A 72,089-nucleotide genomic window follows, 5' to 3' on the forward strand; every position below is an offset into this window, starting at 1 on the left:
ACCCCCAAAAATAATAATTTAAAGGCACTCAGAGGAGAAAAAATTATTCATTTCATAGGGTCATGAGAGATCATTAAGTGATTTTTTTAGTGACAGAATCTACCATTCTGTTCCAAAACCCCAAATAACTTGTCTTATCCCTTATCCATTCTTCTTGTTTTGGTTTTGATTTTGTTTTATTTGTTTGCTTGCTTGGGTTTTGTTCTTGTTATTTGTTCTGTACTGAATAATCAGCACAGTAATTCAATTCACCGAAGCAAAGCTGAGTAGGTGCAGCAAGGATGGTGAGATGACAAAAAGCTTTTGCAGGGCTACATAAGCACCAGCAACATGGGTAGCATTTCACCTCTGAGAGAAACAAGTCAGAGGGATCAGCTAGAAAGGCAGATAAACTGAGAGAGGACTGGGGCAATCTGATATTTTGCTACTTCGTACCACATGGTCTCGCCCTCATGTCTAAATTATTTCTTATTTTTTTTAATTGGGGGTAAAGCTGATTGAATTTTTAAAATGTTAATTATGCTGACATTATTTGCTCATTCTAAGTAGATGATTCAAAATATCTGGAGGAAAAATGATGCCAAATTGTTTTATAGTGCTAATACTGCTCAAAAGAAGACTAAGTTCTTTTCAAGATATTTGAAAGGGGAAAAATCAAGAATATTTCACAGACAATGGGACCAAACAGGGCATTGCATATGTAAGTATCTCTGGCTACTGATAGACTTCTATGTGTGAGTACATGTGCATACATATGGGTATGCATATACACATATTTGTATATATGCATGCATAAGTATATATATATCTATACACATAAGATGTATTAAGTCACTGGGAACAGCTGGGAAGCTGCCTTGTCTCGGAGGAGGGATCTGGCTGTGCTGTGAAAGGTTTCTGGTCTGTGGCGTGGCCTTTGAAATGCAAGCAGTAAAAACAGAGGCAAGGGGTGGTAGGAGGGTATCATATAGTGCCATGCAGGTTTTCTGTGCTGCTGTGAGCTGTCCCAGCTCTTTGCCTGTAAGCATTATTTAACTTGGCTTGTCATTGCTGAGAAGTGAAATTCAGGTCACATCTGCTTAATTTTTCTCAGGGGATTTCTACTGGAACAGATGCACATGCCAGCCCAAACGCTGCCCGTGACAGCACAGGCAGGAACAGGCAGTAGATGTGCACAACTGAGTGAGGGAGGTGGCAAAGCCACCGGGGAGTGGGTGACAGGCACCTCGTCCCTAGGAAGGACTGACCCTCCTGTGCCCTTTCTTATCTCCAGCCACTTGCTTTTCAGCCTCTCAGGGTTGCCTCAGTACTTCTAGTATTATTTGCAGTTATATACAATTAAAGCAATTATTCTGTTTGTTTTTGCCCGCCTGTCCTGGGTTCAGCTGTAACAGTTATTTTTAACTTCTTCCTAGTAGCTGCTGCAGTGCTGTGTTTTGGCTTTAGCCTGTAAACAATGTTAATAACACCGTAGCTCCATTAATCTCAATTGTGTTGCTGCAATACAAGTGATAACAAGTTTGGACTCAAGTCTGTAAAGGCTCAGATATCTTCACATAAAGGGACCTTAGGAAGCAGAAATGTTACCCAGTGCCCCAGTGGGCAGCTCAGGTATCATTTCCCAATACAGCTGTCTTGTCTGCACTGAAAATACTGATAGAAGCAGTCTTTTATGGAAGTATCAGGAAAGCCCATAGAGAAAATATGCTGTTAGGTCACTTCTGATGAATCTGATCATAACCACAAGTTGTCTTGTTGTTACTTCTAATTTTGCATGACTTGCAGCCACCCCCACCCCAGTTCAGTCAGTAATGCTTCAGGATCAGCACATCAGTTGGGATTACCCAGCACAAAATCACTCACCTCACTAAAACTATGCCAGACTGCATTCACCATCTGTCCTAAGGCAGTCATTATGTCTCTTGTGTCAATAGTCACAGTTTTAGTTCAGTTATTTTTACTTATCTGTGACATACCAGCTGCTAGACACCACAGCTTGTTTTATTTTCGATTCTTACTGCATATGGTGAAATGCCTAAGTATTTTCAGTACAGTTTGACAAGCTTTGGCAGTGCCAAATGGTTCAGTCTTACAGATAGTTAGCACCATAACACCAGCCTGCCTAGAAGAACCACCTTAAGCCATACTTAGCTACAGAAGTTTGCTTTGGGTTTGCTTGCCACATGCTGCAGTAATCTGGATTTGAAACATTCTGCTCAGTGTAAGCTTTGTATATGACTGCATGGCTATTTGGAGTCTATAGCCTTTTACAAGGTGAAAATCAGCTTCTGGTGGGAGTTTCACCACCACCATCACCAGGAACATGCTGGTCAGTGCTAGTTCCCAGACTAGTACATCACACAAGATTTTAATGTTGGCTCTTGCTGCCCAACTGATGCTGGCATTTAAAACTGCACGTTTTAGGGCAGATGAAAAACCTGTCAAGAGTATTATTACCATACCTTCTATGATACTGAAAACATGCTTAAAACACAGCTGTGCCATTTAAATGTGGACAGCTACGTTCTTACTCCCCAGGAAATACTGATGCTTCAGGATCACCTGCGTCTGGAGACCCCTTGGACACTAAGGAAAGGTAAGACCAAGGAACAGTCCCCTCATTTGAGGCAAACTGGCACAGAGCTCTGAAATGGTCAAAGAACCTGAAGTGATGCTAAGGCCATGTAGTAGCCTGTCAGATGGTGTTTCATTACATCAAAATGAAACTTTCTGGTGCAGGGTGAAAATACAGGTAGATGTTTGATGGCTTATCTAAGGAAAAGCTGTTAAAGTGCAAGAGATTCATACATGCATAAAATCCCATCCTCTCACCCAGGTTAACTCAGTTTTGGGACATAGGACGCTCTTTGCTATTTCAGCTCTTTGCCATTTCAGCTCTTTGCCATCTCAGCTCTTTGCCATCATTTCCATAATAAGCTGTCATCTGTGAATTCGTAGGTGTAATAGCTGTTTTCTGCAAATTTCTTTTGTTTCATTGCAATTTAAGAGATGGCGTAAAACTGACAAATCAATCCCCCTAAAACTTTCGATAAATCAGTGGTGTAAAACTGTGCTAGTGCCAGCAAATCCACAGGAGGATGTGAATAATAAGAGAAAGGTACAAATAATAAGAGAAATAAGTGAAATATTTTCATTAAGGTAATTTCCCTGGAAACAGTTATTGCTTGAAGCAATACAGCAAGTGGTGTTTTGTTTAAACCACAATTCAAAGAAATTATGTAATGATTCCCATGGGGGTTCTGTGACTTTAAAATAAACACAATACGGTCTGAATCTGTGCCCAGGGAGTTAAGGGAAGAACAAAGTCATTCAGCCTGGTTTTCTCTGACACTAAAGGCATTTTGTATTGCACTGCCAGTTTCAAGTAGCCAGACTTCTGCCAGGCTTAAGAATTAGAAATTGTACGTTTGCACATTTGGATGAAGTCCAAAAAGTATCCCAATACCAAGTACATTTTAAGCAGCTTAAGGCAGCTTTACATGATGAGAGCAGCGGAAAAGCTCATTAAAGCAAATGACTATGAGGTGCAAGAGTTCCAGAGATGCATACTCTGGCCCCAAAGACATAACAGTATTATGCCATGCTTCTCAATTCCCATTCTTGTTATTTAGCTACTTTCCAAGGTCAGAGATAGCCTTGGATACCAATACCACTGGGACAGATTTAAATGTGGTATTCATGACTGCTCTAGAGAGCAAAGAATGTACTTTTGCTACAGTGTGTTAGCCACAATAAAGAAAGACTGAGATTTGGAACACAACTGGTAAGACATTCTTTTTTTCCAGATTTGTGGGGGTTTGCCTGCAAATTAAAGCAGTACGAGGGAGCTTTCCAGACACTGAGTCCAATTCGCCCCAGCTGGGTAATTGTTAGAATCGTCCCAGCTACGGTTCTGGTTTGGGCCAGTTGGTACCTAATGGCTCTAGGCACTGTTCTGTAGCCAGAAAGGATCAAGGCCAGTTTACAACAGCTGGCAGTTTGGATAGTGCTGTCCCATTTTGGAGCATCCCCCAAAATCAGCTGCTGCTGTGAGCACAGACTGTTTTACACTAGTTCATTTTATATGTGTAGACATAGACTGTGTGTATCAATAGAGTCTGGATCTCCCATGTGTTGTGTCAGAAGGTCTTTCTCCCCCTCACCCCCATCTCTGCTTGATGTTACAGCCTGATGTTAGTACCTAGTAAAAGCCTGTACACTTGCAAATTAAAAGTGAGACTCCTCCTTGGGGAAGGTGTTGTGCTTTAAACCCAGCTGTTAACTCAGAGCCATGCAGCCATTTGATCATCCCCACCACTTTCCCCCAACTCCAGGCAGGATGTGGAGGAGAATTGAAAGAAATGATGCACAATACAACTGCTCACCACCTTCTGACCAATACCCAGCCCCACCCGAGCAGCGATCAGTGGTTCCCAGCCACCTCCCCCCAGTTTATACACTGCCCATGACACACCGTGGTACGGATTACCCCTTCGGCTAGTTTGGGTAAGGTGTCCTGTCTCTGCTTCCTCCTGGCTTCTTGTGCCCCTCCTCACTGGCAGACCACAAGAGACTAAAAGTCCTTGATTGGAGTAAACATTACTTTGCAACAACTAAAACATTGGTGTGTTACCAGCACTGTTCTCAGACTGAAGCCAAAACACAGCACTGCACCAGCTACGAGGAAGGAGAAAAAAAATAACCTGTTAGAGCTGAAACCAGGACAGAAAGCAAGCAGCATATTATACTGTAAGATGTCATAGAAATACATCAACCCACACTTTACACCTGCTTATACATTAATGCCATGCAGAGGTCTTCAAACTGAAAGGACAAATTAGCAGTGTTACTTTGGAAATACCTCCCAGAACCAGTGCTGCACAAAGAAAAACATGAGGTAATAACAAAAATTTACATCATTACTAATTAATAATTTATATGAATCAATTTTATAAGTATTTTTATGACGACATAATGAATACTTTGAAATCAAACACCTAAGCAGATCTGGTAAATAAGCCTTTCAAATGTCACAGAATCATAGAATCAACTAGGTTGGAAAAGACCGACCTTCAAAGATCATCAAGTCCAACCCATTATTCCAGCACTGCCAAGACCACCACTAAACCATGTCACTAAGGGTCTCATCTACATGGTTTCTGAACACTTCCAGGGACAGTGATTCCATCGCATCCCTGGGCAGCCTGTTCCAATGCCTGACCACCCTCTCGGTGAAGGTTTTTCCTAATATCCAATCTAAACCTCCCCTGGAGCAGGTTGAGGCCATTTCCTCTTGTCTTATCACTTGTTACTTGGGAGAAGAGACTGACCCCCATCTCACTACAACCTCCTTTCAGGTAGTTGTAGAGAGCAGTAAGGTCTCCCCTCAGCCTCCTTTTCTCTAGACTAAACAACTCCATTTCCCTCAGCCATTCCTCCTCACACTTGTGCTCCAGACCCTTCATCAGCTTCGTTTCCCTTTTCTGGACCCGCTCCAGCATCTCAATGTGTTTCTTCTAGTGAGGGGCCCAGAACAGAGGGTTCAAGGTGCAGCCTCTCAGAGGATTAGAACAATCCTGCAAAATCTGTATCTTTTCACAAAGAATGAAAACTTATCTATATTCCATGGTGGATGAGTAAGAAACCTCTTAATCACAAAGAACATCAAAACCCAATTTTTTAAGCCTCTTTGAGAGACAGAGCAAATAGCTCAGAAATGTTTCTCATGAGCTGTCCGCAAGTGGCAGTGATTGACATTCAAAGTGTCCATGCCTTACTGCTCCAAAAATAGTCATGAATTTAAAACTGAATTTAAGTGGTCATGTCATCTTCTGAATTGGTAATTTCTTTTCAGCATTGTTCCCCTCTCCATCTGCTTATGTGCAAAACCAGAGAAACTTTTCAATATGTAGATTCAAATACAAAGATGCATCCATGCTTATAAATGTCAGGCTCCTGTTTACTTACATTTCTGCCTCTCTCAGGCTAAATTCCTGAATGTTTCACAGCTCAATATGAAATGCTCCTCTAGACCTGCAAATTGAAATTGCTTTTAATTCTGTAATAACCTGACTAGAGTCTACGTTCTTCTGGAGAACTGCATGCCTTCCCTTTCCCCCTCCCCCCCAAAATATTAAAAATAATACATCTGACAATATAAAAAAAGAAAATATAGAATTCTCTGATTGTTATAAGAACACTTCAAAGTCTGGAAGATGTTTCCTAGTTGCTTCAGTAGACTGAGTAAGTTTTACAAAGCTTAATAGTATTTCTATTGTATTCCAGAGACTGGTAGAAAAGCTGTGATGGAAAGGATATTCTTTGCTAAGAAATTCTTTGCTACATTTTGTATGTTACTATGTGCAATTTCGTCTGAATTTTAAACCTGCTTTAATGCTCACATTCCTTCTTATGAGAACTTACAGCAGTAATGGGAGCAGGCTGCACTGTGTAGTGCAGACAGTCCCCTACTTCAGCTATGTTAGCCTATCACAGCGCTCAGGTTAACAGATACTACTGAGAGAGAATTATTTCCAGAGCGTTGTGGACCTAATCCATTGAGTTTGCTCTTGGAGGTGACTTGGTACATCCATAGAGAGCGCAACTGGTGGTTTACATGTGTCTTAAATATATATATAAGCACTGACACATTTACACAGGCGTGAAGAAGCAACCTGGCAGACAACTGAGGACATACCTGTATATACTTGGTACCCTACCTTGAAACATGTCTTTTAGTATTTCTCTCAAGATGTACAAACATCAGAATCTCGGGAGCGGGAGGGGGATTTGTAAAGTTGGTTTGTATGTGATTCAGAACCTTTCATAGCTCCATATCAAGCCTGTTGATTCTCCTTTAGTGTTTCATGCTGGGGCAATAATACATATAGTTAGCTGTAAGGGGCATTCCTTCACTAAAATCCATTAACAATCTCAAAGGCGGCCTCTTCATAAATTGGCTTTAAGGGAGGATTATTCGAGAGACACTGACAAATGAAACCTGGCATATCCTAACGAAGAGGTCTGAGTCAAAAGCCAAAATCTTAGTAACAGTCAGGGTAAAGGAGATCTCTCTCCTCATGTCACACACAGCTACCTCAGTGCACGCCTGGTTTGCCCCCGAAACTGGCAAATAATAATAAACAGACAGAAATCTCACAGAAATGTAAAAATGTCCAGGAGCAGCCTGTTTGTCAGTGCAGCTGCAGCAAGGATATCAGCCCAGGTTTAGATGCAGGGGTGCAAGCACTCAGTGCTGCGGTCACAGAGCCTTCTTGGAGATGAGTGTGGTAAGAGGAAGGCCCACTGCATTGGGAGGAGCAATGAGAGGTGTGACTGCAGCATTGCCTCTTTCCCATCACCCTGCATGTCACAGGTGCCTGGACCCTGACTTGACTGGCTGTTAAAAGCCCTTTCCCAGCATTTTCACTGGGGGACCTGTGCCACGGCCCTTTGCTTACCTGCAACTGGGCTTTCCCATAGTGCAAACTCCTGCACAGGGAAAGATGGCCTGAGACATCTACATCCTCCTCCTGTTTATCTAAAAGCATTATCATGGCAAAGTCAAAAGTCCTAACCAACGTTAAAAGTGACTATCAGATTACTACTTTGTAACTAAAATATAAATACCCTTGCTGAAGGAAGAAGAAATGTCATAAACCAATCCAAAGTGATGTTTTGTTAAAGTGGTGAAATTGAGCACAAAAACATGAGGCAGCTAATCTCTGTTGTGAGGGTGTAGTGAAGATTTAGCTCTGCCTTACTCCACCTATGCAGAATGTCCTCACCTAACAGCATGACTATAATAAGTAGCTGGCACTTCAAAACCTGTTTAATCATTAAGAGTCCAGACAAAGGGTGTTTCCAGGGCAGTCAGTACAGTTTGCTAAGGATTTTCTGTATGAAAAAGAAGACAGAAAGGAAGCCTGGAATTGATGATGCATTGTACAGACCACATTTCTGTCTACCTCAGTGTTTTGAAATTCATTCCTCTGTATGCCCTTACATGTCATACAGCCTTCAGGCATCTATGTATTCTTCTGCCAGAACATGGCGTAAGTTTCCATAAAGGTAAGTACAGTCAGTAAACACAGAAAATAACTTGTATTTAGTCAATGCACACACCCTTATTATACATAGCATCAATTGGGCTTAGTGGTGTTGAGCAGTTTGGGAGGATACGATAAATTTTATATGGGATTTTGAGTTAATGTCATGCTATGAAGCATGTGGTTTGCTGGCTTTGATCTGCAATTTCAGCTTGCAAGTTCTTTTTTCGAAACCTTTGTAGTAAGCTTCCCATTCCCAACATATGATGCAATCACTAAGTCTTATATTCACAAGATCTTGGTCTCCAATTATTTTTCCCCACTTTAAATGCAAAATAGTGAAACCATTCTATTAAGACTGTATTTGCATCAATCTCAAAATCATATTTCTAAATAACAGTAATTTTTTATCAAGTGCTTACTTCTATTATTTGCTGACTGAATCATTACAAATAGAACTGGTAGTAAATTTACTCCTGTCGCGAAGCATTTATGGAATCATTTCACTTTCTACCAACACATTTAATTTCCATACGCAATAGAAAATATTTTCTCTGAGTATATTTCAACAGATGTTTTTTATACTTTTCTGCCTCCCAGAGCTGTTGATTGAAAGTTGGAGGCAGGTGAATAATGACTAGCACACTCTATGTGTCTGAAATGTAATATGAGCTCCATGGTGACTCATTAAATTAGGTAAGAATTCATTAACTTTTTCCCAAATTTCAGGAAGCTGTTCTAGTTACTCTAAGTGATTAATACTGTTATGAAAATAAATTAAAACTAAATCACTGGTTTTATTCCCCAGAATACTCACAGATCACTCACAGTAATGGAACAAGATTAAGCACTTCTACAGTCTAGCGGATCCGGAGTGTCTAAACTTTAGGCACAAAATACCTATGCTTCCTGTCTGCTGCTAGAGGCTTTGTCTAGGGTGGGATTTCAGACCTCACTAAATGGCCCTTGACCATGGCTGAGGCATACACCACAGCAGTGTTACTTCCACTTGAGAAAACTTGGTGCAGTTTTCTTCTGAAAGAACTGTGCTGTTTGAAGATACAGCTTACATTGGCACCAGGGATCATTGCTGGTGGCCAGAACCTTAGAAATAGTCACGTTTTATAAACCAAGCATGGGAAATAAAGTTGACAGTTCTGCTGGCCTTTGACATCCTAGTTCCGATGGGGATGCTGGCTCTGTGACATATCACAGATTTCCCATACAGCACCAGTACAGAGCAAGCAACATGGGAAATCTTTTTATTACTTGATTTTCTAACTGTGTTTCCACCTGTACCACAGGGATGAGCTGCCCCTTCTTCTCATATCATCCAGCCAAAACCAAGGTAAATCATATTTTAGCATGAATACTCTCCACCTGTCCTCAGCATTTGCTTGGAGGGCATCTTACAGAGCAAACTTATGTGACCAGATTTTTTTTACATTTTTTTCTGCTTAATAAAATGCTGTAAAATTAACCAATGCATTAACCACTTTGAGCAAGACAGGTAATGTCTCTGATGTCCTGCGGCACTGCTGGGTACAGTCACTGCATTGTTAGACCCATATGTGGCAAAGGCAAGTCATGATCTACTTACTGTCAACAGGTCAGGACTTCTCCTATTTGCTGCATCTGAAGTCCATGGGGATCAGAGCAGTGTGTAACAGCTCCCACGTGGGGCCGTAATGAATTAAAAGCACTTGGGAATAGTGTAGAAGTGGCATCCGGGGCTGGCAGTGAGCTTTTGGGAGGCCTAAAGGAAAGAAAGTGAAGGCTTCACCCACTAAAGACTGAAAAGGAGAGCAAGAAAGGGTTGCCATGGAGGCAAACAAGGATGATTTGCCTACAGTGTGTTCAAATAAAATAAAGGATACACTAAAACTTCTCTAATGGGGAACGAAAAAGCTGTCACCAGTTTAAACATTTAAATAAACACTTTTTACAATTTTGGTCACGAGGCATGTTCTGTGCCTGGAGACAGTAAACACTGACTCTCACACAAGATGATTTCTTAGTTTTTTGAGCTGAGGCTCTTCAGGGATCTTAAATCCACAGATTTTTTCTTTCTTACTCTTCTACTGAGTCCAGGGAAAACAAGTCATGTAAAACCCTTAAGTTCAAAGGTAGAGCATGGATATGGTCATGTGTATGGAAGTGGTCAGTAGCTGTAAGTGTCTCCAGCTTTACTGTAAATAAATAATTTTTCATTTTGAAGGACAGCAATTAAAGATTTTGAGAATATTTCCAGAGAGACTCCTTCAATGCAGCTGCCAGAGATTTGAGGCCAAATCCTGCCTTCACCTCCATTTCTGGGACTTCTCATGGTGCAGATGTACCAACATTTTTATCAAGAGCTATGATGTTGACTGACAAAGTTAATACATCCTTCAGCCACTGGAATATTAATTGGCTGGGAAAGAAAAAACAGTAGAGATTATATGTAGCAGCAAAAATTCACTCTGGTAAATTCTGCTAAGTCAATGCAATCAATTCATCTAAGACTGGAAACATTCAAATAATTGTACATCAGCAAGCTTCCTGCTAAGGCTATAAAGAGCATTCTCTAGAAAACAGCAGTAAAGTCTGTATCAACTAAAAATGCACTGTAGATGCTGGCCAAGAGAAAAACTGATACGCTTCACTGCTTTAACTTCAGGAATGCTGAAGAGTTTACAGCATTGCAGACAAAGCTGATCAAAAAGCTATGGCTGAAGAAGATTTACTTGACTTTTTTGTTTGAAAACACTGACTGAAGGAGAAGGAAAGATGATACTTGTAGGAATAAGAAGGAACAAGATGCACTTGTAGGAACAAAACCAGCATTGAGTTTCTACCAGTACCTATGGGGACTTCAGTCTGAAAAATGCTGTTAACTGAAAAAGCGCTTTGTCAGGTGACTGATTCCATGTGTCTCTTTATTAAAGAAGCACTGCAGCAAAACAATTAAGAAAATAAATGATACAGAGAAGAAAACTGTCATCATGGATTTTTCTATCTGAAATAGTTACAGCAATAAGGAATATCTGTATTACTTTAACTGCACCAAAATTCATCTTTTAACAAAAGAGTATGTTGGGGTTTCTTAACTGTGCTGCAGCTTAGGCTTCGAGCAACTCAGCAATCATCTTGGGTGTTCAAAGCCAGACATCCCTGAGGTTACATCTTCGGTTTATAAAATGGGACACGAAACTAATCTTAATTCTCAGTAATCAATTAGGTCATTAACTAGGTAAAAGACACTCATCACTGAGAATATTTATCTATGGATGTTTATTTCTGTCATTCTCTAGATACCTTAGGAACGTTTGAGCTTGCTGTTTTTTTGAGGCTCCCATGCCTTTCTCCAAAAGCTATATTCTGGAATTTCTGCTTTCATTGTCCATATTTTGTTCAGGCTTTCTCGGATCTTTAGATTCAAAACCTTATTGTTATAGGTAACACTGATGTGAAATACAGAGCAAGCACACAATGTGTTGCAGAGAAGCAGAAGTGCTCTAGCACCCAGCTGTTTGTGTTAGGGACATCACTACGATGGATGATATAGAAACCTAGAGGAGATTTATGAAAACAACAATAACCCAACATAAAAGAAGCTGCTTAAGAATTTTGGCCATGACATGGTGAAAGAGGACACTTTTTAATACCTGGCACTGAAGCATCAACTATGCTCTGAAAAGAAAGAAATAAAATTGAAAGGAAAGTAATATACAAATATTGAAAGGAAAGTAATATACAAAAGGAATGCACAAACAACAAAGGAGATTGAGTGGACCAGTGGAAAAAACACACTTTGGAAGGAGGACTAGGGAAAGAGCAGGTCAAACACAGCTACTTTTTAAAAAGGAAGGTTGGGACAAAGCGTTTGCAACACATTTTAATTTTATGCATAACACAAGTGAAAAGATGACACAGATGAGAAGTCCCCCTTCGGAAAGGGAAAAAATAGCAATTCTGGGCAAAAGTCAAAAGGTATAATTGCTCTGTTTATACTGAATGAAAAATGTTCTGCAAAGGAGCCAATTTATATAATGTGGAGGCATTTATTATGATTTATTGACCTGCTTTAAAGGTGGTGGAGTGAGAAAAATTGTCATTAAAAACCCCTGCTTTTTATCAGAGGAATAATTGCTTCTGGAAAAGAAACTTCAAGGAACATCAGGAGTTTAGAGACTGGGGAGAACTGTAGGCAGATGAGTATTGTTACACAGTTAGATGGGCACTGCAGTGACATAATTTCCCTGGTACTTCCTGGGAATCAGGAGGAAAGCACCCTGTAGCCAGTCAGAGCAAACAATACCCTGAAGATAACACACTTTCCCCTAGTGCTCTATAGCGTGGTGCAGGGATGAGGGTAAACCCTCTATCTTTAGTGTAAAACAGCAGTCTCCTGCCCTGCTACCTTTCCTTAAATTGCCTGCCTGCATGCCTGCCTGCCTGCACTCTAGCTCATGTATGCTATCTTGCTTGGCTACTTCCACCCCCAAACCCAGGGTCATGGGATAGAGAAGATAATGCAGTGCTGGGGTGAGAGGAGAGAATACACCCCTAAAGGCTGCATCTGTTTAGATGTTGCAGGCTTTCCTACAGCTCAGAAAGCATCTTTTCCTTCTCCAGCCTTTCTGGCGCTCCTCCTCTGTTACAGGGGTTGGGAAGCAGAGGGCAACTGCACTGCCAACCTCAGGGCTCACCATGCCCTCCTCATGGTATCCCAGTGTACCCTCAGCACAGGAGGCAGTTGTTTCCTGGCTTACAAATTGCTTCTTATGGAGTGTATGGCAGCTCCAACACACACTGAAAATTGGCATGTGCTGCTGAAAGATCCTGCCCGTTCTTTTGAAGCACAAGGAGAGGTCTGATGCAATGTACTCTTACTTCTTTTGGCCATATCCTTCACACCGCTGCAGCACCCAGTGTGTGAGGAGGGTCTGGACCATCCTCCTGCATGCAGTTTACCTGATGAAGGCTTTCCAGCTCCATTCTCTGGCCACAGCTGAGAGTTAATCTGGATTTAAAAAGCATTTTTTCATTTCTTGCTGCTCCTATTGTTAGCTGGACTTGCTTGTTGAGGCTGCCCAGGTGGATGAGTACTCTTGGTAGCTCAAAGGTGGATGTGGAAAATGCATGGCCCAGTGGAGGGGAATGCAGACAGCTGTCCCTTTTGACAGCTGGTCCCACTTTTTGCAGATTTAAGTGGGGGGTACAACACATGTTTCACAGGAGGAGAAACATGACACAGAAGATCCAGCAGAGCTTTGAGAAAGTTTCCTGCTGGCAAGTTTCCAGCTCTCAGTGGGATGCACTGCTCACAGCCTGCCTGTGAACTCAGAGCATACACTCGGGAATGAGTGCTTGCCGATGGATGTCTTTAGGCTGTTAAGCCTAAAGGTGTAACCCAGCTTTGTGGTTGGGAGCAAAACCACTTTTTTTCCCAAGCTGCCCCTGTCCCATGCTTTGCTCTTGCAAAGCAACTGCTTTTCCCAGGAAGCTGTTACCCCAGCACCTGCCTTGTCATTACTCCCTGTGCCCATCCTCTGCCATTACTCTCCCATCCTGTAGTTCCAGAAGCAAGGCAGTACTAACTCTTTGCATCTGGCATGTGGCTCTTCTCATGGGTTCTGTGTGGCCTGCAAAATAGCCTCCTGTCTGAGCAGAGCTGCTCTTCAGCGCTGCTCACCTTCCAGCTGAGGTGGGCTTATTTTGTTTTGGATCAAGAAACGTGATTGTCTTTTGATTTTCCCATGGATACTATTTAGTACAAGCTTTTAAAGAGAAGACTTTTTGCTTTATTCTGCAAGATATTGAGTGGTCCCAGATCTCACTGATCTAAATGAGAAATCATAATCTGCTAAAAAACTGCTTATGGAATAGAACTGTTCATGTATTTTTTTGAGGGGTAAAAAAGAATGAGAACATTTTTGTGAAAATTGCACAGAGAATGTTTTACTGTTTACTTTGAAAAAAAAACAACATTAGTATAAAGGCTCTGTCTCTCACAGTGGCAAGAGTTTCTACTAACTGGGAGTTAGTCAGTTGATAGTGCATGTAAAACCAATACCAAATAACTTAATTATTGCCTAATCTCAGTTCACACGTTCTTAAGGAGAAATGTACTATAGATTTTTATCCTGTTTGGTTAATGAAAAATAAATGATTCCTTCCAAAAATATCCAGACTGTTCATCTTACAGACTGTCCTGTGAAAAGTACTGCCCTGCAAAAGTGACAAAAGAGAAATAACAAATCTAGTACAAAAGGCAGTGAGGTTATTTATAATTTGAGATCCCCTCATAAATTTTTTAGCTTTGTAAAAGTAGAATATTTACCTTTACACACAATCTAAGTCATTATTGCTGCCTGGCCCTATAGTCTCCATACTGGTCACTTGAGCACTGTTTAAACAATTTAAACTCATTAAGGACTGCAATACTGTCACTTACAGGAGATAGCATCTTCATCACAAGTAGTGTCACTGATCACACCTGTGAAATAAGGTATTGACTAATGTTAGTATGGATAGTACAGCAGGATCCTAGGTGCAATGACAGCCATAGCAGAAAGAGCATAAAATGTCAAGGTATTATTATGTCAGCATGAAAGATGTTATTGTTCCCATTTCAATCCTCTTTAGTCCTGAATGTGTTCTTGTCACACACTTGCTGTGGGATGCTCAAGCTATTTCAGAGTATCTATGACTTAGTTATAAATCTTTATAAACACAAGTCATTGTCAGCATGGGCACAAGTGGATTCAGCATTTCTAAGGAGAAATAAGTAGCTATTAAGAAGCATAGCTCTCATTTCACACGTCAGCTCAAATACTGTCTCAATCAGTCAGATCTGTACCCTTTAAAACCTGTCCAGAGAGGCTATGGCTGCATCTGTAAATAGCAGCAGAAGCACTCAACAAGTTGGAATGGAGTCACTGAGACACAGAGACAGAGGATGTCACTGGGCACAACAGCCAGCAAAGAGACTCATGATACAGTACAACAATATAAGAGCCTTGAAGTTGTGGTTCATGTTAATGCATTACAGGTGGTTGTTGGTTTTGTTTGTTTGTTTTAAGAAGAATCTTCATTTCCAGAGTATATAAGACTTTTATTTATGACTTCATTCTGTTCACTGCATAGCAGCACTTGACTCCTCTTTTTTAATTTTTATGCCTCAGACAATACGCACTGCTGCCCTGAGCAAGCATTTCTGCCAAAGGTAACACACCCAAGCTTGATAATTGCCTTGCAGAGACATGGATAAGATTTCAGCTGTCTCTCAGCCCATCTTCATCCTCTCTTTCTCTCTTCAGTGACAGAGAAGTGAGTTGCCACACACTTCACAAGGCTTTGCTCCAACGGCCATAAAATTGCTGGATGATTATATTGATCTAGAGTTCCTATCTGGCTGAAGCTGGTATTTCTAGAAATCATTAGTAAATACCAGTAATTCCATAATTAAAAAAATTTCTTCCTTTGTCTGATAAGAATTGCATTTGTAAGAGAAGCTAGTTGTCTTTCAAGGTATAACCCATTAGTAAACAGGTGTTTACCTGTTTATTTATAGGCTGTGGTGCCTCAACATCAAAGGAAGCATCAACCCATTTTAGACAAAAAAAAAAAAGAAAAGAAAAAAATTACAGTAGATTACACAAAGGGATATAGATCCCTTATCCTGCATCTCTCCCCATGCTGTAGGGAGTGGCCTGTGGCATTAATCTAGAAACCTGAAAACCTGTCCTTAGTTTCTAATAATGAACTTGGGGAGATGAGGGGAAGGGTGGTTTTTTTGAATCCTGGTATCTATTACAGAAAAGGTGGTAGTACTTCATTCCTGACAGGTATCTGCAGAGAGTTTGCCAGCACACCAATTCCTCTTGATTAGGGTCACTTGAGCCAACTCCAGTGAAAATGTTAATGACTCTATTGAACCAGCTACAGGAAGGATGAGGGAAATCATTATTGATGAGCTGGTTGGAGCAATGGCCACTACATTCAGGGAAGGTGCAGAGGCAAAGGCATTAACAGAGAGTACAAGTCTCCAGAACAGGAAGATTGAAAGCCATGGTGAGAAATGTAGGATGGCCAGCCACAGCACTATGTGGATGCTCTGCGCCCTGGTCATGGGAGTGAAGTGAGAGATCTGCCCCACTGACACATACTTTCACCATCATTCCACTTTTTCACTCATTCAGTGTGAAGCAGATGAAGAAAACAAATTGCAGAACCATCTTTATTTTCTGTCATCACACTGTGCTTTTCAATCAAGGCCACAGGGGTGAAATCCTGACTCTGCTGAAGTCAGCATGCATTTTACTGCTGTTTTCTGTAGGCTCAGGTTCTTGCCAGTCATGCTCATTTCCAAAAATTGAGTGACTGTTTCCTGTGGCAGAAGGTGAGGAGCTGCATTTTTCACAGATGAAGAGGTTACAAGCGAGAAAATCTGTCTGAAAGTGCTGTGCCTCTGTAAGTACTAAGCTTGGTGGCATTAGGGGTCCTGCAGCTGCACTGTGACTTACATAATTTCTCAGAGCTCAGTTGGTTATCCTTTAGCTTCATGAACCTAATTTGCTGAAATTACATATTTCGGAATAAAATTTACAGGTTTGGAAACACTGACAGGCATATACTGAAAATCCAAGCAAATTGCCTGCAACTCTAAGTGGGTCATTAAACTCCACAGACAAGTTGGTATGTGATTTCTCAGAGTGGAAGACTTATGCTCATAGCTTTTTATTGTGGACTAGTTTCTCATCATGAAACATGGAACGACCACTCTTAATATCAATACTGTGAGAAAGAACAGCTTGGGCAGCAAGGTGAAGTGCCTCCACCTGCTTTGTTAGCCCAGATAAAAAGAGCTTTACCTTTTCATTGTGTTTACACGCAGAGGTTGCTGTCAAAAAAATGTATTTTCATCTATCAGCTCACTCACAGAGATTTCATAATAACATTTTCTAGCTTTTCTGGTTCTTTAGTCTCAGATTAGAGCTATTTAGATCATAGAACCATAGAATGGTTTGGGTTGGAAGTGACCTTAAAAATCATCTTGTTCCAACACCACTGCCATGGGCAGGGACACCTCCCACTAGACCGGGTTGCTCAAAGCCTCATCCAGCCTGGCCTTGAACACATCCAGGGGTATAATTCATTGAGGTTCTTCAATTCTATGGCCACAGCTGAGCTCCTTTAAAACAAATAAGAAGGCCATTCACTATTATTTTCCTGTAGAGTAATATCTTGCAGCCTGGTTTCCCCCCCTATTTTGATGAAACTTTTTTGTCACTCCCAACTTTCCCTTCAAGGCTGCAATCTCTCTCTCCCCACTCATTTCCATATTGCTAAAGTAGTCAGGGAGTCTGGGAATAGCTACTACAGAACCAGTAGAATAGCTAAAAGTATAGTATTAGTTTTAAACTTCAAGTCCCCTTCATAAATATTATTTTTGAAATATTTAGGTGGGATATGTAAGCTGTCTTTCTGCATGCAAGTAACCTGATATTTTTTAGTCTCCAGTATAGGCAAGGTTTTCGTGGCAGGCAAATGGCTGTGTTTAGACACTGGCAGAGAGTATTCACGGTTCAAACTTTTAATAGAAAAACTCCCATTTGACTACCAAGGGTTTGAAAAAGAACAAGGAAGTCTGTACTAGATTTTCAGATGTGGCTGAAGATTCACATCTCTGTTGGGTTGGGACTGTCTGAAAATTGTTTTAGACACTGCTGTGGACATGGCCTCGTTATACCTGCATCATGTTTAACATGTTTGAAATGGTCCATTTGCATTATATATTACAGAGAGCAGCCTGAACTGTTACTGGGGCAAAATGTCTTCTCAGTACTACTGATTTTTTTCTTTTTTTCCATCTAAAGAACTGAATGGATTTTAGAGTTGGAAGGAAAAGCATTTAATTATTTCTATTCTTTCTTTCCCTAGCATTTTTCACATTAGTATCATACCTGTATTATGGCACACAGGGAAGAACAGGTTGGATTAGACTAAATGATTAACCTCACAGGATGTGGGTGAAGGGTGCTCTTGCTATCAGTCACTGCCCAAGCTGCTAGAAGAAAATAGCAGTGTGACTCATGTTACAATAGCATAACTCATGTGTTACAGATGTTGATAATTCAGGCTCCTCTGATGGCTTTCTTCTTTGTGTCAAATGTCCTACCAGAACATTTATTTTTCTAAGAGTGGTTATTCTCTACATTTCTTGACAATATTTTTGCAAAATAAATGCCTGCTGAAGTCTTCCCTGTCAGATTTTTTGAGTAGAAGATGAGGACCCAGATATTCTTCATATAGTTCACAAAATGTTCATATTGTGTAAGATTTTAACTCCTTTGCCTTAAAAGAAGTGAATAACTTCGCTACAGCTGCATATCAGCCAGACCAAATACTGCCATTTGAATACGTGTCAGTCAAGAATTTCTGCTGATGATTTAACAAAAGACACACAGCCATTTTGGGACAATGAGTATTACAATTGATAATGTGGCACTCTGAGTGTGCAAGGTCATTTTTTGCTTTTCTAGTGTTACCTAGTTCAGTGCGAGGTGTCCCTACACATGGTAGGGGGGTTGGAACTAGATGATCTTAAGGTCTTTTTCAACCCTAACTATTCTATGATTCTATGATCTCCACTGCTAAATGCTCCTGGTCTGGGAAGTGGTTTCTGACTGTCAGTGTTCACAGGGTCTCACCCTTGCTGTTCAAGCAGGACTACATAGGACATGCTTTGAGATGTGGTGGCATAAGAATATTTGTAGAACTCATGAGGTGTCAGACCCCCACAAATAGTGTTGGAGGACTGTGTAAACTTAATGAAACATAATCACTCATTGACTGCTGAGAGTGGTCCCTGGTTTTGTTTGGGAGGAAACTAATTGTTTCAGCCATGGAGTCATGTTTATGCAGCATGGACTAGGATCTGGAAATAAATTGGAGAATTATCTTTTTTGCTATATAAACATGATTGTATCTTTATTGTTCAGTCTACTCACTTGTGACTCTTTGGAAAATACCATGGTCATGATGGTATCTACTCCTGATGGGAAATTTCCTTGCCCTTTCTTCCCTGCCAGCTTTCAATGTAAGGGTCAGAAATAACATGAGAAGGAATTCAGCTAGCAAGGTAACTACTAATGATCATAAGTTACTTAAACAAAACTTTGTATTTGACATTCAAGTGAAAAAGAAAATGCATATTTCATACCACCTGGGAGCCCTGTATTGTCTGAGTAAGTAATAATGTTGTAACTCCTGCCCCATGCTGAAAAGTGAATTTCTTCTAAAAGTGACATACACCTTCTGAGCATACAGGAGCATATTATGATCAAATTAGTTTAATTCAGCTGGAAGCAATCTTTGTGTGCAAAAATTTACTGGCAGCTATTAACTGTTCTTTTGCATTTTCTAGCACAGCATATTGTATTCAAGTTAACAACACAAGCAAACTAGAAGTATGCTAATAAGTAGATTGCATGATGGATGAAAACACCCCAAACTAAATATATGTCCTATGTGCACGTGTCCCAAGTAAGAGATCAAAGCAAGGTGCCCCAACTACAGCTCTGGCTGAATGATTGCACAGAGTCATTTTGTAGTAGAGAATCCTCAAAGCATTTGTCAGATGCTTTTGTCTTTTCCTTTATTCAAAGTTTCACTGAACTTCCAGGCATATTCACTTCGTACTTGCATTCCTGCCACTTGTAATGTTGCAGTCTGACAGATATCGTGATTAGTTCCATGAAATGCAGAAAAAGCAATAGCTACACTTGTATCAGAAGCCACTTAATTGGGATTTCTATGAACAGTATGTTTGCTGAAGCACAGTGCTATGCTGAGGAAATGATTCAAAAAGTCATTTATTTTCCACCCATTTGTCTGTGTGCCCAGAAAACCAATAATTTGTTAATTCAGTTAAAAAAGATGGTACATTGCCTTGCCAAAACTTAGAAATGAGCGTTGAGAGCTGTCAATACATACATGAATACAGACAATGTTTTACACAGGGTTCAATTTAATTTTAGCTGAGTGTTTATGCATCTTTCTGAAATGTTTTTTTCTCTGTGGAATTCACAGTGAGACATTACAGCCACAGTTGTAAACTCCAGGGTTCTCCCATATCTCTTCTTTCATATAGATAACATCCAGTGTAGGAAGCTGTGGTTGAAGAAGAGTTATATATGAGTTGAATGACATTAAGTGAATTGAGGTGTTGGTAAATCACAATTACAAACCTTTTGCAATCTGATTTCCCACTGATGTTTAAGAACATGTTTATAAATGAATTCTCTGTAGATGGAGCGGGAATCACACACTGCACCCTTCTTTTTTACAAAAGGTGGCAAGATTTCTTCTCCTGAGTCAGGGCTGACTTTTCCAAGTGCATGCATAGTCCTGCATCTTAATCCTGCCTCTCTCTGCAGTTGCTGTAAATGCAGAATTTAATTTACTGAACACTGTTATATGCTTTTTTGTGTAAATCAAGGCAGCATACCACTGTGTTCAGGGAAGTCATGCCATTAGAAAACCAGTGTGATATCAGAGTCAGCTCTCTGTCTCATTGCAAGCAAACTCATGCTCCAAATAAGACAAATCTTGACTGATTTCACACTTTCAGGTTCCCTTCTGATGCAGTATCTGTTCTGGGGGTAAAAGCTCTGTTTTTTCAGCCTTTTAATTCTGTTTCAAAGCCTTCATCTTCCCACTGTCTTCACTGTAGCTAATCTAATTACTTGTTGAGAATGATTGATTTTCCCCTTTTCTTCATGTGTTCACTCACCATACATTAGATGCTTAGAGATCACAAGACCATTCTGAATATCGGTCAACCCATATATTTTCAGAAGTATTTTATATGAAAGAACTTCTCTAAATATGTCCCCTTGGCCAAGTAGCCTTGCCTACCTCTGGCAGAGTCTGCCCTGCAGTTGAAACCACTGAGCCTGAAGTAAGGGTACAATTTCACGTGGGGAAGTCTTCAGCAGAGGTTCTGGTGTGAGGAAGTCCATCCCAGTTCCAGTCCTCTGGTGTTTGCTCCCCACTGCCTCACACCAGTGCACGTTATGTCACGGATGTGCTGTGTTTTGCTCATCCTTCTTTCTCTTTCTTCTCAGCATGATGTTGGGGGAAATGTTCTTGCTAGTGGAGAGTTAAAGCCTCAGATGTCCTCAAAGCCTTCTCTCAGGGAGCTATTGAATTGGGCCTGACATAAGAGAGAGCACACACAGACAAGTGAAATAATGTCATCCACCAGTCTGCTGGCAGCTTATCACTATACTGTGACTACTGAACTGTCTGTTGCAAACTACATTTAAAGAAGCTACTACACAATCAAAGAATGTGTTTCTTTCTTTCGCATTATCTGGTTTAACTTTTTTTCCAATGGATGATGTTTTAGCTTTATTTATTTGAATTTTAATCTTCTTCCCCTTAATCAGCAGAACAATGACTGTGCAGTCTACAGCAGGGACAAGGACAGCATGACATCCTGGGCACATTACAGAGGTCTTGGTGTTTTTTGTAAGAATAACCTTCTGACTGAAAATACAAAAAATCAGATTTCCCACCCAGAAACTCCAAAGTAAGTTTTTAATTTTGGTTTGGTTTGAACTGGAATCCTTCATTTTCCTGACAGATAAGAAAGGTCTCATTCAGCATATATTCTAAAAAAAATCATAAAAATACATTCCACATTAGTCCTCTGCCACATAGAACTGTAATTTGCAGACCTATTGTCTTTTATGGATCCAGCAATATTTTCCAGGGTGCAAAAGTGTTTTTTCTTGTGAAGTCATAAAATTATAGAATGGTTTGGCTTAGAAGGGACCTTAAAGATCATCTAGTTCCAACACCCCTGCCACGGGCAGGGACACTTTCCACTAGACTGGGGTTATCAAAAGCCCCATCCAATTTGGCCTTGAACACTGCCAGGGATGGGGCAGACATTGCTTCTCTGGGCAACCTGTTCCAGTGCCTCACCATAGCAAAGAATTTCTTCCTAATATCTAATCTAAATCTAGCCTCTTTCAGTTTAAAACCATTTTCCCTTGCCCTATGACTACATACCCTTGTAAAAAGTCCCAGGCGGGATCTCACAAAAGAAGAGTAGAGGGGGAGAGCCACCACGCTCCTTTTGATGCAGCACAGGATATTGCTGGCTTCCTTTGCTGCAAGCACATGTCGCTGGGTTGTCTTGAGCTTCTCATCAACCAGCAATCCCCCAGTCTTTCTCCTCGGGTGCTTTCAATGTAGTGTCTGCACAGCCTGTATTTGTGCTTGGGAATCATCAACCCATTTGCAGGACCTTGCACTTGGTCTTGTTGAACTCCATGAGGGTGGCATCAGCCCACCTCTCAAGCATGTTAAGGTACCTCTGGATAGCATTCCTTCCCTCCAGCATGTTAATTGCACCACACAGCTTAATGTCGTTAGCAAACTTGCTGAGGGTGCACTCAATCCCACTGTCCATGTCACCAAGAAAAATTTTAAACAATGCTGGTCCCAATATCGACCCCTGAAGAACCTCACTTGTCATTGGTCTCTGCTTCTACATCGATCCATTGACCAGAACTGCTTGAGTACAGCCACTCAGCCAATTCATTATCCACCAAATGGTCCATCCATCAAATCCATGCCTTTCCAGCTTAGAGACAAGGATGTCATGTGGAACAGTGTCAAATGCCTTGCACAAATCCAGGTAGATGATGTTAGTCTCTGTTCCTTTTATCCAAGTCAGTGATGTGAGGCACCATGGAGGATGCTGTAAAATTTAGCTTACAAGAGAGTTTTATGACAGCCAGCTCTGTAAATGAGACTTTCATTCAGTATTGGCACAAAAAAAAAAAAAAAACCAACCAGAATTAATTATTCAATTTAACTGAAACCAATTAATTCAAATTTATTGGAGAACACTAAAATGAACTGTTATGAGTGCATTGTCAATTGTCGCTGTGTTGGAAAAAAGGCTGAAGTATCCCAGTTAATAATGAGAAGCTGAGATTTCATTCAGGAGAAATGCATATGAAAGTAAAACCATGGTTGCTACCACAGAAATTGATATTTTTCTGAAACTGTAGCTCCTTTTCATTGCCTTTATGTCTATTTAATTAGAAGATCTGATAATGATGATAGTAAATTCTGACTTCCAAATTTTTTTCCTAATATTCAAGATTCTTAAGCTTATGGCATCTCTAGCAGTCAATGTAAAGTTCACTGATGAGCAGAGCTGGGGAATTCTTTCGGATATCACTGAGGTGGTGATTACATCAAACATCAACTCTCCCCTCTAGCCCAGCCATGAGTTTTGAAAGGCTGTAAGCTTCTGATGATACTGGGATATTCTTGACATTGATGTATTGGTTAGCACACTGGCAGAGCCCAGGGCTTATATCTTGTCTTTATAAATGAAATACGAATGTTCATCAGAGAATGCAAGCTTTGGATATGTCAATATGTCAATTAGCACAAAAATGTCAAGAGCATCCAGAGATCATAATTCAAAATTTAATCCATGTTTTATCAGTTCTGTTGATCTAGAACCACTGAATCAGAATTCAGCTGTGGATGACTGGATTCACAAAGCATTTAGGTACTTCACTCCCAATGATCACAATGGGACTTATTAAATATGGGATATTTCTGTGGATCTGGGCCAACGGTGATCATATGTCTTTATGGTCAGCTTTCAGATGACTTCTGGAGGTATGGATGATAATATTCATGGTTTTGGTAGCACAGAACTAGATTCATAACTAGCATGAGACAACATATGTATTTCCATCCAAAAACGCTAAAAGCTAAAGATTACCAGCCAATGCTGTCCTGATCAAGAGGAAAAAGGACTAGTGATTAACACCCAGCCCTGCTCTCCAGGACCTCTTCCTCCTTTAGAAATCTCATATCCTGCTAGAAGCCATGCCAGGGAGGGGGGAAGCAATCTGTCCATCCTATCACCTCTAGCAAGGGGATGTGTAGCCACTTTTGGGGTTCCCCCTGTTCCTGTGAGAAACTACGGTGGCACACTGCAAAGATGGAGGCCTGGGCTGAGAGGCTGTCCTGGGCTCAGCAGTAGCAGTGATTTTTCTCCTCAGTAACTGGCACAGTGCTGTGTTTTTGACTTTCACCCTGGGAACAGTGCTGATAACACCGGTGTTTTTAGTTACTGCTCAAATGTTTAGTCTGACCAAGGACTTTGTGAGTCTCATGCTCTGCCAGGGAGGAGGGGAAGCCGGGAGGAAGCAGAGACAAGACACCTGACCCAAACTAACCAAAGAGATATTCCATACCACAGCACGTCTACCAGGATGTAGAACTGAGGGCAGTTACCTGGAAGGGCTAGATCACTGCTCGGGTCAGGCTGGGTATTGGTCGGCAGGTGGTAAGCGGTTGTATTCTCTTCCCTTGTTATTTCCCTTATCATTATTACTATTGGTGGTAGCAGTAGTGATTTGTGTTATACCTTAGTTATTGGACTGTTCTTGCCTCAACCCGTGGGAGTTACATTCTTTTGATTCTCCTCCCCATCCGTCTGGGAGCGGGGGGAGGAAGAGGTGGAGTGAGAGAGCAGCTGTGTGGTTTCTTGGTTGCCAGCTGGGCTTAAACCACGACAGAGGTACAAGTTTGATGCTGGGATTCACATAGGGCTTAAACCAGATCATCACAGGGAGTTCCGGTGCCTCTGCTCCCTCTTCTCACTACTGCAGCTGTCCTCCCTAGTAGCTTAGAAGGCAAATCATTGCTCTTATCTGAGATCTGCTCTCTTTTTTATGTAAGAGAATATAACAAAAAGCAAATCAAATACCAGAGTTAGACAAAACCAATTTGTTCAGTTATTGTTACTGAATGCTTCTATATTATGTGATTTTTTCTTTTTCTGAAAGATCCCTCAAGAGCAATACAAAGATGGTAAATGGTAATATTACATTGCCGTGTTTCTCTAATACATTTATTGCTAAGTTATACCAGCTATGGATGTCACTTGTTTAGAAAATTCCACTTCTAACAGTGTAATTACTTGTTTAGAAAAAAAAATTTAAACAGCCTTGTTGACAATGAGTCTCACAATTTCTTTTCTCTACAATATGTATTTGATGCTGTGTTGTTTCATTTCCATCTCCCAGAGTACAATTTTTATTATTCATAATACAAAATCTCCATTTTTATCTGATGTTCTGTTAGGTGGGGAATTTTCCTCTCCCACAGCAAGCAAGATGGAAAAAAAAAGTACATCTTCAGTATGTCTTTGTTTATAAAAGGGAGAAAATACCATGCATTCAGCAATAATTTATTGCACCAGTTGCTTGTTAGTAACAACACTTAGACAGGAAAAATGATTCACCCCCAGGAGCCCACAGGAGGTTATTGGGATGTAGAAGGGAAGGGAGTGAAATTGGGGTGAAACATCAGCAGTACTCAGCCCAGGGCATCTGTAGGTGCTGATTTAAGAAGAAAAATTTTCCCTGCTGGCCCATGGCATGCAGAAGAACTATGGCACTAGCTTCACCTTCCTTAGCCAGGTAGTTAGTTAGGATGATATATTTGATTATACACTTCAACCAAAATCTTGGCTTCCCCTCATTTCTTCTGCTTCCCTCTCTTTTTCTAATGAATAACCTTCTGCAGGATGTTTAATGGCTTCTTCTCATCTCTCCTTAGCTGTTTGTGGGGTATTAGAAAGCTCTTCTCTTTGTACCCTTCTTTGCCTCTTTGAGACCCCATCCACAAACTTACGTCTTCTGTTCATGCAGAAGACTCTTAAATCTCTGTGGTTTTGCCTCCCTGTACCAGAATGGGAATCTTGTCCTGCAATGTTTCCTCGGGAATGATCTGTTGCCAGCAGGTGCTCAGCATGGTTACAAACTTACTTTCTACTTGTTCCTCTCACTGCATCCTCAGGTCTACCTGTCTTACAGGGAGGTTCTGTACAAAGCATGTGGGATGTAGCTATCCCTTTTGTAACTAATGAAGGTTTCTTGCTCAGATGCCCACTATCTCATATCTTGCTTACTGCAGAATTATTTGCTCTCAAAAATGCAGTGTTGCTCCTCTGATTTGCACAGAGGGCTGCTGCCAAGTTCCTTTTCCTTCCAATCAGCTTACACCAGCTCTCTTTGTGCATCTTTTCCAAATGTCCCCTCCTTGACAGCATCCCATGCAGGCAGCTTTCTTAATTCTCAGGCCCCTTTTCACTCCTCTTTTGCCAGATGCAGTCTGGTTCCTTGTTCCTAACTGGCCCGCCATACAACCTTATTCTCTCACTGCATTTTCAGATGCCTTAATGGTTGTGTTATTCTTCAAGCCCGGCAGGAGGTTCCTGTAAATAAATATCTGCATGGTCTCTTCTTCAAATACTTCCTTCTCTGTGGGCACGCATCCTAGGTGCTATGAAGTTCAGGCATCCCTTCCAGCTGTGTCAGTTTTTGATGTTTGTGTGTCATGATGAGATGCTGGGAGTGAGTAGGAGATTTATGAAGTTCAATAACAAACTGAAGGAGTTGTCCAATTTAGGATGAATAAGCTATTTTCAAAGGCACAGTGGGAGCACTTCACATTGTGTAGCCTGCATCTTCATTTGTAGTACAGGCTGTGCATCAGTAAAGGCATGCGACAGAGGAGAAAATTTGACAATGCTTCATTTCCATTTTTACACATGCAAGAAACCATCACATAGTATTCACTCAGGGGACTTTTACCTTTTACACTGTGAGTTATATTCAGCTCCCTCCACAGCCCCTCTGACCTCCAGTCATGCAGGTATGAGCCCACATCACTGATTAAAAAAACAAAAAAGTGTAATCAACCATCTGTAAAGATCTGATGCAAATCAAATCCCTAAAATGGACTGGTTTAGAAAATTATCCTGTTATGAACAGTTACTGTTAACTTTGGTGACTGAAACAGAGTAGTGACCTCAGACATGGAGTGGGATATAAGAAGGCAGGGGGGAAAGCAGTAAAAATGAAGAATTTGCTTGAAGTGATTATAGGTGGGATGTTTTCCACCACTTTGTTTCCTCTGGGACATGAGCAGTTTGCAGGAGGATATTTGGTAAGCCAGCAGGGCCAGGATATTTTATATACTGGTGGATGTTACACTTTGCAAGCTCATCAGGGAGTAATCCCTGGCTCCTACCCCCAGTAATCCAATTATCAGGAAACAGCAGCACCCTGAGCAGAGGGACTCCTCTCCTCATACTTGGCTGTGGAAGGGAGTTTATCCATCTTGTCTGAGGACATATACAAGAGGCAAACAAAATTCTTATTGTGTCAAGATAATAAACAGAACACCCTTGTCAAACAGCCATACTATCTGGGAGATTATTGCCATAAATCCCCCTGTCCCCTTGGTGTTGAGGGTGCCTAGTGTGGAGGATGCTGCATGGACTGCCTGCCCTGGTGCAGCTGGAGTGCTCCTGTCCTCCAAGGCAGTGGCTGTGCCAGCCTCAGACAGCCTCAGAGTCTGCAGGTGGCCACAGCAGTGTGCTCTGGCACCCATCACAAGAGAATCTCCCATGGAAACTCACAGGGGCTCAGAACCCCTCTGTTGCACTAGATTTTCAAAAGAAGTCCATTTAGATATGTAGAATAAATGACCAGTGCCTTTCAAAAGACCTCAGAACACTGAGTGTTTGGTCCCTTTGGAAATCTGCCTGTGGCAGCTGCATCTCTCCAAGTGCCTTTGTAAAATGGGTCCTCATGTATTTTTCTCAGTGCAGACAGCATTTGTTTGAAACTCTGTCTCCATTTCTGGGTGGTGAGCTCATGAGCTTAAATTTCATTACCTTTCAAATTGGTTTAACTGCTTTTGAAAATGTTACCCACTGACCTCTTTTCCAAATCTACTCCATTGTGCACAATTAAGGAGTAAGAAGATGATTGTCTCTTTGTAGCTGTCATTTGGATGCTGGATAAAGGTTGAGAGCTGTAAAAAGAGCATCTATTGAAAGTATCTGTGGAATCTCTCATCATCCAGTGGAAAACCATTATAATGCAGGACCAGGCTCAGAAGACCTGCACTATTCTATTCACAACTCTGCCAACAGCCTGTTAAGTAACCTTATGCCAGTCACTTCTTTTTTTGTGCGTGTGCATGAAGGTTACTCCACTGGTGAAATACGAGTATCGATGCTTACCTTCCTTTGGAGAGAGGCTTGGGAGCTTGAAATGAACACTACAGCAGAGGTGGCCATGCTCATAAAAATGCCCAGACATTTTGCCTTCTCAGGGAAGATAAATGCTAGAGTGACATAATGAAAAAGGTACACCATTTATAATAAACAGAACATCTCATATGCAATTTATGACAAGACAAAAACACCTCTGGGAAACAACCTTAACTTTTCTAAGTTTGGTCTGGGGAACATCTGCAGCCTAGGCAATTGCAAATAAAACCTGAAACAGTCCATTATGCCTGACATAAATAATGGATGTTTTTATGATGTAAACTAAGTTTCAAGCTTCAAGGATCTGTTAGGGGTTTTTATTGTTATTTTTATCTCTTTTTCTGCATTCGTTTTTTCAATTTCTCATTCTCTGTGGCCAAAAGGCCCAAACACTTGAAGCCTGGATTTGTCAAAACCAAAAATTAGGGAGCTGTAGCTGGGGACTTGAAGTGCTTCCTGGAATGAAATATCAGCCTGGCAAAGGTGAAGGCAAAGTGATTTTTTTCCAGACATCATGAGAGAGACTTCTGTCACTGATGGAGGCACTTGGGATAAGGTGATACGCCTACACTCACCTCAAAAGAAGAGTGACCAACGCCACTGTCTGCTGAAAGATAAGTGGTTCCAGCATTTCCTTTCCTTGCTCATCCCACATAGCTCACTATGTAACAGTACAAGAGATTTCAGTATAGAAGAGTTTGAACAGCAATATATGATGCTGTAGTGGTTCTATTAGAGGGGTTTTGGCAAACAGACTATTTTGTTGTCCATCTGGAAGAATAAATGCTCAGGATGAGAGCTAGAGCTATTATGTCTTTGAGTAGCAAGCTACAGAAACCCAGAATCACCAAGTCATTTGAATGGGAAGGGGCAATGGGAAGTCTCTGTTCCCAGCTCCCACTCAGAGCAGGTCACTGTCAACCACCAACCAGACTTCTGGGCACTGGGTCCATCAGGATTACACTTCTGCTCCCACTTCTCCCTCTCTCTTCCAGCCACGTCCTTTCTGCTTTACCCCAAACCTTGGAAAGCGAATAGGGGGAAGCATGTTTCCTTTTGTCATGCAGCCCTTCTTAACAGACTCCCAAGCACGGAGAGGTTTCCCACAGGATGCTGTGCCTCAGCTGCTTCTGTAGCTACATGATGCCTCTCCATGCCTCTGGTACCTCCTGCTGTACCAAACATGGTGCTGCCTCTGGCTGGCTTCTACCCAACCAGGCAGCCTTGCACAAGGCTGGCCCTGACCTGCAGAAGCACTTTTCCCTGTTTGCCCTGATCAGACTGCATGCAGTAGCTCTGAGTCCTCTGTTTTTAACCGTGGCAATCTCAGGGTTATTTTTAAAACTAGACTTTTATCTGAAATTAATACCGGAAAATTTTGCTTCTCCTCTGTTCCCTTGAGCTCTCAGAACAGCATTCTCTTGGGTGTTTGGCTTGAAAAAAATATCTAAGTAGCCCTACTTAAAGTTAAGGGTACACATAAGTCCTTTGTTGACTTAGAGTGAACAGCAGCAAAGCAGCTGAAAACACTGACCTGGGTCACAAGAATGAGGCAGAAAAACAGCTCCTGAAGCCTCCTGCTCAGAATCCCACCCTTGGACATGGCTCCCAAGCGCTTGGGGATTTTTCCAAATCATGTCCTGAAATGCCTCCTTTATCTAGAAACCAGTGATCATAATTTAATGCCTGATTTGAATCATCTCCCCCCTCACTTCCAAGTAGTTCTAGCAGTTGGTAAAACATTCTTTTGTCTACAAACATGAGCAGTTGCAAGGGGAGGTGTAAATTACAGCTTCATTTAATCCTGCAGGCTTGTTTACAAATTAACTGTATTTCTCTGCAAAGTCCTTGTATATAATAGTAAATAGCCTGTTATAAAGAAGTAAGGAATCAGTAATAGTTATATCTTAATTAAGCTCTAAGAAAGAACATTTTCAAACTGTTAAAAGCCAAGCAAATCTCTCTCTCCTGCATCTCAATATGCATTACTTATAGATGCCAGTGTGATGAGTACTTCATACGGAGAAATGATCACATTGAATGGTAAATTTTGTCCCCTTTGTTATTCTTACCCCCAAACTAAAACATATTAAAAAGATGTGCAGGGTTCCGACTTTCCTGGTCAACTGCAGGTGCATAGTGCTAAAACTCATTTGCCTTCCTTAACTATAATGCTGATTTTATCTTAATTGGCTTTACTTAATTTGCGCGGGGGGGGGGATGAACTTAGCTCCATGTAATTATTCTCTTTCATTGGAACGATTGAATTCCAGAGTGCAAACCGGAGTGTAAAGTATGTGTGCTGTTATTTAAGAAGGTGCAATTGCTTTTATGATCACATTATTTGCAGTATGAGCTAGTTATTTCCTTTCTTTTTCTTTTCTTTTTTTTTTGGGGGGGGGGGGGAGAGAAGCAGTGAACTTCACCTCAGGAGCTATAAATGAGCAGATTTTTTAATTATTATTTCCTTTTTTACCCTCTAAAGAGTTAACAGTGATTTTGGTGTGTTTTCTATCCCCCCGCTCCCCGGCAGTGATTAGACTCTCCGGCAGGTGGCTGGCATTCTCCGGCGCTCGCCTGGAATTACCGCAGTCATTTCAGTAAGCCTGCTCTCATCCTGGGAAGCAGGGGAAGAATTGACGTCCAGAAGATCCCGCCTATAGGATCCGAGCTGCCAGCGGAACCCTGCTTTTTCCTCACTTTAAATCCAGCTGGCAAGCACAGGTGCTGGAAGAGGGAGAGACTGGCAATGCAGCGTGACAGCAGCTACCAAAAGTTCTTGCTTTTTGTAATTCCCTTGTTTTGGACTTGGTTCTGCTCAGCAGACCTGGCACTGAGAATTTAGCAAGCCTCCACTGTGAAAATGCCTCCCACTTACTGGTCTTTGAATTTGACAAATGGCTTTCCAGAGCTGAGGAACACCTGACAGCGAGACAAGTCAAAAGGCAAGTTTCAGGATTCAAACTATGCTAGAAAATATTCTCCTTTCACCTTATGGAAACAGTTCTCCCTGTGCAAGCTGCAGCTGCTTTCTTGGTTTGTTTATTGTCAAGATCTGTCACAAAGAGATATGACTTTTAGACTCTTCTGACTGTTTAAAGCCAGCAAGCAGAAGCAAAATTAAAGCCAAAAATTTATTCGATCATCTCCCAAGAAGAAAGTTGTCTTCTGAGAAGAGCAACGTAGGACAATGGCATCTGAAGGCTGCCTTCTGCTAGACCTAGAAACAGATAACTTCATTCTCTACAACCTTTCTGTCAACCAGAGTGCAAACCTCTCCCTTCTCGGTGATGAGTGGTTCTACCCAGCATTCCTCTATGCCATCCCCACAATCTACGGGATCATTATTTTGATAGGCCTTATTGGCAATATCACTTTGATTAAGATCTTCTGTACTGTAAAATCTATGAGAAATGTCCCTAACTTGTTCATCTCCAGTCTGGCTCTGGGAGACCTGCTGCTGTTAGTGACTTGTGTGCCCGTGGATGCCAGCAGGTACCTTGCTGATGAGTGGCTGTTCGGCAGAACTGGATGCAAACTTATCCCCTTCATACAGCTCACCTCTGTAGGGGTGTCAGTCTTTACTCTCACTGCTCTTTCAGCTGACAGGTAAGCTGGCTGCTGTAGCTTGGAAAGAAGCCTGCCTAATGACAAGTCCATAAAATACATTATTACAAATGCATATTTTCAGGTAACAATCATTTTTAACCTAATGAGGGAAAAGAGCAACTTCATTTGATTTCTGATATTATGAGCACACAACTTGAAGAGGATGCAGGCTGAACACAGAATACTTTTTCCAGGTTAAACTAAATGCTTGTGCAGTTTAGCTAACAGTCTAGCTTAATTAAAAGAAAAACAAGAGCAAATCATGCTAAAGACCAGAGAGAGAAAATACCATTAACAAAGCTCTGTGGAAAGCTCTCATGTTCAAATTTACCAAAATGATAATTGAACCATATTTCATGAAGTGTGAAGGTACTGCAGCAGCAGTTTAAAGCACAGTTTGAATCAGTTCTTTCTAGTGGCTTGCTTCCTTAAGGCTAATTACATGAGGCAATATTTCATGAAATATATTCCAAATATTCAAATGAGGATGCCTGAAGCCAGGAATCTCAGTTCACTATAGACAGTTTATTTCCCTTGATTAAACCATTGACCCCTTAGCCAATCAAAACTGATCTGTGCTGTTGGTTAGGAAACTTTGTCTTCCAATACTGTTTGATAAAATAACGTGTAGCTATGCTATTTTAGAATATGTGAAACTAAGTTTGACTTTAACAAATGAACTGCTTCTAATAAGCCAGCTCTATTTTAGATTTCTGTGAGGCTTTAGAAAACTCTCAAAGCATTCAGATTTAAATTCAAAAGACATTTTAATTTTAATTTGAATGCTACTTAGAAGGATGAAGTCTACCTTTCTGGAAAGGTTTTAAATATTTATTAGACTGTTTTGATTAGACTGTTGTTTTATACAGAAACTCCTATGTACATCATAGAATCTAGGATATTTTGTTTCTGATTTGGGTGCTTCAGAAAGATTAAGGAATACATTCTAATCATGCTAAAGTTATAAAGTCTCATAGAAGTACTAGGATTTCAAAAAAGAAAACTTATTTCAGTTTTGTTTTGCCCAAAAAGGAGCTGGGGGTCATATTTCTTGATCACTAAGAAATGAAACTGGGTTTGCTTTAAGTAGTTCCTTGCATGCCACTCTGTGTCTCTCCTCCTAAGCTACTATAAAACATCAGACTATGTTGTTCAATTTCCAAGTAGTTCATGCACATATTTCAATATCCAGTATGTGATCTTAATAACAGCAGACTCCATAATGTTTCAGAGACAGGCTAGTCAATATGTTTAGTAATTTCTCCACATCAGGATACTAATGAAAATAGCAATCTCTGTCCAATAGCAGATGATAAACAGACCTATATGTAGGCAAAAGTCTTCAAGCAATTTGCTCTAAAAATGTTGAGAAAATATGAGAACTGCACAAATGCCCTAGTAAAGGACCACCTACACTTTTATTCCCAGGTTTCATGTGGTGGCTGATTCCCTCCCAGCTGCTCAAAGAAAATGTTGGGAAAATAGGACGTATTTCCCCAGGAAACTCATCTTTACAAAGCTGTAATATAAATTGTTTTAAGGGGTGTCAGGGAAAGAAAAATGCACCATAAAGAAGATTAAATTAGGGAGATTTGTTGCTTTCTGATCACGTGCCACATAAAGTAAACATTGCAAATGCTTTTACTGAGCAGCATATCGATAGAGTTTTTTGCCTGAAGTGAGTGAAGAGAACGGAAAACAGCAGCTGTGGCAAGCTTCAGGTTTGGTGACTAAATTCTGAACTTCAGCTTTATATGGATCCTGTTAACCATTGTGCTGCACTGGTGATCAAATATTACCACACTTCTCAAAGCCACTTGGCTATAAGGGAGACAGACATGCATGTGGGAGAAGACTTTATGTCCCCATTTTCAAGGTATCATCTTACCCTCTTCTAATGCACCTCTTGTCCATTGCAGAAGGAGATAATAACGAAACTTTTACCTTTATTAGACCTATGAATCTTAAATGCTGTGCACCGAACCACAAATGGGCCTTATCTATTATGTTTGCTGAAGTTTCTGGTTTGGTATATTAACTGCTGTGCTGGGATAATTTTGTTATAAAATAATGCAGTCTATATTTTGTCAGCTCACAGCCAGTTAGCCTTTTTTTTTTTTTTTAATCTGTTTCTGTGAACTCTAGGCCCCGGTATTAATCGTGTCATTAGGGAAATGAACTTAAAATGTACAGGGAAATCTTCCAGGATGCAAGTTGTCTGTGACCAGCATGGTGATGCCTGCCTGAGTCTGCGAAGGGATCAGCAGCCATTCACACGCTGCTGTGGCCTCTGGGTTAGGGAGATGCTGAGCCCAGCACTGGCTGTTGTCTTAGACAGCCATATCCAAGGTCAGATGTGGCGTTGTACAATGGATGAGTGGCAGCTCAGTCCTGCAGGGAAACATCTGCAGAAGACAGTGGCATGGTGGTGAGAACAGGGTAACATGATGACTCAGGAGTCCAGCAGGTAACACTGCTCAGACATGGCACATCTCACTTGGCTTTTGTTGTCTGAGGTGAGGAGACGCTTCAGAATAATCAGCAAAGTGTCTCCTAGAGCATGGAAAGAGGTACCTCCAGAGGAGAGAGGATAAACCACCGTATGAGGATACCTATATCCTTCCTTAGAAACAGAGGAAGCCTTGCTGTTTAGCACAGATAAGATGCCCATATTTGAGATGGCTAGTGTTCAGTGATGTGAATCCTACCTGAGATGCTCACGTAAAGCATGCGAATGTCCCTGTTCTCATGATTTGAAGCCATAGACCATGGGACAGAAAAACTCCGAAACTACCTGCTGTGAATAGCAGACATGGCACTGTCTCCAAGAAAAGGGAGACTTGTCAGTGCACCACAGACCTTTTGCCTATGATTCATCTTCTGCAAAAAATGATAAACCCACTTCAGTTCCAGTATCCTTCCATTGCCAAAAGAGAATGGGAACAACTGTTGGCATTACTGAAGGTACCGTGATAATGCCTAGAGAGACCTTGCATCGCAGGGGTCAGAAATCTGCTGTGTAAAGAAAGCATTGGTGATACAACAGGGTCATTTCCAAAGATGGGACCACAATATTAAAGGCAGTGGGTAGGTGCAATGGACAAATACAGTATGTGAGAGAACAGAGAGGCACGTATGCTATGTGCTACTACAGTTGTACAAATCTGTTGCATCTGTTGCTTCGGATCACCTTCCGAAAACAAAAGGCCCAGTTTTAATAGATTTTTGAACAGTCCACATTATGGTTACAGCAGTATACTTCCTAGTGTTATACTTTTATTCCTCCCATTTCCACTTTCCCACATACTAATAATACTGAATCCATCATCTGCTGGTGAGTGCAAATACTCAGCTAAGTGTCAGCATCCAATACAGAGCACCTAAAGCTGCTCAGTGGTTTGACTCGCTAAGACCTAGTGGTTGTCCAGAGGGACTGGCTGCTTGCTTACAAGCCTTTCTCAAGGAGAAGCAGAGGGACAAACTGCTGATCTCAGCTTTCCCTGCAGTGGGAGCCTCCAACCCTGCAAGGTGCTCTGCATGCAAATAGATGCAGATGAGCATGCCTGCACAGCTTTGGCTAGGTAGGGCATAGCCAATGAATTCCCAGGTGCCTAGGTTGGCTTTGTGTTCAATCATCAGATTGCAAAAGGTCAAAGTTAAATTGTTTGAAAATATGCAAGAAAGAGAAAAAAAGAAAAAAAAAGAGTTAATATTAGAAATGTATTTTCTGTGGGACTACTCCCCTGGCTGCATGGTACTTGTATCTGTCTAGCTGCATTCACAGAAGCAGTGGGAGCTGTCAACCAGACCCATTTTCCTGCAAGCTTGGCAAAGTTGCAGAGCAGCCAGGAGAGGGTTAAGGCCTGTGATGTGCTTAAGGCCACCTTCCATGAGTACTAAGGCAGGAGGACTGAGTTTACAAGAGCGAGGAAACAAGCAGTTGATGGGTGTGTGTTTGTGTGTTTTAAAAGGATTGTAAATGAGGTTGGCATGGGAAGGACATCTGTCTGCCGTGCTTCTCTGTTCTGTCAAGGCAATGGATTTCTTCAGCTATTGCTCAGCTCATCCCAGCAAAGGAGTTTGTGTTTGCCTGCTGGACTGCCCTCGTCCTCCTTGGTGTAAGGGGAAAGGGGATAAGAGTACCTGTGGGAGTGGTGACACCTCAGCTGCTAGCCTAGGCTTAAAAGCCAAAGCTGGCTCAGCAAGTGACAGGAAACACCGGAAAATCTTTGCAGTGTAAGAGGAGAAGCAGACCATTTAATTGCCCTTGTCATGGGAGATGTCTGTATTTAATTACCTGTTTCTCCCTTGACTGACAGGGTTTATACATTTGCATTTGAATTACCCAAGCTGTCAAGCACTGATCATACACCCCGCTGTTTTGCTGACACAGTAAAAAAATCAAAATGCCCAAGTGCTCATTCAGTGAAAGATTCCTGAAGTAATTCTGTTTTTACAAGCACACAGCAGAGTAAGTGTAAAGTGTAAGTGGAGGTTACAAGCAACATCTTTACTTTAAGCACCTTGGATTATCTGGATTTTAGTGCTGGAAAACTGCAGCAATACTTGCCAGCCGGAGCTGCCTCCTGTCCTGTGCTGAAGGAGAGACAGCATAGAGAGATGTATGGGGTGACATTACACATGAGGTTAGGTGGCTTACTTGGTAAGACCAGCTGCAGGCAGCAGGAATTGCAGTTATGTGGGAGACCTGAAATGAGGATATTAACTTTGGAAATGTTGACCTTAATGCTTGAGTGCTGGGATGAATGCAGGGATCCAGCTATGCTGTGTCCCTTGGAGTGGGTCACAGCCACAACTTCTGATGTTCCTCTGGACTCATATGACTGTTTATCTAAGAAAGTAAAGCTTTAAACAACCCTCTCTCCCCAAAAATAGTGGTGGAAGGAAAGAAACAAATCCAGAATTTCTAGAAAGATATTTTTAAATATGTAAAAAAACTTTGTTTAGTGGACTCATCTCTTCAGTGATTTGGATGTCTCCAGCCCCTATTATTAATATTACATACAATATCAGAGGAAGAGTAACATCTACTTGTCAGTTATTTTGTTTTATTTTACAATGACTAGGTTATGTTTCCACAAGAGGATTAAGGGAAGCATACCACTCTGAAATGAAGCTATGGAAGGCCAAACTGGATTTCCATTGAGTTGATTTACTGAGTGACACTTTTTTTAATGTCATCAGTAAAGTGTCAGGTCCAAAGTTTATTCTGGGCAGTCTAGTCACAGAATTCATGAAATCCCTTCATGTCACTAAGGCACTATTTTGGAACAATTTACTCGTGCTGTAATTTACTGTGCAGCCTCAGGAAGCTTTTGAGAGGGTGGCTGAGAAAGCCACTCTCTGAACTAAGACAACCTCTAGGCCAGTCAATGCGAACCAGCAGAATGGTACCCCCACATGTACATTTTGGATCCACTAACATGATCCCAGCCAGAGCACCAGTCCTTCCAAGCCAGGAAAAAAAACTGGAGGGACTTTGGACCCCAGCCCAAAGTCTTCCCTTTCTCTGAGGCACTGGGCAGCCTATCCTCATCTCCTGCTGCTGGCTGGGTGTCCATGCCACTGCTTCTCCTGTACTGATTGCACAGGGTACTTGCAGAGAGAGATACACATACCCCTTTCAGCTGATGTATAGTCTTAGATCCTGTGCTGCTGGCCACTGTGTCAATATAAGATAAACACTCTAAACACTCGTGGTTTTAGCTCTCATTTCCTCAGCCCCTGCATCATCTGTACCAGGAGAAACAGATCAAACAGCACAAACTTTCTGAATATCTTGATTAGCTAGAGCAGATGGCCAAAACATAATACATGGAGCTTCTATAACCAGGAACATTAGAGCTCCTGTTTATAGCAGTGGGACCAATGTGCAAATCTGAGGTTAGAGTCAGTGCTAATGTGCTGGAGACTGTCAATATTTAAGCAATCAAAAGGGAGAAAAGTTGGATTAACTATTGTTTACATTTCAGTAAAACCTGAAAACCCCCATCAGTTGTCATGGTCTCATGGTACAAGGTGCTGCACACACTATTAATAAGGAGAGCAACTGGCTGAAGAGAATTTGTCAGCTGTGTGTCAGACTGAACATGGTGGGCTGGCACGTCAGCATCTGCATGGTGGTCCCATTGGTTCATGTGTTTACTAATTAGTGCTCAGATGTGGACAACAGCCTGGCTAAGAAAGTAGAATGGAGTTGAGACGAAAAAAGGAGAAGCAAGCACAGCCTGTCCTGCATATGGTGTGAAACATACAGTAGATGCTTTGCTCATGGACAACCCTCGCAATACCTGGTTTCCTTTTATTTTGGAAAGAAACTCCACTGCTAGCCCTGCAAAGTCCTCTCACCTTCTTTCTCATCAGTTCTGTGCCCACATGCCCACCTGACCCCATACCATGTGGGACACCATGGGCCATGAAATCATGGCCGAGCTCCTGCCCATAGCAGACTCTTCAATTCCCCCCAACACTGCCTGCTGCATGTGACCTCACAGAGCTAAGGATGCCAAGAAGGTGTCCTAGCAGCAAGCCCATTGCTATTGAAAGAAAGAGAAAGGCAGAGAGTTGGATTCCCTTGCAGAAAATTCCCTTCCTGATGTCAGTTGGACCAGATTAGCTTAACCAAACTGCAGAAGACTGTAGAGCATCAAAGGGAGAAGTGCTGTCAGAGCTCTGCCCATCCTTTCCTTGCCTGACCTCCAGCTATGGCCAGTCTGCAGCTCTGAGGGAAAGCAGGACAGAAAAGAGTACCACAACACACTCAGAGAACCTGCAGACAGCTCTGAAGCATGAGATTCAGATGTCCAATCACCTAGGAAAACCAGAGATGCAGATGCTGGACTAGCACTAACTGCTCTAGCCATCCAATTCAGCAGTGTTTCTTGCCTGTGTACAGCGGCTGCTGAATATCTCACAGGATTTGTTTTGAAACAGATCTTTTCAGTGACACTGGGCAACTTTGCAAGTATTCACACTAAAGGTGGATAGATCACCCTCTCCCCACCATATGTCTCTGGCACCCTGTTATCATCACTGCTTAGAGCTTATATTTCAGGTTGAAAATTGTCTGACCTCTAACCACTGCATAATAAACCATAATAATCTAGCTAATAACTAAAAGGCTGAGTGGGTTGGGGTTGTTCAGCCTGAAGAAGAGAAGGCTTCAGGGAGACATTATTATGGCTTTTCAATACTTAAAGCGGATTATAAGAATGACCAAGAGGGACTTTTTACCAATGCTTGCAGTGACAGGACAAGGGGCAACGGTTTTAAAGTGAAAGAGGGTAGGCTTTAGCTGGATATAAGGAAGAAATTCTTCATTCTGAGGGTGGTGAGGCACTGGAACAGGTTGTCCAGCAAAGCTGTGGCTGCCCCATCCTTGACAGTGTTCAAGGCCAGGTTGGACGGGGCTTTAAGCAACTTGGCCTAGTGGAAGGTGTCCTTGCCTGTGGCAGGGGGTTGGAACTAGATGATTTTTAAGATCCAGTCCAACTCAAACCATTCTGTTATTCTGTGATAAGAGCAGTCAAGGATAGCACTAGATCGTTTGACCTGAACATGCATCTGAAAGTCCATGTAAAGGTGATGGTCACTTACATCACCTATGTTTACTGACGCCGCAGAAAGGACTTAAGCATCATATAACTGACTTAGCTTTATACTAACTAGCTCAGGTACTGATTACACTAAAGCCATGACATGGTGAGAATAGCACAGGATGTCTCATTTTGTCAGGTGCAGAGGTGATGCTCCAATGTCTTCTCTTGGTCTCCTCTTTCCTTGAAAGATCACATCATCTACTCATTTGGGTCCTAGATACACTGTTTCACACCTGGCTGAGTAAAAATGGCTTCTGTCAGACTACAGCCATTTATCCCAATGACTTTACAATCTTTTTAGTCTAGTCAGCTACTGTGTCATCTGCAAACTTTCCCAGCAAAGGTTTTAGAGGCTGTCCAAGGCAGCTGATATAAACAATAAATAACATCGCAGGTTCCAAAGACCAAGCTAGAAATGGCTTAACACACTGCTACATTTTACCAGTGCATTTGAGGACCTGGAGGAGAGGCCATGGGGCTCAGGGTACCCACCTGGACCGCCCCCCCCCCCCCTTCCCAGTCCAGGACTGCTAATTTTACCTTCTGTTCCGTGGGAGAGGCATGGGAGTGGATAGGGGAGGGAAGACCACATGTGCCCTGGCATACGTGCATACTTATATGCATAGTCACCCGTGCCAATATGCCCATGGGAGCATTGCACACCAGCATGGCCCACATCATTTTACATCAGGTACAATATTGTGATAATATATTAATTATCATCTGTTAGTAGGATCAACCTCTCCATTATTCTATCTACAACTGCCCTTGGGCAACCCAAATACTGGCAGGTTTTGTGGTCACACCTTCCAGCTTTCTGAACGTCCCAACTTTAGAGCCAGTTCTCCACTTCTGGGGAATTTCTCTACTTTTTCAAGATTTGTAAATGAAATTAACACCAGTTGTTGCTCAGCTGGCTCCTTTAATAATCCTAGGTCTAAATTATTCAGGCCTGATGGTGTGAAACTGTTTTGTGTTATTAGATGTTGGCTCACTTCGCTCACATCTTCATCAACACAGCTGATGAGTTTTCTGCTACATCTATAATACTGCATGCATGGTCTATATACGCCCTTCACATTTGGTCTTGACAAATAAGTAGTCATTGCTTTTCACTTTGTCTCATCATTGTTCATATCTTCACCATTTAAGTGTATGCCTGACATAGTTTTTTTTTTGTTTCTGATGTATTTAAAAACGCATGTTTGTCTGTTACACAGCAACCTTTGATAATTTGTTGTCCCCTCTGCCTTTCCTTATCAGTCACTGACATTTTCAAACTGATACTTGCTGTCATTTACTTTTGCTTTTTTTCCCATCTGTTATATATTGATTTTTTTTTATTACTTCTTTGAGGTTTTAGCATGATTCCTCATTTTCTCTTGTTCAGGGCAGCTTTTTGCCCTGAACAGTTTATTTAGGGAAAGGTGGGAGAGACAAGGGAGGAGGCTGGGTGTCAGCTACTAATGTATATTTAGCACTGCCCTGTTTACGTTTATATTCCCAGTAAGTTGATCTGACGGCTGCTTTTAACTTAAGGCTGAAGCTCCATATATATATATATTTTATATATATATTGTTTTTCCACAAAATTAAGATAAGAACAATACAACTATTATAGATTAGGAAACTGCTAATTTTTAGGTCAATGATGAACTTTCTGGCAGAAGAAGGTGCAGTATTGATTTATTGCACATCACAGGCAGGTTGTTTTAGGTTGAGAAATTACCATTTTTAGAAACTCCAATAAATTTCTATAACTGGCTCTGTGAGATATTCAGCAATTATGCCACATGTTTAGGATAACCAGTAATACTGGTTTTATGCACTACAAATGGTGCTTTCAGGAGAAATACGGATGATTCTCTAGTGAGATGAGGGATCTGTGTCTGAGACCTTAGCTTTAGATGCCCTGGTAAGAGTTCAGTCCTCCAGCATGCAGAGGGACTGTTCCATGCCATGGACAGCCCTGAAGACTCAAGTGGAGACAGCAAAGCATTGGATGGAAAGGCTTGCTCCTTGACTTTCCTCATGGACCAGGTGCTATCACTAGCCCTCCCAGCTCCCCTCTGGGTACACCACATTTCAGTCCTAGTACCAGAAAGCTGCTCCACCGGCATGTGATCTTGTGCCCCATTGCATGAGCAGGCACATCCATTTGCAAGGACTGCAACAAACTACAGGGCTGGCCCCAGTAAAATCTTTGGCTTGGGTCATAGTTTCATTCAGAGACTTGCCTTTGATCACCTACAGAGAATAAAGGGTGGAAAGCGGGTCTTTCTAATAAGGAAAGCATGGTGAGTGGGACTTCCACGACTTCCTGAAGTAACCCTTACATCCATTGCTGTCCATATGTATAATTAATTTCCAAAATATTTTGTGCTCCGGATGGTCATGATTAGGAATAGCACCTTAACTATGAAAGAGTTACTACCTAAGCTCTCCTTCCCCAGTGCATAGTGCAGTTCAATGGTCTCTAAAATACTGTCTCAATTTTGACCTTAGTCATTCTGGGACTGAAATACCCATTTGTCCAGATTCCAGAATGATTTAGTAGTATGCAGGTATACAGTCTGAAATCTGAACACATGCTTCAAAAAATTAGAATTTCCATCAATGCTTCCTTTTTCTTTCCATTTAAATGTTAATTAATTAAAAGAGTGATAAAGTAGGCAGTACCTGCCAATGTATGTAAGACTAGCCCATTAGAGATGTCTTTGTGCCCATATGCAATTTACTAAAGATTTTAATAACAGATGTTCACCCAAGAATCACACATAATAATGATAATCTTAACTAAATATGCAGAAAGCAGATAGACCCAGAATAGATTGTCAGAATGTGTTGATGGGTTAGACAGTCTAGCAATTTTCTGGATTTACTGAATTATCTTCAGAGCTATAAATATTCATGACATTGATGGTGGAAACAATAAGGAAAGTTTGGGACACTGCATTTCTCATAAATGTCTTCAGATATTTAGTAAGACTTTTTCTTTTCTTTCCACGTGGAGCTACACACTCAACAAGGCTCCACATGCTTCATTGGTGTAGTTTTTGCACAACATCAACTTTTTCTCTGTTGCTTGAGGCTTTTTTTGCATGGCAGTTGAGCCAGTCCAGGGCAAAATAATAATGTGATACTAGTAGAACATAATTACAAAGTTCTAATGAAAAGATTTTTGTTCAATCTATTCATCAGCCAAGACCAGATCAATGTGTACACATCAAGCTTACAAATGGGAACAGATGACTGGGGATCTGAGGAAGTGTGAATTGCACACCTTTTGTCTCTCTTTTGGTTACAGGTGGGAACAGAAGAAATATGGCGACATGCTGACTGAGAGGCAGTTCATTTGTCATTGCAGTAGGAAGTTGTGGCAATTTCAGGAACTCATTTTCTAGAGCTGGGAAGAACTGAGTTTTCACTTCACAGAAATTTACATGACTATTTTTGTAAGACATCAGTTCATTCCAACTAATCCCTGCTTTTTTTATTTTTTTTTAATTTCAGTTTCAGGTTCACATTAGCCCAAAATTTCAAAATCGAGCTCAGTTTAAACAGATTCAAAAGTTTGTAAGTGGATTTCTCACATCAGAGAGAAAACCAGAAAGCAGCAATGTGGCAAATCTTTCCACCAGCCTCATGCAGTCTAAATAGTGGGGCTGGTAGTGAAGCAAGGGCGGGCAAGCCTTCTGAAATTTTGTTTGAGCAGGTTTTAGAGCACTTGTTTTTTCAAACCATTATACAAATTCAGGAGTGAGGCCCAGCATCTTTTTATGTAAACAAACAGTGTAGGACTTGAAATAGGAATTCGTTTTGGAGGGGCAGTGTCCCATTTCCTCGCAAGATGGATGGGGAGGATTTTTTTTCCCTTTTTATATTTCTTGCAAGTGTGAGGTTCAGCAGCAGTAACGGATAAAAAAAGGAGCAAGCCAACTCCTACTGCTGAAAAAGTAAGGAAGGGAGAGTCATGGAAGCAACTTAATATATCTTTTCAAGTCAGGTTCAATAGATGAGAGGGATACAGTGGCTGGCACATAGTTGCTATACAATATTTGCTGTCATACTCAGACAGGAGGAACATCAATGATAGCCACCTTCCTGTATGAGCAGCTACATTCACTGCCATGAGGGAGGGATGTTTCTTTCCTATTGACACCAGCAGCAACTGCAGTTATTACAGAGAACACAAATTATTTTGGCTAAAATTAGTATCTGCTGACCTACAACTTGTAAAGACACTGCAGAAGGTGGTATTTCCCAGCTTAAGCCTGCCTCTTTTTTTTGCAACCCGTATCTACTAGATATACAATGAAGGCTGTCATATGAGCCATTACATTAGTTTTGATTGCTGGCAAAAGGGAAGGGGGAACAGCAATCATGAAAGAGGAAAGCAAGTGAAGGCTGACTACAGCACCAGCTTTCCCAAAGAGCATAAAGTTATATCCCTAAAAAAAAACCCAAATAGGCAGTAATACATATGGAGCAAAATTAATTTAAAATCCAAGGGAAATGTCTGATTTTCCTCACATGCTTTAGTTGTTTCATTTTTTGTGGCTGTTTTAGCAGGCACAAATAAGTGGCTGAAGGTGACAAGAAAAAAATGCTAGGGATGCAATGAAGCATCAACCTTAGGAATAAGGTCCTTTCTTCCCCAGTGTGAGAGCAAATTTGCAACCCTTGCTATCTCTGTGTTTAGGAACATGTAGGAAATATGTCTTTGAAGGCAAAGCCTGTTTAAACTTCATCTGGTGTGTATTTTCTTGGCTCAGCGGAGTAGCACAAAGATTGCTAAAATATTTTGCACTAGCAAAGAAGCTGCATCTAGGAAAATTTGACATCAGTTTGGGGCCTTATTTTGAACTGTGGTTTTGGAAAGTATATCTGTAACTGTCTTTTTCACGCTAAAGCTACTTCTCTGTTTATATTTGAAGCTGCAGCTTTGGGGCTAAGTGTTTGGTATTAACCAGTGTTTGCATAGTAAAGTTTTAGAGTACATTAGGTAGTGTTATCGCTACACTATTATTAACACAAGGATAATGAGAGTTTTGCAGTTTCCCTAGCATATTAACTTCAGTGGGAAAAGTATTTACCACAGGAAAACCTTAGGTGTGTGTCACATTTTAGTGGTTTATGGTCATTTCAGTAGGTTTGGTCATGAGAAAGAATTATTCAATGAACAAGATTGAGATCCTAAGAGACCTGTATAAAATATTTTCCAGGATTCAATGGAGAGCTGTGCACTCTGTGGGCTCCTACCCAACCCCAATGAATTTTGGGGATTATGCTAAGAAGTTACCATGTATTATATATTATTGAATTCTGGCATTCTGGTTTGAAGCAACCCTCTCACCAGGCTCTCTTGGAGACCTGGAGACTGATCTGGAGAAGACAGATAGCATCGGAGTCACTGAAGTTGGTATAGGGGTGGATTACCCTACAGGGTGAATCCTCCCAGTGCCTCATGAACTGCCATTATATTAACTGCACTTAAAATAACCCCATATGTAATTTCTTTGTGTGGGCTTCTTTGAATGAGACTGTGAGACACAGATATCACTGGCATCCATGCTGGACAGAAGGTCATTGGGAGCTGCTGTGCACAAGTCAGGTTGCTGCTTCACAAGCACGGTGGAAACAGAGAATTTCAAAGACTGAACTATAGCAAAGCTCAGCATCTCTTCTATATTTCCAGTTGGATTGGCAACCCAGTCATTTTCATCTGCATTATTTAACAACTGGAGAGAAATTGGAGTTGACACAAGTTCTTCATTGTATCATTTTTTATTCAATTGAAACTTCAGAAGGCACATTTTTCTCTCAAAGTTTTGGCCTTTGTTGTAGGACATGAATCATACCTCTGTTTTTAATCTTAAAAAAAAATAAAATCTTTAAATATGGGTTGGGAAAGAAATTCGACTTAAAAAAGAAGAGTGATATAAAACAATAAACAGAGATTGAATGTGAGAATAGCAGGAGGTGATAAATCCAGAGCCACATGGCTCTGCAGATAAGCTCAGCATGCAGTGTGACGCGTACCATCAGAGCCTGTGCTACTGAATGGGTTAAAAATAACACTGTTGTCAGATCTTAGCATGATGGCTCACTCAGCTGGCCCCCTAGGTCCATCGCTCCACTGAGGTATATAGACATATTCATCAGTGTTCCCTTCAAAGTGGACTGGATGTTAAATATGTGAAAGTTATGTGCCTCAGGTCAACTTACTGAAAAAGAAGTTGCAGAGGACAAAGCTTGAAATAATATTTATAATAATAAATAATTAAAATGGAAAGCTTGAAATAATATTTTACATACAAGCTGGAAATACAGATGCTGAAAAACAGGGCCAGCTGCTGCTCAAATCTAGCAGCTGAAGTTCTTAAGAAATATCAAGTAAATTATAAAATCCAGGGTTGATCCTATCAGGAAAGTGGTGTGGGAAAGTAAAGGAGTGAGAGTTTCTGAGCCCCACTCAGAAAAACCAGACAGGAGATGCAGCTTTTTCACTCTCTGACCACTGACCACAGGCAAATCTCCCAGTGGTCTCCCAGCCCAAGCCCAGCCTGGGGGTGCAATCGCTTTTGCGTGTCCCACATGCCCTCAAACGTAGCAGCCCCTGCAGTTGCTGTCCCTCAAGAGTAGAACGACTGAGCTGGGGAGAAACGCATCAAACCACCAGCAAGGTGGCTGGAAATGGAGACTCCCACCAGATCAATACTGGTCAATTAAGCATTAATAAGATAACGTAATATAATATAGGATGAGCATTAATAGGATAGCAGGATAACATAGATTACTGAAGATTTTTAAATAAGTAAGCCTATCATCAAAGAACCAATCCAAACAATCAGAAAAATAATTTGATTCAATTGTCAGACTTTTAACAATATATCTACCTGTGTTCCTATATCTGTGAACTTACATTTTCAAAACCCATTTCCTAGCCTTTTTTTCTGTTTTACCTTTTTGTGCTTTCAACCTCATGCTTCAGGTCTACACTGAGCCCCTTGCAAGCAAAACCTCTCTCAGATCTTTTCTATCTGCTGTAGGAGGCTTTCAAAATAAACAAAACACCTAATAATCAGTGCCAGCATTCCTAGCTATTTCTAATTACGTTCTTTCAAAATTATATTATTTGAAAATGCCATCTCTAATTAAAATATGCTAATAACTTGAAATGGATTCATTTTCTGACTCTGCCTACTCTATTACTGTTGATAAAAATAAAACAGGAGCCCTCTTTCTCTGTGTTCTTCAACTCATTTATGTTACTAGAAATTAATACTGGAAAATATTCTCTCAGGTGGCTATATTATATGAGAAAATCCCTGAAATAATTACCCTAACATACCGTGTTGATAAGCATACAAAAATAATCTGCAGAAATACCTTTGAATTAACTAAATTTATTGTTACATTGATATGTGATTAATTTCTTTTTTAATTTATCTTCCTTAGGGCTTACTGAGGATGTTCAGTTAGCTATTGTTTCTGTCAATACTCTATATGTGGTGAATCAGGCTATAAATTAGCTATTTCAGTACACTGTTTTAGTAATTTGCCTGGCTCTTCCATTTTATTACTGCAGTAGTCATAACATCATATTTAAGTGCTGTGATTTTCTTCACCTGAGATTATGATCTTCACCAGAAGATTGTGCTTTGTAGTATGACACCACTGAATCCCCAGTTTGAGAGTGCAAGTTAAAGAGGTGCTAAGCAAGTCTTAAAACTACTGTGTCTGGCTGCTGCAGCTGTACAGATAGAATAAAGGGGAGCTGGAGAGCTTGAGGAGTAAGTCCAGAAAAGCACTGAGCAACGTGTTTGCAGTCCATTAGAGGAGCAATCACCTACACAAGAAACCTGTATGAAGAAACACCTGCAAATTATGAGATTTCCAGATATATCTTTATAAAAATAAATGTAAATAAATTTAAATCTATGCATGTACTTACTTATACATGTATATACATGGATATGTATCAAATATATGTATATAGCTATGTGTATTCATATAACATACACAGACAGGGATGTAGACACACACATGTATACATACATAGGAGGAATGAGTAGGTATGCTGGGCAGGTTATTGCTTACAATTAGAAGTTGAATACATGCTTCTCCTGCAAATAAGGTAATTACTCAATTAAAACAGTGCAGGACTGATAGACTTCCCTCTCAAATGCTGAGCTTTATGATAAGGTAGACTATAGTATGTGGGGAATCAATCATGTATACAGAGTATCCCAGAGCATGGGCTTGGGCTGCCAGAGAGATGGACCCTCCCGCATGCTGCCTAGACACAGGCAGTGTGTTATGCTCACTACCTATGCCCTTGCCCCAGTGGCCAATTTGTCTGAAAGAGCCAGGATCCTGATAAGAGCTTAGAAATGGACTCCAGAACAGACACATAGAAATGTACCTGCTATGCCAAAAGTGGTCTGGGACAGCTTAGGAACCAGACACCCATCAATCCCCAGGAAGCTGACAGTGACCAAGAGGGAACCAAATGGGTGATGCACAGTGTGATCCTGAAAGAAAAAAACAACACATTGTAATTGTTATGATAATGACCCTAAATACTGATTTATGAAATCTGTAAATATTTCTTCCAAATTATCTTTTTTCCTCTGCTGTGTTTCTTAAATGCATTTGTGAATCGTGATTCACTTGGAAAGTAGGCTCCTGCCAGAGCAGGGCTCCAGCAGATAGGAAGCTTTTCTGTTTTACAGTTCTCTCATTTCACACATTGAGTTCAAATAAGTTTGATTCTTTCATTTCCTTGGATTCTAAAGTACGATTTTCTGAAAGCCTGAAATAATGAAAGACAAAATTGAAAATCAAGAAACATCTTCTATATGTCTAGTATAGAAAGTAACGATGGCTTTTCCTTCAAAAAAGTCAGTTACCAGCTCTGGCTACTTAGCTGGAGTTCATTGAGTTATGGACAACTCTTAATTGCCAACTATACCACCAAATAGCAATTAAAAATGGGAACATGCATTTTTCAGCTTGAGAAAAAGTAAGATTTGACTCAGAGGAGGCCAGTGTACTCCCAGCTCAAAATGAAATGTTTTAAAAATCTCAATCCACTTTCCTTCTACACCATTCTGTGAAGGGCTGCAAACTGCCGTATACTTCTGAAGTCTGTGATTGCACTTCCTATATTAAAGCTATTTGGACACATACATATTAATGTCAGACAGCACTGTGCTTTGTTCTGTCAATTACAAATTTAATGAACTCAGAATTTATACACATGAAACTGATTGGACCCATGATAGGTGGCTCTGCTTTAAAATGAGACCTCTATTGAAAACATCAACATTTAAAACACCAGAAAAAAGCTTCACTGCCTTGAGTAAAAAAGGATTTTGTTTCTTTTGTTTTGTTTGTTTTTTTCTAAATGGAAGGAAGAAGCAAGAATACAATGCCTGAGTGCTGAGACCAATAAATTTTAATTTTTTTTTTTTTTTTTTTTAGGTATAAAGCTATAGTAAGGCCAATGGAGATCCAAGCATCCCATGCGCTGATGAGTATTTGTATGAGAGCTGCTATAATCTGGATTGTTTCCATGTTGCTTGCCATCCCTGAAGCAGTGTTTTCAGATCTGCACCCTTTCCATGACAAAGGCACTAATAAAACCTTCATCAGCTGTGCTCCTTACCCACATTCAGACGGTCTGCATCCCAAAATTCACTCAATGGCATCATTTCTTATCTTTTATGTCATTCCTCTATCTGTCATTTCAGTCTATTATTATTTCATTGCTAAGAATTTAATCCGGAGCGCTTACAACATCCCTGTGGAAGGCAACGTGCACGTGAGGAAACAGGTACTTAAATTTCTTCAAAAATGCACATTCCCTCTGAATCAGGCAGTAAAGAGGGAATGCAGGGAAATTTATACTGGGATAGACTGTATCTGATTAGGTGGGGTAAAAGTATTAAAATGGTTGAAACAAGATATGACACAGGGGTAAAACAGTTAAAGCAGCTTCTCCAGTTTCTAAGTTCAGAGACTTTAGCAGGGTGTTTACCATGGCAAACACAGCAGGATACCAGTGCCAAAGCCTGGGAAGGTATTGACTGGGATGCAGGGAATGAGGCAGAGCTGGATACAATGCCTGGAGATTGAAGCTGATGGGTGACACAACAGAAAATCAAAACTTCTCAACGTTACTTTGTTAGAGAGAGGACTCTAGATAAAGCCCTGTGCCATGAAGCAGAACCTCTTTGCACAGACGGAAAAGCTGGCTCTGCCATTCAATACTCTGGACTGAAAAGTGAATGGAACAGAGCAATGGGGGAGTGAAGGTAGGGGAAGCCCTTTCTCCAAGGGTCCCTCCCTGGCCAGGAGCCCTGGTCAGTCAGGGAGGTGTGTGACTGCTCCACAACAGCAGCAATGCCTGCTGTACTCACCTTGGCCCCAGATCTCATCTACTGGTGCTGTGCCATGTTGAGCAACCAGGACAGACTAGAGAGGGACTGGGGAAGTGGAGACCATAGGAGCACAGGGTCTCAAGTAGGGAGGATGGAGCAGGATAGTGTGGGGTCCTCACAGATGCTCTGAAGTTACCTGCCTTGTCGATGGTTTGATGTTTGAGGTGTGCAATCTCAGGAAAAGAGAAGAGTCCTGGCTTCTTCCTTTAAACTAGTTGGTCATTATAATTGTCTTTTTAAAAGTGCTTAATTTTTTAGGGTCTCTGGAGGGGAGAATAATCTACCCACCTGTTATATGCCCTCTGTTACAAGCCAGACTGGTTAGTCTTCTGGTCCAATAACTGGTAGCCTCAGGTTTCACCTTAGTCTTGGATTCATATAAACAGGCCATTTGCTCTGGAATAATGCCATCTTTTAACCGTCCCTCTATAGCTTTGAAAGCAGAGTTACTTCTGTTACTGTCATTCACGAGTGGGATTTTTTTTTATAAAACTTCCCAAGCCATCCCACTGCAGAGCTCCTGATTGGGATTGCTCAGATGGGACTCATGTATTTCAAACGGGTTTCATGCCCTGGTTGAAAATGTGTGGCTGGAAATGTGCAAGTCCTGAACCAAGTGAAGGGAATTAGCCAGGATTTGGCAAGCCTAACTCCAGCCTTTCAGCTGGAGACTGCTTCCTCTTTACTGCTCCTGTTCTGTGTAACTGGTGAGAAAAAGAAAAATCTCCAGGGGGAAATCCAAATTCTGCATGAGCAACTGGGTATTTCAGGTCAGTGCTTAAATGTGAAGCATCTGAGCCTTAGGCTGTCCAAGTAAGAAGGCAACAGCACAGTAACTTGTTTCTAAAAAACTTATTTACCTTATTTACCTTACTTCTTCCTTTCAACTGAGGTGTGCTTCAGCCTAAGCTAAACTGACACAAGTCATTCTTCAGCTGAACAATTATTCATATAATTGCACACAGCTGACATCTCCACCTTAGGATGACCTATCGCTATCATCTCATGCAACCTTCAGGTGCTCATGTGAAACAGTAGGTCTGGAAAGTTGTGTTTTCTTCCCATTAAATGGTTTCTGATCCACAAAATCCTTGTTCTTTTCCCCTTCTGAATGCGTGTAACACTTTCTCCCGTGCAGACCATTTTTCTGGTGATTTGATGATTGTCTTGATTAGTGACAATAAAGTGAGTAGCAAAAGCAGCCCTTTCCCCCTTTGGTTTTGGGGAGAGAGCTCTAAAGAAAAAAAAAGGCCAGGCTGCAGTCTAATACTGTCGGTCCATCATTCCTATCCTGCAGTGCATTCATGAGCTATATGTCTCCGAGATAACTGGTATTGATTTCTTTATTGTGTTGCTTCCTTTCTCTATAGCGCAGATGTGGCCTCAATGGCCCTATATCGAATTAAGGATACATTTAAAAAGAATATATGGTTCAGCCAAGGAGAACCCTTTCTCAAAGGATTTAATTTTCAGGCCGTTCTCTACAGACATTATCATTTGGTACATGTCAATCCTTCCTAAGCTCAATGTCTGATTTTCAGTCAGTGCCATTAAAGGGGCACAAAATAAAGTCAAAATGGGCTTGTCAGGTCTCTCCTGCCTATTCCCTGCTTGCACATGTCCTGAGGAAAGATCAGCCTGTGTAAAATGCTTAGTTTCTAATTTACCCGTGCAGCTTGGAAGAGGAGTGAGGATGGGGAGTTGTCCAAGACTCTTGGCCAGGCACTACAGCTGCACCAGGGCAGAAGCAAGGGCAGAAAGACTGGGTTTAGGGGCAGTTTCAGTCCATTCAGGTTCTAGTCAAACACAGGAAATGGGGTACAACCAATTCCCTTGGAGTGCCTGGGAAGAGGTACAGAGATTACCAGAGGGAAGAACATTATGAAACCCTAAAATGTCACTGGTGTTACACTTTCCATGCCTGCAAATATGTGGATGCACAACCTCTCCCAGGGACCAGTGTATTTTACCAGATCTTTCTGGACAACTCTGCCTGTGCTCTCCTTTTGGGCAACCTCTGCCACTGCTCTTGTGTTCATTAGGAAGAAAGATGTGGTTTTCAGTGGCATTGTTATTTCAGTGTGCAGCACTGGTGAACAAAGGACAAGGTACTGGTTACCTCAGTTACCCTCAGTTGAGCAATACCTTTGGATTGACTCCAAGCCTGTACACATAAGAAAAACAAAAGTGTGGCTTGTCTGTGTGAAGGTTATACTGTATGCTAGCTGGCATTGTAAAAGCACCTTTCCCTGAAAAAGCTCAAATTATACTAAGAGAGGTAGTCATCCATCTATTCACCACCTACATTTGTCTTCTCATGGCCCCAGCTCTTTCAGTTGAGGGGTGCCCATCACCACTGCCTCTGTGTTCCTCCAAGTACAGAATTTCCTCTCTCCATTTCTCTGGCTCCTTCAGCCTTCAAGCACTGTATTTGGTCCCTCAGGGCCGTGAGCTGTTGTCAGCACTTTTGTGTACATACACCACATGGCCCCAAGGCAGAAAGTCCCGCCTCTGGGCTCTGTGAAAGATCCCAGACCCCTCAACCATAATTAATAACAATAATAGTAATAATAATAAGTTAATACATAAAAATTATGTATGTCAATATTATATGTGGATGACTAATGCAGATCACAGAATCGTAGAATGTTTAGGGTTGGAAAGCACCTGAAAGGTCATTCAGTTCCAACCCATCTACCATGGGCAGGGACACCTTCCATTAGACCAGGTTGCTCAAAGTCCCATTCAACCTGGCCTTGAACCACTGCCAGGGATGGGACAGCCACATCTTCTCTGAGCAACCTTTTCCAATATCTCACCACATTCATAGTGAAGAACTTCTTCCTAATATCTAATCTAAATCTACTCTCTTGCAGTTTAAAACCATTCCCCCTTGTCCTATCCCTACATGTCATAATAAAAAGTCCCTCTCCAGATTTCTTGTAGGTTCCTTTAGGTACTGGAAGGCTGCTTTAAGGTCTCCCTGGAGTCTTTTCTTCTGCAGGCTGAACAACCCCAACTGTCTCAGTGTGTCTTAATAGGAGAGGTGTTCCAGCCTCCTGATCATCTTAATGGCCTCCTCTGGACTTGCACCAACAGGTCCACATGCTTCTTATGTTGGACACACTACTCCAGGTGAGGTCTCAGAAGAGCAGAGGAGAGGGGGAGAATCACCTCCCTTAACCTTCTGTTCACACTCCTTTTGATACATCACAGGATATGGTTGAATTTCTGGGCTGCAAACACACATTGCTGAATCATCTTGAGCTTCTCATCAACCAACATCCCCAAGTCTTTCTACTTAGGGGTGCCCTTAATCCATTCCCCACCCAGCCTGCATTTGTGCTTGGGATTCACCAAACCATGTGCAGCACATTGCACTTGGCCTTGTTGAACTCCATGAGGCTGGCATCAGCCCACCTCTTAAGCATGTCAAGGTCCCTCCTGATGGCATCCCTTCCCTCCAGCATGTTAACTGCATCACATAGCTTGATCTCATTAGCAGACTTGCTGAGGGTGCACTCAATCCCACTGTCCATGTGGCTGAGAAAGAATTTGGACAGTGCCAGTCTCAATATCAACCCCTGAGGAGTGTCACTCACCACTGGTCTTCACTTGGACATTGAGCCATTGTCCACAATTCTCTGAGTACAGCTATCCAGCCAATTGAGTACAGCCACCCAGCCAATTCCTTATCCACCAAGTGGTCAAAATCAGGTCTCTCCAGTTTAGAGGCAAGGATGTCATGTGTGACAGTGCCAAATGGCTTGCACAAGTCCAGGTAGATGACATGAATTGCTCTACCTTTATCCACCAAAGCCATAACCTTGTAGAAAACCAGCAAATTTGTCAGGCATTATTTGCCTTTAGTTGAGACTTACTGGCTGTCACCAATCACCTCCTTATTGTCCATGTACCTTAACGTATTTTCCAGTAAGATCTGCTCCATAATCTTACCAGGCACCAAGATGAGACTGACTGTCCTGTAGTTCTCTGTGTCTTCCCTTTACCCTTTTTAAAAATGGGGGTTATGTTTTCGTTTTTCAGTAGCAGGCACTTCAATGTTGACTTCTCAAATATGATGTCTAGTGGCTTAGCCACTTCATTCACCTCTATCAACCCTCAGGGCCTACAGATGGATCTCATAAGGTCCCATGGAGTTGTTCACCTTCAGGTTCCTTACATGGTCTTGAACCTTATCTTCTCCTGTAGTGGAAAGTTTTTCCATCTCCCAGCCTGTGACTTTGCCTTCTGTGACTTGGGCAGCGTGGCTGGAGCACTTGCCAGGGAAGACCATGTGTTTGTGATGCAAGTGAGATCATAGCTCTGCAGGCATGTGCATGTCTCTAACTCCTCTTGTTTATTCCCCATGCATTTACATAAGGTGTTTAACTTGGGCCCCCAGTGAAGTTGGCTGGAGTGGCTGGAATTCTTTTGTGCTGCTCTTCTGGTGCTTTCATGCAATCCCTCTCTAGGCTCTGGGCAGCTATGGCTGGCACTGGCATCAAACTGGTAGGAGTGCAAGATGGCAGGAGATATCCACACTTTTGTTGCTGGAGATGGGATTTTACAAAGTCACAAGCCACTGCAACTTTAATCAGGAAAGGAAATGCTACTTCTCATGTAGCAAATTTTCAGAATTATTTGTTTTTAGGGCAAGGGGTTGCGGTGGGACAAGGGCGTTCTTGACTGTGTGTTCACCTGAAGACCAGGTTGCCCTGCTCTGGCCGTGCTGCCTGCCATGCTCTAACCCCAAAGCTGCAGCACTGGCAAAAATAGTTAGCTACTAGTCTAAACTAGGAGTAGCTGCTAATCTGCATTTCTATTTCTTCTTCCAGATTGAATCCCGTAAACGTCTTGCCAGGACAGTACTGGTCTTTGTGTGCCTCTTTGCTTTCTGCTGGCTCCCTACTCACATCATCTATTTATACCGGTCATACCACTACTCAGAGGTAGACACCTCAGTGCTGCATTTCATTGCCAGCATCTGTGCTCGGATCCTGGCATTCACTAACTCTTGTGTTAATCCATTTGCTCTCTACTTGCTCAGCAAGAGCTTCCGGAAACAGTTCAACAACCAGCTGTTCTGCTGCAGAGCTCGCCTCCTCATCCGGTCCCAGAGCATGGCTAGGAGTACCACACGAATGACCTCCCTCAAGAGCACCAACCATTCCCTGGCTACTTTCAGCCTTATCAATGGCAACCATGTCTGCCACGAAGGCTATGTCTAAAGGGCACAGTCAGGGATGGCCGCATCATGTTCTTAGCATTAGCTGCTTAGTTTTGCCCTGTGGGGATGATGAGTAGCAGACACATGCACACATGCACACACACACATGCACATGTGCATACAAGGAAGTCTGATGAATGCAGACTTGAAGAGGAGCTTGAAGCATCCAACATTTCATCCTGTGCTAAGGTTGAAACATCCAACATTTCATCTTGGACTGTGGCATCTCCAGAGCAGCAGATCACTGACCACCAGCCTACAGGAGCTCCCTGGGAAGTGATGCGTTGCTTCAAGATAAACTGCTTTTAATGAGAGGAAAGTGAGCATCTTAAGATCAAATCCAGCTTGATTCTGCAGGTTCTACATCACTTTCTGCTCAATCCCAAACTCAGGCAAACTTACAGCAACAGTGACAAAGACCATACCAGGTGCATGAATTTGTCAGAAAAATTGCATCCAGAAGTTCATGGTATAATATATTTTGACACCAAAATAAATACATTTAGATAAGGAAAATACTTTTATGAAGGAGTTCAATGTAGGTCATTTACAGACTTTTCAAGTATTTATTAATGTTCTGAGTACAGTATTAATTCATGGTATAAAAGAGATCAAGAGTTTACTGGGGCTTGTTGGTGGCCTCATCTGAAATGAGCAGTATATTGCACCACATCAATGTGAAAGCAGTAACGTGAATAAATGTGAGTTGGAATATGTTTACAGTTTTCAAATGTGTGAGCTTTTCCCATGCTGTGCAGGAGACAGCAGGGTATTTTCTAAGCATTACTATTTTGCTCTTCCTGTCTTCAAGGTGTGATGTAGTGCATGTCTCATCACCTAAGGGGTACCACAAAATTTTAGTTGGGTTTGACCCAGGGCAGGCAATTAACAGAAAAATTAAGCACCACTATTTTTCATGCAGTAGTGCTTTGTAAAACACTAGTTTTTCAGTAAAAGCTATCAGCAATGCAAGGTCTGATCTCCAGCCCACAGGTTTTTTCCTTCTAGTTTCCCACATAGTGCCAGAACTGGCTAACGTGTTGGAGAATCAGGTCTTTTGTAATTTTCACTCCAGTGAAAAAGCAGTTCCTGTGCCAGGTAACAGCTATTCTGAAAACAGGAGCACAGTGTCCTGAAGATAACAAACTCTCAAAGTGCATGGACTACAGGACAGGCAATGAAGCCACACGTGTGATAAAGCTGCTACAAAATGAGGCCATAAACCAATCACTGTAGCAGAATATTGAGTTTTTAATGGCCCTCATCCTCTTTGATGATGATCCTTTTCCTTTCCATGGCAAAAGAAAAAAGAAAACAGGTAAAACTTTCTGTTGGACTTGCTCTGTGAATGTAGAAAAAGCCCTGCGTGCATTGTAAAAACACTCAGCTCTGTATCTGTGGCTGCTCAGGGATGCTGGTGGGAGCTGCTGTCTCCAAGGATTGCAAAAGGCCTGTGATGTTGAAAGCAGAGCTCTGAATACTTTCACTGATTTTACCTTTGAGAGCACTGTCCTCCGGATGAGGCTCAACACACAGGTACATGAGCTCAGGATGTGGCCACACCACCCTGCTGATGTGCTGCTAAAAGAAGTCCTACCCTGTGTCCCCTCTGTCCCTGGGCACCCCCACCTCTGTCACACCCTCCTGCAGTCCTGAGTGCCCCCACGCCCCAATCAGCCTGAAAACTAATGCGATGGGTGAATTCCCTTGCTTAGCTGACTGTGTAGCTGTGGCACTGATTTCAATTTACTGGCCTGTCTGAAGTCCTCATTTACTAAAATCTTCAGCAGGATGCCGCTTTCCTTGATCTTTAACATGAAGCCACGTACCATACCAGAAGCCCAGCCTGTGATCATTTCAGAGAATTTGGTCATATTTTGAACTAGTTCAAAATAAGAAACCTTTATCTGGCTTAAGAGATTTTAACGAAATATTTTCTTCAGCATTGTAACAATTCAATTGAAGGCAAGCAAGAATTACATACCTCAGCAGGAGCCATGCCATCTGTGTCCTCTTGCTCAGTAATGAACAACAGATTACTGTTGCTCTACAGAAGGCTCCAGTAGCTCCTGATGTTTTGTTTCTGAGGGAAAGGGGAAAGCACAGCTATAATGTGAGAAAATCATGAATGTGGGGAAAAGTGCATTGCTCTGGCTCCCTCAGGGCTAAGCTGATACAGACCCTGCCTCCCTGAGTAAGATGCTGTTTTGAACATAGGAGAGGAATGAAGATACATCACCGTGGAATTAAATAGATGTTATTGATTTTAACCTTTTCTTCCTAACAGAGCTGGCAACTCTTCCAAGGACAGGAAAGATGGCTTTGGCTCACAGTAGTTTAATTTGCTTGGTATAATTTTTCTTTTTGCTTTCAGAGCTGGTATGCAAATATTCTGGGGGAGTTCAATGCAAAATGTAGTCCTTTCATCAGAATCCGAGATACCGACAACTTCTTTTAATTTTTAGCAACTTAGACCAAGCTCTTTCAGATGAGATGTAAATTTTCATGAATATTCTTCATTTTGTTCAGATCCCTGCCTCTTCATTTAATATCTTTAAGACAATTAGGTGGTTCTGTGAAAAATAAAAATAAAAAAATCCATTGAAATAAAGTTCATTGCAAGAGCATTTTGGAATGTATTTCACAAACTTACGCTCATTTTGTAATACCATAGAAAGAACAAATCTAAGGTTGGAATTGTTTCTACTTCATCCTCATATTAAAGTAATAAAAATTCAATGCATCAGTTGAGGTTGGGGAAGGAAACTTCAAGAAAGTTTTCTGAAATACCCCATCATGAAATTTAAATATTTATAGATGTAATTTTTTGTTTGCTTGTTTCTTGCTCTTTTTCTCACTACCTTAGTTTCAAAACCATGATGTACTGACTCTTTCAGCCTGGAGCATTGTCTGCAGTGTTTCGTGTGTTTGATAAATTTTCAAAGTACCCAAGACAAAACCCCTTCCCTGGCCTACATCTCCAGAGCTGCGAGCTTGGGTGCTGCCCAGTCCTGGGAAGTTTTGCAGATGTCAATGGGAGGAGCCAGTGGCTGTGACCCTGGGGTGGCTCTGCACCCTGGTTCTTGGCTTGACTCTCCCCACTAACACCGAGAGTGTTGCAGTGGCATCTAAGACCATGTTTGGGAAACACTACATTTTGGAGATCTGTAAAGCAGTACCCCCGAGACAGCTGGCTCCTGGGAGGATCTCTGGCTCTGTTCTGCACAGATACCCCTAAAACTGGAAGCACATGAAATATCTCTTGAACCAGATAGCCCTTTGAGTTTGGTCTGCTCAGTCCTGTCTGACACGTAGCAGCTGCATTATGTTCAACCAGCTGTAGGGTGTGGGAAAAACGGTCTCTGGGTCAAGATGCTGTATGTTACACACTGGGGGAGTATTGTTATTTACTGCAGTGCAGCTATGCTTTCATCCCAGATCAGATGTACTACAGGTCTGAGGGTTATGAAAAATATGTAGCTACCATGAGATGAATCAGTGTGAAATGCAAAACTAATATTAAATAAGGACATATTGAGTTATGTACATATGTTTTCAGGAGAAAGTAAATAGGACAAAACATTACTCTTCATCAGGAATTTGAATTTGCTGAGATTCCTGAATTCCCTTTGTTCCCATTGAACATGGTGGAAGATGAAGGTGCTGAATAAATCACAGCCTTCAGCTGTTCTTGCTTTAGCTTAATATTATTCAGTGCTGTTAGGCTTTAGAACAATTTCTCATAAATTTGGAAAACAGGTGCAAAGAATCAAGAAGTATAGAAACTTTCTGATACTGAAAGGTGAAGAATTCAGGGTTCCTCAGCTCTGCCTATAAGGGGCATTTGTATTGTGTTTCAAATATTGGTTTTTAGGAAATGTTTAAATATGAAAAATCAAAGGTGTGTGATTCTCCTGCATGTGACAATAGTAGTAAGCAAGAAAAAATGCCATATGGTGGAAAAAGGGATTGTGTTGTTGTACACAAATTTTATTTATGGAAATATTTGTTGAATACAAGTATATTTTTTACTGAACTCCCCCCCCAACAAATAATATACAAGGCAGTTAATTATTCTTTGTTTTAAACAAGCAAACAGAAATTTGAAGAGCCTCTATTTACCTACTAAGATCTCTATGAGGTTAATGTTATAGTTAAAAACCAGAAAGATTACAGTTCAATACATGGTTTGGCAGAAATAATATACCTTCTTGCTCATTTTTCTGACAAAACACATTCTTTTTTTAACAACGGAAAGCCATCTGTGTGTATTCAGTTGGGGAAAGAACTGTCTTTCAGCCCTCTTTAAAGGCAAGAAGTTCAGTGCTGCTTATCTGAGCAGTAAGCAATCCCCTGAATGTTAACTGCAAGGCTCATTGTTGGTGCTGGGCACCACAATGATAAAGGGGTAGCTTATCATCTTCATCATAGGAAAACACAGCAGGTGATGGGCCTGTACCATTCACAATAAATTACTAGAGATTTCTTATATTGCCCTTTCCAAGAGAAAGAAGGCAGCAATTCAAGGAGACAAGGAAGTATTTTGATAGCATTGTTCAAAACTGACATTTTCCTGCCCCTTTAATGAAATATTTCTGCTACCCTTACTCCATGTCTTATTTTTATGACACCATCTTTATCTCAATACTGTCTTTTAAGCTTGAAAAATGTGCATGTAAAGAGATAGCTGATATGAGCCCTTTGTAATTTGATATTTATTTGGGAACAAAAAAGTTGTTTTAGGGCTATAAAATGTGTTTTAGCTTGGGTAGCTACAGATGCCCTTCACAAGAGAGTTCAGCCAGCTTTGCAGCTGGGTCTCCACCATGGATGGTCAGCTGGATGAGCTGCTCTTGCTGCAGCCCTCCCTTGCACAGCATTTCTTGCATGTGGGCTACACAGATCATGCACAGACCGCAGTCACACTGCTTCCCCAAAGCCAGCAGCCCTGCATCAGCTGCATGCCTGCACACCTGTTCTGGGAAGACCACCTTGTCACTAACCCCTCACTATTCCCATAAAACCTGTCACAGTTTTACGCCTGCCATCCTGCCTGCAGCTGGGACTGTAAGAAACTGGGTGGGAGGAGAGCTGGGATATGGGGTAGATGAGCACAGCATCCTTCTGGACCCCTGTAAGGAGATGCACTGCACATCTTCAAATCACACTTCAGGCAGTCCAAGTGCTGTTAACTTGCATCCAGGTTACAGAGCTCTTTCTGGGAAGCCTGAAGTTTAATTGAATGGGCCATCTTTAAAGATTCAGAACCTTGCATCGGTTCTGAATTTGAAGTCAGATGTGCTGAGTCCTCACAGTAGGTCATCTGTGTAGGTCATGCCACAAAAGGGATGAAAGAGTTCCCTTTGAAAAGAGCCCCGTCTTGGAAAGTCCATCACTGCTGGCCAGATGGATGAGTATTTATGTGTCTTCGCTTCATAATAATTGATCACTGCAATTGTAAAACCTTTGAAGAACAGACTGAATAGCACTCTGCTTAATGCTAAGATTATCATGAAGACTGTATCTAATTTCATATTAAAATCACATCCAAAACTCATTTTAAAAGTGCCTAATTGCTTGTTTATGGAATAGCTACTTCAAATGATTTCTGTGATTAGCCTGACTGCTTTACCATAAGTGGATATGAATTAAAGAGAACTGATCATAAGATCCTTTTGAAATAAAGGATTTAATCTATCTTAGTGAAAATTAATTATACTTAATGGTAAGATGCTTGCCTTATGCTGAACATCTCCTTGTAAGTACTGCTCTGTGTTTTCATGGCAAGTCAGTCCCTTAGGCCCATCCAGTATGTTGCTTTGAAGTGAATGGGCTTTGTGTCAGCACTTCCAGCTCCAGAGTCAGAAAGTTTGTTATTGCTGTTCACACCACCATCTCCCTAGTGCTGTTTTTTAGTGGGTAACGGGTTTGACACCAGTCTCCACACTGTGAGGTGGAGAAGGATGATTATAACACCTGCCCGCTGAACAAGCCTTCTTGGCCAAATTGTTCAGTGAATTTTGCAGACAAAAAAAAAAAAAAAAAAGAAAGAATATTTAGTTCTGTGTTTTATGACAGATATAAGCCCAAGCCAAAGCAGGTAGCAATTAATGGCCTACTGGCCCTGGAGGTCAGCAACAAAGCTGAGCATAGTCCCCAGGGGTGGTGTAAGGGTGGTGTACCTGTCTCTTACCTATTGCCCTGAAAAATCAGGCACCCATCCTCAGTGAGCATCCATACTCTCGACACCATTCATCAAGATGGAGAGGCACACTAGCGCACATCATACCTCCTGGTTTCAACAGTTCCCTTTGCATGAGACATAGCACCCTTACCACCCAGACCAACTCTAGATGACCAGCATAGGCCATATGCTTAACTTTTAAATGGCTAATGCCAGCCAAGTCCCGTCACACCTCTCCTCAGCCCAAGGCCCTTCACTGGCTGCCCTGCCTCCATGCTGGCCAGCAGAAGGGCACAAACAATGCCTCATATTTTCTGTTGTTACTAACTGCTGCCTGCAGCCCCGCCACCACTGTCCAATGCCACATTAGACAGGCTGTTAAGATGATTTAACAAGGAGAAAGGGGCTTGTACTCTTCATAAATTACCTTAATGAAGCACATCATAGGAGACCTCTTCAGGTGGTGGTTCAGGCTTCTGCTCATTTGACTGGCTGTATGTAACTCTCACTGGCATGACAGGGGGAACCTTCTGTGAATACCCACCTAATGGCCACAGTCAAGCTTTGGGATGTCATTAGACATCTTGCTCAAGCTCTGTTAGACAACAAGTCGAACATAGCAGTGGCCTTTCTCCCCTGCAGCACATGGTTACTTATGTAGCAGACTGAATAGGATGAAAACTCAGAAATAAAAATTTCTTACTGCCATTGTCAGGGAAAGTTGGTCTGTGTTGCATGGCATTTCAGGGAAGAAGTAAGCTGTGCTGTATGATCTGAGGGACAGCGTCTAGGTTGAAACATTCTCTAATTTTACAATGTGAAACACTTCCCTCACTCAGCTGTTAGGCATCTCCAAGTAGAACTGACCTCACTTCCAAGAAGCTGAACCCTACGAAAGATAGGTGGACACTGAACTCCAGAAGATCATCTACACTTCAGTTGGTTGTTCCTGGAGGAAATATCATTGTGTGCTTCTAACTGTTCTGAATGTGCATTCAGGCCCAGTTGCTGGCAGCCTAGAACAAACCAGGAATAAATTCACAAAGCATGGAGATCCATTACCATGACATGACCTTAAAAAATATCTGAAAGAGATGATACAGTATTTTTTTTAATAAAAACAATGACAGAGAGATGCAGTTACATATCATACACTAGCAATACCAGCAATGCGCTCTGAAGACAGCTGAAGACACAACCCAATTCATATTAGTCTCCAAGTGCATGTGTGAAAAAGCTTGGTTATAAACTACAAGATTGTACATATTTCATAAAGCGTGTGTAAATTTAATATCTCCTATAAATATTCCTTATTGCTTTGTAATGTAACGTACGTATGCATTCAACCACCTGTATAGAATGCAAATATCTTGAAACACTGTCTACAGAAGCAGTGCAGTTTATTTCACTTGAAACATGCTCTGCTTTCTCTTTTCCAGAGGCTGTATGAAAAGCAGTTATGAAAACCACTGAAAAGTCATTTCCTTATCAAATGAAAATTTGCAAAAAAGTTAATGTCTCAGCTCCCTTGAAAAAGCATTTAGAAGGAAATTCAGGAGAAAAAAGTCAAAAAGTGAAAGCATGTGTTCTCGTTTAGGTTGGTTTTATTTTGCCTTTGGATATGTTTTCTAATTCTATACATCATGCTTTCAAAAATGCTCATACAGAAATATGGACTCAAACTGAACACTCTATCAGAAAGTAAATAAAGAATTACACAAAACTTGCAGCTACTACAGCATGTTAAACAAAATAAGGCTTTCGTTTTTTAGTTAGAAAAAAAATCACACGTTTCATAAGAATTTTTATTCACTTGATTTTGTGGCAATTTTCAGGCATCAGAGATGCTTATCTCCCAGCTACCAAAGAGACAATGGCAGAGGCAGTTGTCTAAAAACCACAGAAATTCTCATTTCCTGCTGAGAATTCTCATCCCAGATCCAGGGTGCTTGTGTGGGTGACACTGGACTGATAACAGATGTACAGACCCTAAGGACTTGGCAGAGGTTTTTTTAAATTTTTAGTAATCCCTTTTCTGCCACCACTGACATGCAGCAGCAATGGAGATGCAGATGCAGTGCAAGGGGGATGTGGGTGGAGCAGGGGACAGAGGAGGACACAGCCAGAGAAAGAAATGGAAAGCTGGATTTGGTGTTGCATGTAAAAACAAAAATCTCAGAGCAATTGTGGTAGAAGAATTGGATGTGCCCAACAACTATTGGCTGTGAAACTCCACTGCATTAGGGTGATTAATTAAAGGAAAAATACAGAGGCATGTTATGGAAGCTCTCATGCACTGCATTGTCATCAGTGGGCTTTGTGTCTGGCTCATTGGAAAGAAACTAGGAGTGGCCTTTGCTTTAACATCGATACTACTCTGAGCATCTGTTACACAGCAGTTTTGTCCTCCCAAGAATCAGTTGCACCTTGTAGCTTAAAGTACACGGTGAATTTGTTGAGTGTCGTTGCACTTGAAGTCATCAATTCATTCCATCAAGCCTTTTAACATCTTTTCCATCCTTATTACAAACAACATTGGAAGCTGGACACAGACATGAGGTGTGTAAGAGTGCTGCAGGAGGCAAAATGTCATACTAACAGATGCTGTTTGAGTCTTTCATGCAGAATTTCTCCTGCTTGGTGTTGTCTGATGCAGATTTATATTGCTGCTCACAATTTGTTCCATGTTTGACTAATAATATTAATAATATTATTTAAAGCTTAAACAGGATAGGTAACTAACAAAGGACTGCTTATTGTAGATGTTCTCTTTGGACGTTTGCACTAAACACCATTTAAAATTTGAATTTCTTTTTCCACCCTGTTGGTTACAGTCACAGTGCTATGCATTATTACGTAAAACTGCTTCTTACACTACATTTTCATGGAAGTGATCTCTGTATTATAATAAACACCATGAAATAAGCAGAATACTGCATTTGAGTAGGTATTTTCAGACAGTATTGGTATCAAAACTCAGACCTTCCATTGTGAATTTGACAGGAAAAGGTATGGAGTCCAATAATATCCCATCAAGGTTTTTTGCTTGTTTTCAACTTAGCATGTTACACAAAGTCCCTGCTACTCCTTGGATGACCTGTAGTGTGGAGTAAAGTGTTGCAAGACCTCTCATAGCACTGCACATGATGAAGTGCCCAGAGAACACAAATTATACTTGTCCGCAGTCTGGTTTGTTTCTGCTTAGGCAGCAAGGCTAGTACAAATTGTGCTGGCACATCAGTGATCTCCTGAGTTGTGCACATAAAAGAGTAAAAAAATAATTAAGTATCTTTGCATAGCTTTCCAGACTGGGATTTTTAAAGAAATATGGACTCCTGCTGATATTTTCGAAAAGTCCTGGAGTATGAGGAATTATCTGAATAGCTTTAAAATGTAAATGGGACATTTAATAGTAATGCTAGATCATATCTTCTAATATGTTACTAAATAGGTTATTGATTAACTCTAGGAAAGTTTTGTACCTTTGTATAGTAGCATGCATTAGCAATTCTTGAAGAGCTTTGTCATACAATTGCATGAAGAATGTCCTTATACTGCCTTACATTACTTTCAGATAGCAGAAATGCTCCACAGCAGAAATTCTGTCTTTGCCTGCTTTTCTGTGCTTCTCTTTGTTTCTGCTGCACGGTGTCTGATGTTAACATTAATTACCAGTTCATATGTATTTCCATTTACATGGGAGATCTTGCAGACTCCCTGCTTGGAAAATACATTTCTTCAGTGTTTCCTACCACAGACTCAGGCATTTATAAAGATATTCATTAAGAACATACTTCATATCTCTAACTAGTAGCTTCACAAATTATTGGGTTGTATTAAGTTTTCTGCCACAGGCTTAAAGAAGACCCTTAACAGGCAATGGAGCTAATGAAGCTTCTTTTCCATTATTATATTTACATTAGGAGGATAAGCTGTTCTCTCATTTCCAGCTGATGATAAAATGTGGATAAGGGTATTTTTACTAGGACTCACTCAAGGGTCCTTCAGACCACTTCATCAATTCCATTTAATTAATACAATGTAGAACTGATTCTTATGCTTTCCCCACCCAGCAAAGTTCTGTGCAACCTCAACTGCCTGCTAGTCCTTCAGAGGCAGAGAATACTGGCCTCTGATTTAGGTAGATTATTATTTTCTTTATCAGTCTGCATTTATGAGTACTAAGTTTTCCTGAATTTGTTAAAAATCCAGGAAAGACTCCAGGAAAACTGAGAGTGAAGCTTTCATGTAAGAAGGGAACAAAGCTGATAACAAGTCTCTATACGGTCACAGAAACACAAAGATATCTTAGAAAGTACTCTAAAATTCAAATTAAAGCAGATCATCTACAAATAATTACGGCAGTCAGGTGAAGTTTGCAATGGCTGAAAAAAGGGAAATATAACCCCCATTTTCAAGAAGGAGAAAATGGATGACCCGGGGAATTACAGACCAGTCAGTCTCACCTCTGTGCCTGACAAAATCTTGGAGCAGATTCTCCTGGAAGGCATGCTAAGGCACATGAAAAACAACAAGGTGCTTGGTGACAGCCAGCATGGTTTCACTAAGGGGAAATCCTGCCTGACCAGTTTGGTGGCCTTCTATGATGGGGCTACGGAACTGATGGACAGGGGTAGAGCAGTTGATGTCATATACCTGGACTTGTGCAAAGCATTCGACACTGTCCCACATGACATCCTTGTCTCTAAATTGGAGAGACATCAATTTGATAGATGGACACTTGGTCAATAAAGAACTGGCTGGATGGCCACACACAAAGAGTTGTGGTCAATGGCTCAATGTCTGGCTGGAGACCAGTAATGAGTGGTGTCCCTCAGGGATCGGTGTTGGGTCACAGTATCACAGTATGCTAGAGATTGGAAGGGACCTCAAAAGATCATCTAGTCCAATCCCCCTGCCGGAGCAGGAACACCTAGATAATGTTACACAGGAATGTGTCCAGGCGGGTTTTGAATGTCTCCAGGGAAGGAGACTCCACAGCCTCCCTGGGCAGCCTGTTCCAGTGTTCCGTCACCCTCACTGAGAAGAAGTTTCTTCTCAAGTTTAAGTGGAACCTCTTGTGTTCCGGTTTGTACCCATTACCCCTTGTTCTATCATTGTTTGCCACTGAGCAGAGCCTATCTTCATCCTCATGACACTCCCCCTTTATATATTCATATACACTAATAAGGTCACCTCAGTCTCCTCTTCTCTTAACTATAGAGACCCAGCTCCCTCAGTCTTTCCTCACAAGGGAGATGCTCCATTCCCTTAATCATCTTAGTTGCCCTTCGCTGGACTCTCTCCAGCAGGTCCCTGTCCTTCTTGAACTGAGGGGCCCAGAACTGGACACAATATTCCAGGTGCGGTCTCACCAGGGCAGAGTAGAGGGGAAGGAGGACCTCTCTCGACCTACTAACCACCCCCCTTCTAATACACCCCAGGATGCCATTGGCCTTCTTAGCCACAAGGGCACAGTGTTGGCTCATGGTCATCCTGTCGTCCACTAGGACCCGCAGGTCCCTCTCCCCTACACTGCTCTCTAACAGGTCGTTTCCCAACCTATACTGGAACCTGGGGTTGTTCCTGCCCAGATGCAGGACTCTACACTTTCCCTTGTTATATTTCATCAAGTTATTCCCTGCCCAACTCTCCAGCCTGTCCAGGTCTGGCTGGATGGCAGCACAGCCTTCTGGCATGTCAGCCACTCCTCCCAGCTTAGTGTCATCAGCAAACTTGCTGATAGTACACTCAATTCCCTCATCTAAATCATTGATGAATATATTAAATAATACTGGTCCCAGTACTGACCCTTGAGGCACTCCACTAGTTACAGGCCTCCAACTAGACTCCGCCCCATAGACTACAACTCTCTGGCTTCTCTCCTTCAGCCAGTTCGCAGTCCACCTCACTACCTGATCATCCAGACCACACTTCCTCAATTTAGCTGTGAGGATGCTGTGGGAGACCATGTCAAATGCTTTGCTGAAGTCAAGGTAGACCACATCCACCGCTCTGCCATCATCCATCCACCGTGTTATTTCCTCATAAAAGGCTAAGAGATTGGTCAAACATGATTTCCCCTTGGTGAAGCCATGTTGACTGCCCCTCATAACCCTCTTATCTTTGATATGCCTTAAGATGGCACCAAGGATAAGGTGTTCCATCACTTTCCCAGGGATGGAGGTGAGGCTGACCGGTCTATAGTTACCCGGGTCCTCCTTCTTGCCCTTTTTGAAGACCGGAGTGACATTTGCTTTCCTCCAGTCCTCAGGCACCTCTCCCCTTTCCCAAGACTTGGTAAAGATGATGGAGAGTGGTCTAACAATGACTTCCGCCAGTTCCCTCAGCACCCACGGGTGCATCCCATCTGGACCCATGGATTTATGGATGTCCAGATCGCTCAACTGGTCTCTAACCCATTCCTCATCGACTAAGGCAAACCACTCCATTGACCTGACTTCATCTAAGGTCTCAGAGGTACAGGGCTCTTCAGGACTGCCTGCAGCAGAGTAGACAGAGACAAAGAAGGCATTCAGTAACTCTGCCATCTCTGTATCTTCTGTCCGGTCTTGTTCAACATCTTTGTCGGTGACATGGACAGTGGGATTGAGTGCGCCCTCAGCAAGTTTGCCGATGACACCAAGCTGTGTGGTTCGGTTGATACGCTGGGGGGAAGGAATGCCATCCAGAGGGACCTTGACACGCTTGTGAGGTGGGCTGATGCCAGCCTTATGAAGTTTAACCATGCCAAGTGCAAGGTCCTACACCTGCATCAGAGCGATCACAGGCACAGCTACAGATTAGGCAAAGATGAGATCCAGAGCAGCCCTGCGGAGAAGGACTTGGGGGTGTTGGTCGATGAGAAACTTAACATGAGCTGCCTTCAGTGTGCACTCGCAGCCCAGAAAGCCAACCGTATCCTGGGCTGCATCAAAAGGAGCGTGACCAGCAGGTCCAAGGAGGTGATCCTGCCCCTCTACTCTGCTCTTGTGAGACCTCACTTGGAGTATTTTGTGCAGTTCTGGTGTCCTCAACATCAAGAGGAAACGGAACTGTTGGAACAAGTCCAGAGGAGGGCCACGAGGATGATCAGGGGACTGGAGCACCTCCCGTATGAAGATAGGCTGAGAAAGTTGGGGCTGTTCAGCTTGGAGAAGAGAAGGCTGCGTGTAGACCTCATAGCAGCCTTCCAGTATCTGAAGGGGGGCTATTGGGATGCTGGGGAGGGACTCTTCATTAGGGACTGAAGTGACAGGAGAACGGGTAATGGGTTAAAACTTAAACAGGGAAAGTTTAGATTAGATTTAAGGAAGAAGTTCTTTACTGTGAGGGTGGTGAGGCACTGGAATAGGTTGCCCAGGGAGGTTTTGAATGCTCCATCCCTGGCAGTATTCAAGGCCAGGCTGGGCAGAGCCTTGGGTGACATGGTTTAGTGTGAGGTGTCCCTGCCCATGGTAGGGGGGTTGGAACTAGATGATCTTAAGGTCCTTTCCAACTCTAACTATTCTATGATTCTATGAAATGCATTCTGGCACTGAAAAAGGAAATATGGCATGTGGTGTTTGGGGAAAAAAAAAGTTTGTTGACAGAAAAATGCGCTCTCCCTCATGTCTCACCAGCCTAGGATAACTCTCTGCAATTATTTTCTCCTGATACATAGTCTGCCAGATACATAGAGCTTTTCCAGTAACAAGGATCAACTTAAGCAGGAAGGACCAAGTAAAACGCTGCTACAGCTGAATTGTGCTGTGTCAGCAGTTGAGAAATTTGAGCTGACACATTTCCAATGTTGGAAATAAAGTTTTCCCTATGTAAAGGAAATGCTTCCTAGTTGTGCAGTCTAATCTTATTTAATATACCCCATTAACAAGCCTCTCTGAGCTCAGGCCTGTATTGGCAGAACAATCTTAAAATGTCTCCTGAACCCTACCGATGTATCTAAGTCTTTTTTCAGCTTCATATAAGAAAACACAAACTCTGTGAAACACATGCACAAACCTGTGCCACTCTGTTGCTCACACAGCAAGCCTTCTTTTACTGCAAATAGCGGGAGCTGAACCAACACTCACTAACATTGCAAAATCCTGTAATGTACCTTGTTAATTAAATGTGTCACCTTCTCTTTGCTTTCTGTAGCGGGACCTTGCTGCTGTATGTATAGTGTATACATACAAGCAGGTATGGATCCTGGGCATCAAAACTGGTGATCCACTGATTGGTAATCAGGAGGAGAGGTCAGAGGGCCAGCTGTAAGCACACTGGGTATACAAGCACAGAGGTAACAGAAAGCCTTCATAAAACAGTCCCTGCACATGTAAAACAGCTCCCTCACCAGCACTGGAAAGCACTGACCAGATTTCTTCTAGATGTCATGTGAAAATAAGGCTTCAAAGAAACTGTAGGGAAGGATGATTAGAATCTTCTCAAGCAATTCAAGGTAGGTTTTCTCAAGAAAAGCAGTCCGTGCTCCTGTGCCTGGGAAATGGGCAGGGAAACAACCAAAAAAGATGGTGGAGAAATCCAAGAGGAAGGCTGAAGTTTGCAAAACTGACTGTCCACACAAAATTATTTTCAGTGAAAAAAAGCAGGGTTACCCTAGTCTCTTTTTCAGAGCTAAAACTTCAAGACACTTCTCAAAGCACAGCAGCCCCTGCCATTACCTCCACTGTGGGCATTGCACTGAACTAATGCTGGTCCTTACCTTGCCTTGGCTGAACGCTGTTCTTTGAAAATACGGAGTCACACTTATTTCAGTCCTGCTAAGTATTTAAATAATTTTCATTACATTATTTGAATGTGCATAATTATTATGCTGACTTTCAGGTGGCTGATCTCTTCTTCTAAGTAACAAGTGATAGGACAAGATCTAACTGCCTCAAGCTGCATCAGGGGAGGTTTAAATTGCATATTAGGAAAAATTTCTTCACTGAGAGGGTGGTCGGGTATTGGAACAGGCTGCCCAGGGAAGAGGTGGAATCACTGTCCCTGGAAGTGTTCTGAAACCATGTGGAAGAGGCCCCTAGTGACATAGTTTAGTGGTGGATTTGTCAGTCCTGGGGTAAAAGTTGGACTTTATGATCTTAACCTAGCTGATTCTGTGATTCTTCCATGAGCACAGGGTCAGCTTCTCATCTGAACATAGCTGTTGGCAGCGTATGGAGGACATTAAAGTGAGTCCAAAACAAGGTTCCAAAAAGAAGCAAAGGCACATGAATAAAAACAAAAATATTGTTCTTCTCGCTGCAATTAATTTTATGATTAAAATCAGTGCAGTACAGACAAAATGCAAAAAAAAACCAGAAAAATCCTGGTTCTGTGCTTTCATAGGCACCATTACCATAAGAGCTACATCTCCAGAGACCTCAGGGAAGGGTTTGGCTTTATACCAACATGAAACAAAAGAATCATGTTAATTTTCATGCTTGACAACTCCTTTGTAAAGTAGTCTTTTTGATTAAGCATTTATCAGCCTTGTCAGTCAATTTAAACTATAGTCCCAATGACAAACAAAGTTCATCTTCTCCCTGTGTGCAGCAGTGATTACGAGCTGGATGCATGGCAGAGCACAGCACCACCTCTAACTTGCTTTAGGGATGAATGGTCCATCAGCTTCAAGGATACACTGAAAACCCGTTAGACTTTTCTTACAGAGAGGTAGAGGGAGTTAGGTGTTGTTTTGGATTGAATATATCCTTCACCTTCCAAAGTGGAGAAACATGGGTCTGACTTGAATGCTGAAGAGAGGTGTGTGAATGTGGGACTTCTCCTGGGTGTATCTGAATAGTCCTTGTCTACTGGTGGTTTCTTTTGTGCTTCTCTGGCAGTGTTTGAAGGGCAGAGGTGCAGAGTGCCACATCAGAGATCTGTTTGCATTTGGCACTCCCAGATCCTTTTATTTTCTATGTTGTGTGCGCACGGTCTTGTCAGAGAACTTTTCCATTAAAGGTGACAGGTTGAAGAGAAAGTTAAGTCAGGTAGTGTGGATTTCGAGATGTAAAAAAAAAGATAAAAGTTCTCAAATTGCAATTCTTAACTGTCTTAGGAGTCATTCCTGTGATGAATGTTAATGGTAAATTCTCACCTTAAAGGGAATAATTCTAGTTACAGATATTGGTAATAGACCATCTTGAGACACCCCAAGACAGCTCCCATTTGTACAACTGAAGTCCATTCTAATTGTTCATGTTGCTTCAACAAAGGCTGAAGACTTGGATCGTAGGTTCAAACTTCTTTCCAGCAGTGCTTTGGTGAAAACATGCCCCTGATAGTGGTTAAAGAGCAAGGGAACAGCATTCATGCTTGATGGGGCACAAGTCTGTCAGTCGTTACAAGCTTGTGACAGCACTGTATCCCTAGTCTTTCCTGGTGTCTCACTCCAGTAATATCTTTTGCGCAAAGCTGGGATTTTTAGAACACTTCCATATAACTGTGGTAATTTTTTAGTCTCTGTCCTGGGTTCAGCAGCAGCAGTCATGTTTCTCCTTCTTAGTAGCTGGTACAGTGCTGTGGTTTTGACTTTCGGCCTGGGAACAGCGCTGATAACACACTGATGTTTTCAGTTATTGCTAAGTCATGTTTACTCTGACCAAGGACTTTGTGAGACTCATGCTCTGCAAGGGAGGAGGGGAAGCTGGGAGGAAGCAGAGACAGGACACCTGACCCAAACTAACCAAAGAGGTATTCCATACCACAGCACGTCATGCCCAGGATGTAGAACTGGGGGCAGTTACCCGGAAGGGCGTCAGGCTGGGTATCGGTTGGCGGGAGGTGAGCAGTTGTATTCTCTT

The 72,089-nt window shown here is 41.7% G+C and overlaps 1 protein-coding gene and 1 long non-coding RNA gene across 4 annotated transcripts; one reads left to right on the forward strand and one right to left on the reverse strand.

Moving 5' to 3' along the window:
- Nucleotides 1-30,535: 30,535 nt before the first annotated feature.
- LOC134156036 (uncharacterized) lies at nt 30,536-31,844 on the reverse strand. 2 transcript variants are annotated; one of them, XR_009961808.1, is made up of 2 exons: nt 31,771-31,844; nt 30,536-30,936 (listed from the first exon to the last, which is right to left on the reverse strand). It is a non-coding gene; the product is annotated as an uncharacterized LOC134156036 (long non-coding RNA). The 2 variants fall into 2 exon arrangements; XR_009961807.1 differs by having other exon boundaries at nt 31,709-31,838.
- On the forward strand, nt 30,770-55,831 carry GRPR (gastrin releasing peptide receptor). Of its 2 annotated transcripts, XM_062603749.1 has the most exons (4): nt 30,770-31,818; nt 48,927-49,278; nt 54,724-54,837; nt 54,936-55,049. In XM_062603749.1, exons 1-4 carry the CDS (start codon nt 31,400-31,402, stop codon nt 55,014-55,016), a joined length of 966 nt encoding a protein of 321 aa, XP_062459733.1. In that variant the 5' UTR covers nt 30,770-31,399; the 3' UTR covers nt 55,017-55,049. The 2 variants fall into 2 exon arrangements, with proteins under 2 accessions (XP_062459733.1, XP_062459732.1); XM_062603748.1 differs by having other exon boundaries at nt 54,724-55,831.
- The last annotated feature ends 16,258 nt before the right edge of the window (nt 55,832-72,089 follow it).

This window comes from Pezoporus occidentalis, unplaced genomic scaffold (genome assembly GCF_034315485.1).
Source record: "Pezoporus occidentalis ecotype Australia unplaced genomic scaffold, CSIRO_AGI_Poc_V1 ctg81, whole genome shotgun sequence".
NCBI classification, from domain to species: domain Eukaryota; kingdom Metazoa; phylum Chordata; class Aves; order Psittaciformes; family Psittacidae; genus Pezoporus; species Pezoporus occidentalis.

Coding starts and splice junctions, on each gene's coding strand:
- GRPR (XM_062603748.1), top strand. CDS start 31,400: ATGGCATCTGAAGGCTGCCTTCTGCTAGACCTAGAAACAGATAACTTC. Junction 31,819..48,926: donor ACTGCTCTTTCAGCTGACAG/GTAAGCTGGCTG, acceptor TTTTTTTTTTAG/GTATAAAGCTATAGTAAGGC. Junction 49,279..54,723: donor ACGTGCACGTGAGGAAACAG/GTACTTAAATTT, acceptor TTCTTCTTCCAG/ATTGAATCCCGTAAACGTCT.